At 40.9% G+C, this 72,089-nt stretch overlaps 3 protein-coding genes across 4 annotated transcripts; 2 read left to right on the top strand and 1 right to left on the bottom strand.

Annotated features, from left to right (window-relative positions):
* Window positions 1-6,471: 6,471 nt before the first annotated feature.
* Window positions 6,472-12,460, top strand: LOC120574913 (GTPase IMAP family member 2-like). The gene is made up of 2 exons (XM_039825427.1): window positions 6,472-6,516; window positions 9,349-12,460. Exons 1-2 carry the CDS (start codon window positions 6,474-6,476, stop codon window positions 10,191-10,193), a joined length of 888 nt encoding a protein of 295 aa, XP_039681361.1. The 5' UTR covers window positions 6,472-6,473; the 3' UTR covers window positions 10,194-12,460.
* A 23,149-nt stretch (window positions 12,461-35,609) lies between these two features.
* Window positions 35,610-38,427, bottom strand: LOC120574922. Its single transcript, XM_039825440.1, has 2 exons — window positions 37,944-38,427; window positions 35,610-36,755 (listed from the first exon to the last, which is right to left on the bottom strand). The coding sequence occupies exons 1-2, from the start codon at window positions 38,300-38,302 to the stop codon at window positions 36,479-36,481; spliced, it is 636 nt and encodes a 211-aa protein (XP_039681374.1). The 5' UTR covers window positions 38,303-38,427; the 3' UTR covers window positions 35,610-36,478.
* A 6,716-nt stretch (window positions 38,428-45,143) lies between these two features.
* Window positions 45,144-63,631, top strand: LOC120574902 (NLR family CARD domain-containing protein 3-like). 2 transcript variants are annotated; one of them, XM_039825410.1, is made up of 12 exons: window positions 45,144-45,195; window positions 45,708-45,816; window positions 51,695-51,817; window positions 51,905-52,036; window positions 54,685-54,789; window positions 54,957-55,035; window positions 55,186-55,414; window positions 56,525-58,334; window positions 58,448-58,621; window positions 59,002-59,175; window positions 60,353-60,399; window positions 62,079-63,631. In XM_039825410.1, exons 2-12 carry the CDS (start codon window positions 45,731-45,733, stop codon window positions 62,609-62,611), a joined length of 3,492 nt encoding a protein of 1,163 aa, XP_039681344.1. In that variant the 5' UTR covers window positions 45,144-45,195; window positions 45,708-45,730; the 3' UTR covers window positions 62,612-63,631. The 2 variants fall into 2 exon arrangements, 1 of the variants encoding a protein (XP_039681344.1); XR_005641924.1 differs by lacking the exons at window positions 45,144-45,195; window positions 45,708-45,816; window positions 51,695-51,817; ... (5 more) ...; window positions 60,353-60,399; window positions 62,079-63,631 and adding an exon at window positions 58,716-58,907 and having other exon boundaries at window positions 58,581-58,621; window positions 59,002-59,042.
* The last annotated feature ends 8,458 nt before the right edge of the window (window positions 63,632-72,089 follow it).

The raw sequence follows: 72,089 nt of genomic DNA, 5'->3' as shown, positions 1-72,089 counted from the left end.
AGACTTCCTTTTTCCACCTCAGGAACATTGCCAAACTCCGTCCCACACTCACTCCTGCAGACGCGGAAAAGCTTGTCCACGCTTTTGTCTCCTCCAGGCTGGACTACTGCAATGCACTCCTCACCGGGATCCCTGACAAAAGCCTTCAGAAGTTGCAGTATATTCAAAACAGTGCTGCTAGGATCCTGTTGAGGGTGCGCAAATATGACCACATCACCCCCATCCTTAAATCACTCCATTGGCTTCCTGTCTCACTCAGGGTTGAGTACAAGGTCTCCCTCCTTACCCACCAGTGCATTCATGGTGAAGCCCCCCTCTACCTCAAGGAACTCCTCACCCCACAGACCTCAACACCTACCCTCCGATCTGCCTCAGCATATTTTTCTAAACCTCCCAGGACAAAGCTTTGTACAATGGGAGATCTGGCTTTCTGCTCAGCTGCTCCCAGACTGTGGAATGCTCTCCCTCACCACCTGAGGACCCCACAGACTGTGGATGCTTTTAAACGTGGCCTTAAAACCCACCTTTTTAGGAGAGCTTTTGAGTGAACTTGTGTCCTTTTGCCTTTTTATTTACTTCCTTTTCTTTTCATGCTCTCCATGTGTTTTTATAATTTTTAGCACTATCATGTAGCACTTTGAGATTTGCTTAAATATAAAGTGCATTACAAATTAAATGTATTATTATTATTATTATTAACCACCAACATGTCAGAAAGGTCTGTTGGCACTTTGACATTTCCAGTTGAAAATTATTTTCAGTGCTCAACATTGTGTCAGTCAATTATAATGTATCACGATGACATTCAGCCTTGATGAAACTAAATATTGGTGTGTTTACATTTCCTGTCAGTAGCTGGGATGCAACCATAGACTGTAAATATTATGGCTGCAACTTATGGTTATTTTTAATCAATTACATGTTTAGTCTATGGAATGTAACAAACGTTACAAGCTATAAAGACAAGCACGTTTTGCAAGATTTCATGCGCTTTCAGTAGAGCAAATTTCAGTAAAACAGATTTCAAAATGATTAATTATTTTTAGTAGTGGCTCTAAACCTGCTAGCATTTACAGCATTTCTCAGTAGTTCGTGAAATAGTCACATTATTTAATCTATAGATTCATGTACAAGGACACGTTTTTCTAATTTTTTTGGGTTGGTGAGGACGATTTTTAAACTAATGAATTTCAATGGGAAGCATATTTCGTGATCACAGCACGATTACAGTAGCGAGTAGTATTAAATGCAGAAAATCCAAGTAAGTAGGTTAGTTGGGGTGGTGGATGGTGGATGGTGGATGGTTCAAACAACACAGGACTTTCATCCCGGAGACCGGTGTTCACGTCCCGGCATAAACCCCAACCGTCCGATTGTTGTGGCGCGTCGGCATCCCAGAGACCGGGGATTGCGTCCCGGCGTGTGGCGTGTCCTTTCACCGTGCTTCTTTTCCTAAACCCAACCGTCCCGTTGTTGTGGCGCATCAGCGTCCCGTTGTTGTGGGGCGTTGACGTGGTGTGTCTTTTCCCCGTGCTTCCTTTCCGAAACCCAACCTCCATATAGATGCTTCCCATTATATGCTGACCACACAAATAAATGACATCCTCAGCAACGAAATAATCGTGTCTGTGTACACGAATCAATAGATTAAAAATAACGTGACCATTTCACGAACTGCTGTGATACCGTGCTGCCCTTAGACATGCACACTATGTGAATATACTCTTGATCACAATCATGAGGTGTGTGTGTGTGTGTCTGTGTGTGTGTATGATATTGTATTGTTAAGTAGTAAGTCGTTTTTTGACTTAAGATAGAAATTTATTAAGTTTACTGCATAAAACGCATTCATTCTAATTGGGGTCATTTTTGACCCCACTCATGGAAGAGTGTAGGTATTGGTAGGTCTAAGGGTTAACTTCTTCAGGACATGAACACCTGTTTCCTGGGTGAAAGTCTTGTGTTTTCCCCAGGTGGGGTGAAGTTTGCACACATGACTAAATATGAGAACACAAACCCACGTGGAGAATCCAGTGCATCTAGAAGTGATTTACAGTTTGTAACTTCAGATGCACACTGATGTGATTTTATAGTTGCTTAATGCTGCCATCTTTTGCTCTCATTTGATATTACATCTGCATTACATACTTGGCACTGAACACTTATGGTTCAAAGACATGTATCCAAGTAAGTTTGTAGTCACTTTCCCCAATGTTTTTGTAGATTTTTTTCTCCATTTCTGAAACTTTTTTCAACGTTCTTTTGTCATTTTCCCCCCAAGTGCTATAAAATAGAATAAATCATCCAAATTGAATGAAGAGTGTACTTACTTGTGAAGAGCGGTGTATGTATGGAGCTAGATTTGTGTCTTTATTACATGCGAGAAAATAGTTTGAGAGCAAAAGTTATCACACACATCATAAGATGATGCTTACCCGACTGGCCAATAGGAACGTGGCCCCGCCCATGACATTATTTTCACAGCGAGAGCTAAATCCTGACACAAGAGCCAGAAATTGCATCGAGAGCAAAGACTTAGGTTTTGAAAGCGAGAAGAAAAATGTTTTGAGAGGAACACATTTGAAAATGTTTTCACACTGATAGCAAAAAATATATATTGAGAGTTTAAAAAAGTATTTTGAGAGATTTTTTTTTTCTCAGAAATAATTTTTAAAATTTCTAATTGATATGTTTTTTATGTTCTATGAGAAAATACTTTCTCTCAAAACTTTTTTTAGTCTCAAATATTATTTTTGCTATTGGTATGAAAACCTTTTCTCTCAATTATTTTTTTTCTCTCATAAAATGCTTTTTTGCTATCAGTGTGATAACTTTTGCTCTCAAACTATTTTTTTTCTCTTAAATCATTTATTTTCTCGCATGTAATAAAGACACAGATCTAGCTCCATATATATGGAACAATCTACGTTATTTTCTTTGACTATTTGGTTAAAAGAAACCCACATTTCTAATTTCTGATTGAAAATGGGTCAAATTAAACCCGAGGACAAAAGGAGGGTCAAGGTCAAGGTAACTTTATTATCCCTGAGGGGCAATTGTTTGTACAGTCAGCTGACAGACATAAACACAAGACACACAACAATACAGCAAAACATAAAATACCCACAGTATCTAAAACACAATAGTAAATAAAATACATTTAAAACAGTTGTGGCAAATTGTTTAAAATGGAAATGAAATTCGGGATAAAAGAGTTTCTGAGTCTATTGGGCCTGCATCTGGGCATGGAGTACCTACGGCCTGAGGGAAGTAACTTAAACTGGCAGGACAGGGGGTGGCTAGGGTCAGCAACAATGGATTGGGCCTTCTTTGCCACTCTGTTGGAGTAGATGTGGGAGAGAGTGGGGAGGGTGATGCCTGTAATCTTGCCACATGTCCTAACGGTACTCTCTAGTCGTTTTTAGGTTTTCATGGACAGAGAACCAAACCAGCAGATAAAATGTCCAATCTTAAATGTCCAAAATCACAGAGCTCTTATGACGTCTTTAAATACCAAATAATATCAATTCAAACCATAAATATTTGGTTTATTATTGTCAGAGACAACAAAAGAAACCAGCAAATATTCCCGTTTGAGAACACTACAACCAGATGATATTTCTTATTGTTGCTTGAAAATGAAAAATACTTAATTAATTAATTATAATAGTTGCCAATTAATTTTCTGTCTGTCTGACTGATGTGTTTTCTCCTTAGCTTAAACTAACTGACTTTCACCCAGGAAACAGGTGTTCATGTACTGGAAGAAGTTAAGGAGAAAACACAAGACTTTCACCCAGGAAACAGGTGTTTATGTCCTGAAGAAGTTAAGGAGAAAACACAAGACTTTCACCCAGGAAACAGGTGTTCATGTCCTGAAGAAGTTAAGGAGAAAACACAAGATGTTCACCCAGGAAACAGGTTTTCATGTCCTGAAGAAGTTAAGGAGAAAACACAAGACTTTCACCCAGTAAACAGGTGTTCATGTTCTGGAAGAAGTTAAGGAGAAAACACAAGACTTTCACCCAGGAAACAGGTGTTCATGTCCTGGAGAAGTTAAGGAGAAAACACAAGACTTTCACTCAGGAAACCACCATCAACCCACACATTTATTTTTATTTTTTTCACTAAACCGGCTGAACTGCTGGTCTGAAAGCTAATTTCTAAGAACATATTATAGATATGTTTCTATACTAATACAGTCAAACAGTAACTTTTATTATGTAATCATATTTTATATTTTATATTTATAGTAGGTTATATTTTACTCTTCTAAAAGGTATTTATTACTTACGTCTTTTTGCTGCTACAACACCTGAGTTTGTTCTCTGGAGATCAATAAAGTTTTATTTAATCTTATGAAAAGGAGTATTTTGATATTGTGTTACTTTCTACTTTTACTGCTCTACATTTATCTGACAGTTATAGAGCTCAACAGTGACCCAGTTTCTTAACGGCTCTGGTTCCAGAAGTGTTTCTCCCTGTTTAATATCTGATAAAAGAGATCGAAGCCTGTAACCAAGCCAACCAGCTACCAGATGAATCGTGACAATGAAACATTTGATTCGGCACAAAATACATTTTGAAAAAGAAGCTGAGTCATCTGTGAGGAACTAGGAGTACAGCCGCTGCTCACTGCGTTGAAAGGAGCCAGCTGAGGTGGTTTAGGCTTCTGGTTAGGATGCCCCCCTGGGCCCCTCCCTAGGGAGGTGTTCCAGGCAAGTCCAGCTGGGAGGAGGCCTCGGGGAAGACCCAGGACGGCGGAGGGATTATATCTCCACACTGGCCTAGGAACGCCTTGGGATCCCCCAATCGGAGCTGGTTAATGTGGCTCAGGAAAGGGAAGTTTGGGGTCCCCTGCTGGAGCTGCTGCCCCCGCGACCCGACCCCGGATATGCGGACGAAGATGGATGGATGGAGAATGCTGTATTGTGAGCCATGTATCATATTGTGAGGTACCCTGTGATTCCCACCCCTAACATTGGCAGGACCTAATGGTTAGTTCAACTGCACCTTGTTAGCTCATGGTGCATTCAATGTTGTTGTACAGCCCAGTCTCATGCCAGGTCGTTATATAGTCACGTTATTGTAATCTATTAAGTCGTGGACAGGTTACGTAAATTCCGTTTTTTTTGTGTGGCGATTACGAAATTAAAAGCAATGCATTTTAATGGGAAGCATATTTCGTGATTCCATAACGAAAGCGAGTAGCGAGTAGTTGATAACGCGAAAGTCCGCGTAAGGGTAACGTATTGGTCGGGTGGTGGATGGGTATAAAACACAGGACTTTCACGCCGGAGACCGGGGATCGGCCGCGCGGTGTTAGTACCTTTGTCCCGTGTGGTACGGTTCCTTACCCCGTTCTTTTTTCTTAACCCCAACCGTCTCGTTATTGTGGCGTTTCATTTCCCGTGTCCTCCGTGAGGGGCGGCCAAGTGAAAAGCGCCCGTGCCGTTGTTTTGGCCGGGCGTGGCGCCTCGTTTTCCCGATCGCGGAAGGTGGCGGCCCGTGCCGTGTTTTGCGGCGTGGTGGCACAGCATTTCCCGTAGTGGCGCCCCAGAGCAGGTTCGAAAAGCGTGACCTGTACACGTTCAAAAGTCGTTGCATATACACGAAAAAAACGTAAAAATCGTAACCTGTACACGAAATTATGAATCAAAATAACGTGACTATTACACGACCTGGCGTGAGACCGGGTTGTGTTAAAGTAAAGTAACCTTCCATCATTTGTTTCTTCTTTTTGCTGTTTAACAGCAATGAACTGGTGAAGTTATTTTTACATTTTAAATACATTATTTAAATTGGACCATATATTCCTAGCCATTTATTGTCGTGGACTGTCATTTTATGCTTTAAAATGTTTTTGTAAGTATCGGTTCATGCACTGCTTAGACACCAAGCACCGTTCTAAAAGTAGCATTTTAGCACAGGTAATCGGAAACAACCCAAACAATACCCAACCCTATTGGTAGTTGGATTTTATTACCTTTGGACAGAGCCAGACTAGCTGTTCCCTCTGTTTTCAGCCTTTAAGCTAAGCTAAGCTTACCAGCTGCAACTTCATATTTACTGTACAGACATGAGAGTGGTATCAATATAACATCTAAGTGAATAATCACACTTCCGAAAAATGTCTGTTTACACCAACAGTGTGGTCCCGGACCACTTTTCTTCTGATATCATGTACGTTTAGCTCTTAAACTATGTGTGATGTGTTTATTTTGGGGATTTCTTAATTATTTATTTTTTTATGAATTAAACTAAAATAAACTGATTGAAACTGATTATCAAATAAGTAGATTTGTGGTTGTAAACTTCAGCTGAGCCTCCTGATTTGTTACTTTCAGCCACAATTTGAATTGTGATTGGCCAGCTCAGGTGACGTGTCTTTCAGGGGAGGGAACTAGAAGCTGGCTATATTATAAAATGATGAGATGGAAATTAAAATACTCAGAACAAGACATCATTTAAAGATGAGCGACTCTTCCAAGAAAGAAGTGGACATTCTGCTGCCTGGTAAATATATTTATTCTACAGTACTACAGCTCATTGCAGTGTCTGGGATATTATATATGGAACAATATTTGTTTTCTTAAATATGAACCAGCAACTCATTAACAGCTCATTCTCTTTTTAACCTGTCTTTGGGGTTCAATGATATTTTGAGACAACTTTGAACTAATTTGGACTGAACTATCTTTCAACATTCATTAAAAATACAACTGAAATGTTGAGTTTTTGTGAAGTTCAGAGATGTTTGGTAGTGTATCTATCTGCAGTGGAGAGTTTTATTATCTGCACACAACTGGATTAAGCAGCATTTTAGAGACAATATCTAAGTTTTTAGTTAATGGTTAGTTAGTTAGTTGGATGTTTGCAGATACTTGTCTTTATCTCTTGTATTTGTTTTTTTTATATTTGGTAAGACATTATAATAACCATCACTAACAAATGGTAAATTGATTGCAAGTTAAACTTAAGTTAATAAGTTATTTTAATGTTAAAAAACAATGAAATGATAATGATTACTCATTATTAGTTATGTTATAATTTGTTGTTTTGACAGTTTATTGTTTCACAGTTCTTTTTTGTATTATATGAAGGGTTTGTTAATAATTAAGAAATAAATTAAAAACCATCAATAAACATTATTTTGATGGCTTTTATGAAGTTGCAACTGGTGTTTGTAATACCTTGTTAATGGTTAATACTCTGTAAAGCATGTAAACACATTATTTATATATTATCAGTGCACAAAGAATTTTAAAAATATTCTTAAATTACTTTATATGCCATGTTTTTTTAACTGTTGTGGAAATCCACATTTGGATGAATTGTTCAGAGTGAAGACACATTTTCAGAGTACAAGTCACATAAATGTTTGCATGAGTTACTTTAATATGATTAGCAGCGGTGGAAGGTAACTAAGTACATTTACTCCAGTACTGTACTTCAGTCCAAATGTTGAGGTACTTGTACTTTACTTGGGTCTTTTCTTTTCATGCCACTTTCTACTTCTACTCCACTACGTTTCAGAGAGAAATATTGTACTTTTTACTCCACTACATTAATCTGACAACTTTAGTTACTTGTTACTTTAGTTACTAGTTACTTACACATTAAGATTTCTGCACACAAAACACATGTAGTTTATAAAATCTGATGTTTTATTGAAATGATTAGACCATTAAACACACAACTGTTTGGATCCTTTACACTTTCTAAAATGTATATACTTTCAATTAGGATTGTAATTTTTAATTTAAAGGTATTGTTGTATATTATTGTATTGTTGTAAATTATTTTAAGACCGAAAGATTGTATCCTGAATTTGCATATCTATTTTACTTTGTATAATATGATTTTGGGAAATAAGGGGCAGGATCAAATAAGCTATTTGCTTCTGCCTGCTCCTTCTCGAACTAATCCTTTTTATATATTTTTTCTTTTTTGTTGTTAGATTCTGATTGTGTTTTATTTTATGTTTTTTATGTTTTGCAACATTGTTGATTGTTCGAGATAAACAAATAAACTAAACTAAATCTTGCTAGATCTTCCACATTACCAACCCTTCCTTTAACATAAATACTGGGCTCCCCCAAACGTTTGGGACATTAGACTGTGTTCTGGTAACTTCCTCCACCGCTGATGATCACGTTGGTGGGACTTTATCGTTACCGGCCAATATAACCTTCCACTCCTTGGCAAAACAAGGGGTGTGTGGTGCCATGTGCCAGATGGTGTCCAGGGCAGACACATCCGGGTTGTGCACAGACATTGTCAGGGGCAAGAGTTAATGAGTTACTAATATTGTAAATTTACATGTACATGTTGCTTAAAAATCTGCAGTTTAGATGTTGAAAGCACATTAAATACTGAAGGAGGTTGAAGTGGCATTTGAAATGATCTGAACTTCCACTTTAAATGTAAGCCCTGAATGAACTTTAAGTGAAAGTGCTAGTTTGTCGATGCAGTCTCAAAGAGAGGTGTTCTCTTAAAAATGCAATATTAATTTATTGGCTATTTCAAATTTGACAGTGAATCCGAGCACTGACCTGCAAAACCAGCGATTAGAACACATACACAAATAATCATAGACAACTGCTCCTTAAAATGTAATAAAATGTAACCAGCATTACCGATTAATCACTCATCACTCACTCATGCACTCTACTACTAACTTTAGCGTCTTTCGTTGTACTGAAAGGGTGGATTAACCTGTGCCTGGTTTTATCTGCTGGGTGACGCCACAGGGACTCCCTGCTGTTTCCATGAGTCTCGTTCAATGGGAAGCCAGGATCAGAATTCAAACCTAAAAGTAACACTTACTGTAGGTGGGACCTTCAATGTCTGGAGTTTTTGGAGCCTGTTGGCTGTCCAGGCTGTCTCTGCAATTCCTTTGAAAGGGGAGGCCACATGTTTGCAGAGTTTTCTCTTTGTTTAAAAAGTCCACATGGTTACATTCCCACATTATGCTAACAGGCAGCTTGAAGCAGCTTCATATTTACTGTACACAATCTTTTATTTTCCTAGGATAGCGAAGACATGATCCTTTGATCAGCTTACCCTGGTATTCTTATACTAACCAATCCCACTCCTCTTCTAAAACTAACCAAAGTAACCAACCTAACCAATGAAGTCAACCAAGACTAGCTATCAGAGGCACAGTAGGGTGACGTATGACTTCACCATTGGCAAAACTGGCTTACTGTAGAGACATGATAGTGGAATCAATCTGAATCTAAACATCTGACTCACAAACTCATAGATTGTCATAGATTTGAGCGTTTGACATAACATCATGACAGAGGCAATTCTTTCTATACTAACGTCTATAACATTTTCCAGCAGAGCTGAGGATCGTCCTGCTCGGGATGGTTGGAGTTGGGAAGAGTTCTTCAGGAAACAAAATCCTGGGTCAGGAGAACCTATTTGACTCAAAGCCCGGTCTATCTGCTGTCACAGAGAAGTGCCAGAAGAAAACGGGGAATATTAACAACCAAAATTTGGTTGTTGTTGATACTCCTGGTCTGTTAAGCATTGACAAAACAGAAGAGGAGATTCTAAGAGAGATCAAGACATCCATCAATCTTGCCGAACCTGGCCCTCATGTGTTCCTGATTGTGCTGAGTGTGAAAGAAAAATACACAAAGAAAGAAGAAGACATGGTGAAAAGCATTTGCGATACATTTGGCAAAAACACAATGGATTACACTATGGTGTTGTTCACCCATGGAGAAGAAGGTACCAAGATAGAGGACTTTTTTTCTGGCAATAAAAATCTCCACAAGCTAATCAAGAAGTGCAAGTATGGATACCATCTTCTTGACAGTCGTCCCGAACAGGTCCCTGAGCTACTGAAGAAGATCAATGATAAAGTTCAGGCAGCAGAAGGAAGATACTACACCGCTGAGATGCTCCAAGAGGCTGAAACTGCTTTACAACAACAGGTACAAAATGGCCCAGAAGGAGGAACCCAACCCAATCAAGCTGCTATTCAAACTGCAGGTTATTCTGGTATGGGTGTTGGGTGTCTGTTTGGGTATCTTGCTGGTGAGGGTCAGATAACGTCTACCATAGGAGCAGCACTAGGAGCCGTAGGGGGTGGACTCCTGTGTGCTGCAGTGGCAGGTATAGTGATACTCGCCAAAAAAAAGTGCAAATGCAGCAACACATGTTGTTGTCTTGTTTAAGCTGATCAGACCAATTCTTATAAATGAAAATACTGTAAAGGGGGAAATGATGGTGTGGTTTGTATATTTAGTTATTTCTGTTTTGTTTTAATGCCTTTTAATTCAAAGTAGCCTATGTTTAATAAACAAGGGCCATTCTCACAGTAGGTGAGTTAGCTACGTTTGCTGGTGATTGGTTGTGTGCTGACCTAAACCTTTTATGTTTCTAGAATAATAAATGATATCAACCAGTTTAGATGAATGTAGAATATGCACAGTGTTTGGGCTCTGACCTCGTCATCCCCAAGAAGGAAGTGAATAATAACTTCCACGCTGACAGTCGTCTTTTAGATACTATACTCAACACTTTTCTAATACAACAGCCTTCATAAAGAATTTATCAGTTGTAACTAACAGCTTTAATAGTTAATGTGTTGTAGATCCGTTGTGTGTCACTAATAGGGACAACAGTAGGGTTGCCAGGTTGTGAGAAAACCTGCTCCAGTGTTTATCCTTTCTATGTTGTAATAATTATGTTGTACATTTTGGTAAATTCACTCATAAATACTCATTGGTTTCTCACTTTTGAATGAGCTGTTAATTCTGTGGTTATACATTTTATTAAATGGATTTTAAACCAAACATTTGTTTCATCATTTCTAGAAAACATCAGGGATTGATTTAAAATGAGTCATGTAAAAATAGTAAAAAAAGCACGTACCTATGTCATGGACTAAGGTCCATGAAAGTGATTGTTGACTTTTGGTTTCCAAACGAGATATGAATTCTGGCCTCCAGAATGAAAGTCCTGTGTTTGTTTGAGCATTTGCTCCCACAATAACTACCACGAGAGGTTAGCACCTAACAACAAATGTAAATATGGGGCTTTATAAGTAGCTTGCACAATCAACCTACACAGTCGTAATCTGGGTGAGGACAGTCTGGTGATCAGAATGTGGTACCCTAAATACTGTGCAAAATATTGGAGGAAATTACAAAGGAAAATGTGACTCTTTTGCTTTGTTTTATTTGTATTATTATATATTCAGCTGTTAAACATATGTAATTGCTTTGTTGAATGTAACTGGTATGGGGTAAAAGTGTGCAGCTGGTTTATGTTAAAAGAGATGCTCTTTTATTACTCAAATATTAAATATTAAAAAGACTCAGATCCAAATCTGGGACAAAAAACATAACTGACATCCCTACTTCAAAGTTAAAGTTATTTGTGCAGCTTTAAACAAACATTTGACTGTTCAACAAAAAATGTCAATAACAATAATAATAGGTTGTGGCCCCTGAGCCCTTCGGCCCTTCGGCACGTCTTTCGGGTAATTCATCCATGTTGCTATACACCATCATTTTAGTGGAACCTGTTTCATTTACAACAATCAACAATCATTCAATTAATTCTCACAATTTGTGTTATTACGGTCATGGCTAACCCAGAACCTCAGTGGCCCCTATGGCTCCAGGTTGTCTTTGTGTCTTTTATTTTGTGGTAATTTGATTGATCATAAATGCGTTTGCTGATATACACCAACGCACAAATACAAACTGGAATACTCTGGGCCTGATGTGTTCCCTGCATTTTTGCACAATAATCATATTGTGTTAGCTGATCAGCATGTCATAATCCAGATGACAGAGATCTAATAAGTAAGTAAAGTTTGTTTATATAGCACTTTTCACAGATAAAATCACAAAGTGCTAAATTGGAATACGATAAATAGAAGACATAAGAATACAAAGGAAAACATAGGTACATAAAATCAGCAACTTAAAGAGAGCGGCAGTGCGTTCCACATCCTGGGTGCCACTGATTAAAAAGATCCCCTCTGGTTTTAAATTGAGTGCTGGAGACCACTAACAACATCTGACCTGATGACCTCAGACTCTGGGAATAATACACTTTTAAATATAATTATATTTAAAATGATTGATTACAGAGAAAGTTAAAGGGCTGTCATATTCAAGTACAGCCACAAAGCATCTCTTTCTACATCTAAACAAGCTGCAAACTTGTATTCAATGTGCATGTAAACCAAGAACAGTGTGTGTAAAACTCTGAACTATATATTTTAAATGTGTGATATACAGACGGTCCACTGAAAACCTCCAATGGACATTGAAATGAAAACGGAGCCTTGATGGAGTCGTGGTGCAGCCTGATCCTGTAGACATAATGTGTTACTGTTCTGATTTCATATGATAATGACATAAAATATGATCTTGTTGTTTTTCATTGTGTCTGATTTTCAAAATACTTAATAATTAAACCAAAAATAAAGACATGTAATGCTAGGAGTCCTCACTTCTTTTTTTTTTTACATTTTTATATAAAAGAAAACAGCAATTTTACATAATTTAGGACCATTATTATTACCAAATGTGTCTAAAACCTTGAAAAAGCTACAGCAGAAAACACTAAATTTATTAGATCTGATGAAAGTAATTTGGTTTTTGGACAGAGCTGTTCTCATTTCAAGAATCCTGAACCAGTCTATTATCGGTCATAAACCATGACAACCCAATATTGAAATCAGTAATCAGAGGTGCAGTGCTACGCGTTCTCTGTGCTCTCGTTGGAGCAGTCGCCCACTCATAGTCCCATAACCACGGTGTCTGTCCCCCGACTCAGATCAGTTAAATCAAAGGGAAACAAAAGAGGAGCTATACTTAAGAACATAATTTGAATTAAAACTACCACTGCAATGATAGAACAGAATAGGAAAATTAGATGGACTATTAAATATTAGATCTCTATCTTCTAAAGCAGTACTAGTAAACAATTTGATATCAGATAATCAAATTGATCTATTCTGTCTTACTGAAACCTGGCTGTGCCATGAAGAATATGTTAGTCTAAATGAAGCCACTCCTCCCAATCATATTAATAATCAAATTCCTCGAGGCTCAGGCCGATGTGGGGGAGTTGCGGCCATATTTGATTCAAGCCTGTTATTTAATCCTAAACCTAAACTAAATAATAACTCTTTTGAAAGCCTTGTTCTTAATCTTCTACATCCAACATGGAAAACATTACAGCCAATTATGTTTGTTGTTGTTTACCGAGCTCCAGGTCTGTATTCTGAATTTTTATCTGAATTCTCTGAGTTTTTATCATGTGTAGTCCTTCAATCAGACAAAGTACTTATTGTAGGTGGTTTTAATATCCATGTGGACGTTGACAATGATAGCCTTAGTATTGTTTTCAACTCTACTACTAGATTCAATTGTTTTCAGTCAGAGTGTTCATAAGGCTGTTTTAACCACACCCTCGACCTTGTGCTGGCATATGGTATCGAAATTGAAGATTTAACAGTATTTCCACAGAATCCTTTATTATCAGACCATTCTTGGGCCAACAACACCCACCTTTACAGGCAGGTAAACACAGATAACCTCCAACAATACCAATAAAACAATCAAAACCTGTATCAGCCATATAACCCAGTAGCAATAACAGCCATAAAGGCAAGTGATCAGACTGTCCTCACCCAGTAAACAACCATAAAAGGCAATAGTGCAAGCTGCTTACTGTATAACGATGTACATTTGTTGTCAGGCAGCCCCCTATAGTGGACGCAGTAAGGGTTGCAGGAAGAAACAAGCAAAGGAGGTTACAAAGAGCACCAAACTCTGCATAAGGAGGCAGGTTGGTGTGGTGGTCATGGCTCAAACAAACACAAGACTTTCACCCAGTTATCTTGATGAAAGTCTTCTTTCTCCTTAACTTCTTCAGGACATGAACACCTGTTTCCTGGGTGAAAGTCTTGTGTTTTCTCCTTAACTTCTTCAGGACATAAACACCTGTTTCCTGGGTGAAAGTCTTGTGTTTTCTCCTTAACTTCTTCAGGACATGAACACCTGTTTCCTGGGTGAAAGTCTTGTGTTTTCTCCTTAACTTCTTCAGGACATGAACACCTGTTTCCTGGGTGAAAGTCTTGTGTTTTCTCCTTAACTTCTTCAGGACATGAACACCTGTTTCCTGGGTGAAAGTCTTGTGTTTTCCCCAGTTGGGGTGAAGTTTGCACAACAAACCCACGTAGAGAATCCATTGCATCTAGAAGTGATTTACAGTTTGTAACTTCCGTTGCGCACTGTTGTGATTTTAGAGTTGCTAAATGCTGCCATCTTTTGCTCTCATTTGATATTATATCTGCATTACATACTTGGCCCTGAACACTTATGGTTCACAGACATGTATCCAAGTAAGGTTTTTATCACTTTCCCTGATTTTTTGTCGATTTTTTTTTTTCCCATTTTTGAAGCTTTTTTCAACGTTCTTTGTCATTTTCCCCCAAGTGCTATAAAATTGAAATAATCACCCAAATTCAATGAAGAGTGTACTTACTTGTAAAGAGCAGTGTATGTATGGAGCTAGATTTGTGTCTTTATTACATGCCAGAAAATAAATGATCTGAGAGAAGAAAAAAAAATATTTGAGAGCAAAAGTTATCACACTGATAGCAAAAAGCATTTTATGAGAGAAAAAAAATATTTATTTTAGAGAAAAGGTTTTTATACCATAGCTAGCAAAAAATTATAATATTTGAGACTAAAATTTTTTGAGAGAAAGTATTAATTAATTAATTATTAATTTTAAAAAAGAAAAAAAATCTCTCATTTTATCATAATTTTTTAAACTCTCAAATATATATTTTTTGCTCTCCGTGTGAAAACATTTTCTCTCAAAAAAATATGTTCCTCTCAAAACGTTTTTCTTCTCACTCTCAAAACCTAAGTCTTTGCTCTCGATGCAATTTCTTGCTCGTGTCAGGATTTTGCTCTCGCTGTGAAAATAATGTCATGGGCGGGGCCACGTTCCTATTGGCCAGTCGGGTGAGCATCGTCTTGTCTTGGGAGTCGAACTTAATCATTACACTGGCTGAGCACGTTCAGCATCACTGAAGATTAAACATTAAACATTAAATAGGCTATCCTAAATGTAAGGTTGCCATTACTGATGTTTTTGTCAGATTGACATGGACAAAGAATAGCACTTATATTCATGAATGTGTATTATATTATTAGCATGCTAATCGCTAGTAAAGCTAATCGCTAATTAGCCATGATGCTAGGTAAACTTGCAAACTCACCAGGTGTATACTATTTTTAAATCAAATCCCAAATGAATATGTTGATTTAGATAGTTTCACTCCTTATTTAGTGAGTAGTGAGCTAGTTTCTACCTTTGCCCTTGCTAGCCTCAAAGCATCTGAAGAGTAACTGCTTGTTCATTATATACAACCTCCTGTACAACTTTCAGCTAGTCTGCATGGAAGGTGGCAACCCTATAGCTAGCTAACGTTAGACAGTGATATATATATACCGTTTGAAAGTGTCCCACCTAGTTTTGTGTAAAATAGTCTTAGTATGGTTGTTGCGCTTCACGTTTAGCTACACTGCATGTGTAGCTTGCAAACTCAGCTACACAGGGTTTATTCTAAATATGTTTTACCATCTAGCCGAGGTCTAGAGCTGACAAGGTAAATTGCAGGTCTAGGACTAAGGCTGAATTTCATTTCTCATCTTACCCCTTCCTCTTCCCCCTACCCCTTCGTCTTACCCCTAGCCCTTGTCCCTTGAAACCGAGTGGTAGGATAAGGATAGGGGTGAAATGAGACGCCACTTGGTTACATCATCATACATACTTAGGTCTGTTTGCAATCAATATTTCTATACACACTGCATGGTGTGTTGTATATCTGTTTCAGTTATCAGTGTTTTAAATGTCATTGATGTTCAGAAACACTTTGTGTTTGTCCATTGTCAGGTATTAATGGACGACGGCGAGGTGTGAACCGTCCGACAATGTTCGACAATGGACACCTCGAAGGGCATTAACCCGCATATACCATGGTCACTTGCCAAATAACATATTTTTAAAACATTAGTTTATATTTTAATTAGTTTTACAATCGAAATCTAAAGTTTATCCAAACAATATCTCCGTTTCCCTGGTTACGCCTGATGGTTTGACTAATACCTGGAACAATCATTCCCATCCATCAGGTTCTTATGCAATGCAAACGTTGTTCTCTCCACCAGGAATTAGGAAGAACCTTAGCTACGACTTGCCTCCCTTAGCAACCGGAGATATTTATATAGTCCGCTCAGCTGATAGAACCCTTCAGTTTAGCTACGAGCCAGAAAGCTAACACTATGCTAGCAAGATCCAAAGTCAATAACATTGTGTACAGTTGGCAATCAGTAAAAACATTTTGACAGTATGTTGAACAACAAGACAAGCTAGCTATCCAGCCATGTCATTGCCCCCAAAACAATTTAACGACTTTTACGAAGAATTTGATCCGCGATGTGTAACGTTACTGTCGCCTGCAGCGGCGCAGCCTGAAGCAGCGCAGCCTGAAGCAGCGAGCTGAACAGTGAACGGGATGTGAGATAACGTTATTTGCTGTGAAACAAAGTCAGTCCAGAGGGGCAGTAGAACTTACTTCTTGCAGCCTGAGTGTTTTAGCGCCATCCTGTGGTGTTCAGAGGACGATTTGGAAATAATAAATCCACATTTCCTTTTAGATTTAATGTAGCGCATTCATATAGAACAGTAAACAGTCAGTTTCACCGAACTCCTTTAGTAGGTGTCCTATATCACTTTTTAATGGACACCCTGCAGCCAATCAGAATCAGGTATTCACCTAGACCATGGTATAACCAACAACAATGTACAGGTACATGAACAGGAATGAATTACAAAGGATTACTGCTTGTTTTCAGCCCAAAAGTGGATCAGCTGTGGGTTTCCACCGGCCCCCCTGTGATACAGGACGGTATGTGTAAAGCATGTATCGATGTCTCCAAAAGCAAGTAGTGTTATGCACTGATATCAAAGAAATTCGCTGCTAATGGAGTGTAGTTAACACTGTAGACATGCATGGAGTCCATTCAAGGCAGAGAAATGCGGGACTGTTGTGCAAATCAGCTAGCAATTTTAAAAACGTTTCAATTACAAATATAGTTGCAAATATATATGTACAGGACTGTGTAGAGCACAAAACAAGACTTTCGTAATTTTTAAATCAATTCTTTAAGCCGAAAATACTTACATTTGGGTCTCTCTGGTCAACCTGGCAGCCATTGTTCCTTGTTGCGCAATGTATCTGGATACCCCTGGCTGGCAAATGTTTAATCTTCAGTGATGCTGAACGTGCTCAGCCACTGTAATGTTTCAGTTCGACTCCCAAGACGAGACGGTGCTCACCCGACTGGCCAATAGGAACGTGGCCCCGCCCATGACATTATTTTCACAGCGAGAGCAAAATCCTGACACGAGAGCAAGAAATTGCATCGAGAGCAAAGACTTAGGTTTTGAGAGCGAGAAGAAAAACGTTTTGGGGGAAGGACACATTTTTTTGAGAGAAAATGTTTTCACACTGATAGCAAAAATATATATTTGAGAGTTTAAAAAGTATTTTGAGAGAGATTCTTTTCTCAGAAAATAATTTTAAAAATTTCAAATTTAAAATTTTTAATGTTCTATGAGAAAATACTTTCTCTCAAAACTTTTTTAGTCTCAAATATTATTATTTCTTGCTACTGGTATGAAAACTTTGTCTCTCAAATATTTTTTTTCTCTCATAAAATGCTTTTTGCTATCGGTGTGATAACTTTTGCTCTCAAACATTTATTTTTCTCTTAAATCATTTATTTTCGCCATGTAATAAAGACACAAATCTAGCTCCATTTGAATATCGCGGAACCTTTCCCGCGTTTTTGACAATTTGGTTTAAAAAAAACCCAAACCCACATTTCTGATGTAGAAACTTTATGAAAATGGGTCAAATTAAACCTGAGGACAAAAGGAGGGTCAAAGTCAAGGTAACTTTATTATCCCTGAGGGGCAATTGTTTGTACAGCCAGCAGACACACATAAACACAAGACACACAACAATACAGCAAAACATAAAATACCCACAGTATCTAAAACACAATAGTAAATAAAATACATTTAAAACGGTTGTGGCAAATTGTTTAAAATGGAAATGGAAGTCGATATAAAAGAGTTTCTGAGTCTATTGGGCCTGCATCTGGGCATGGAGTACCTACGGCCTGAGGGAAGTAACTTAAACTGGCAGGACAGGGGGTGGCTAGGATCAGCAGCAATGGATTGGGCCTTCTTTGCCACTCTGTTGGAGTAGATGTGGGAGAGAGTGGGGAGGGTGATGCCTGTAATCTTGCCACATGTCCTAACGGTACTCTCTAGTCGTTTTTAGGTTTTCATGGACAGAGAACCAAACCAGCAGATAAAATGTCCAATCTTAAAGTGCCCATATTATGAAAAAAACACTTTTTCTGGTATTTGGGGTGTTCTTTTGTGTTTCTGGTGCTTCCACACACATACAAACTTTGAAAAAAATCCATCCATGCAGTTTCCTTTGAGGAGATGCTTTGCCTCTGAATGCGTCCCGCCTTCAGTCTCCTTGGTGAGTTGTTCAAAATCGCTCGGACTGGTGACGCCACAATCCGGAAATGAGCTGGCTAAACTCCCCAAGTAACCGGAGCAATAGCGTTAGCATTAGCATGCTAACGCTAATGCTAACACTAGCATGGTACCGCTCAATAGCAAAGCACTGCTACAACACGTAAGTTCACCATAATCTACAAAAGAACTACTTTACATGTGCTTCTCATTTAGAAGTCTCCCAGCTAATCCCAGCCTCTTGTAAGTGACTGAAGTTGAGAAAAACAGGCTTTACTGTCTATGGAGCTAGCTGATACGATCTACATCTTCGAACCACTGAGCATAAAAGGGAAAGTAACTCAAAGATAGTACAGAAGAAGAAAAGAAAAGAGGTCTCACTCTGTAGCTAAAACAGGAAACCAGGTGAAAAGAGGATCTACAGCAGCGAGAGAGCTGCAGTACAACAAAAATATGGTGTTTTTATGAAAAATTAAAACCATGTAAACCCATTCCCCAAGTACAACCTTAAAAATAATTATGAACCCGAAAAATGAGTATATGCTTTTGTAATTAATTAACTTACTGCATATGTCACAGGCTCAATAGTTAAAAAGTAACTATTTTAATGAGATAAATAATCATTTTATTAGTTTTCTTGCTGATTTGATACTGAATTTTACTACTTCATTTTATTGCTTAATCATTATAGAAACGGTTGAAGTGCATTTTAGTCTCCAGGCATCTAAACATACAACAAGAACTCAATGAATCCAACCTTTTAACATATGTTTCTAGTTTCACCTTGATATGGTATCCTGTGAAACTTCAAGAGATTAGTTAATTATTTCAGTGTTTTATTGGCTGGTTAGTTAAAAACTGCTGATTGTCCCTTCATTTTGTAATTTCTGAGGGGATTGTGGAAGCATTTGTCCAGTCTGAGGTTTTATAAATGCTTCTTCCAAATGTCGCTGTAGTGACTTTAGAATGTGAGAAGTAGGACAAACGTATAGAAAAATGCAATGTTTTTTTAAATATATTAAACGGTATGCATATTCAACTGTTTCAAAAGTATTCAATCACATATTTTTTCTACCTTGTGCAGTTTTCATCTGAGTGAAGAACAAAGCAGGAGTAATGACTAAACAGTCAGAATGCTATAAAAATAAAAAATATGAAATGAAGGGAAACTACTGTACCACCATGGAAGGTTATCACGATAACAGATTTTAAACTTCAATATAATACTAGTGTATTATAGTACTTAATACCTCTTTCGTTACCCCAACTGCCACAGTTTGAGTTTGTCAGAGTTTACGAGGTGCTCTTGAATGCACCATGAGTTTACAAGGTGCACCTAAATGCACCATGAAGGCACATGCTAATGGGGAAAAGTACAGCTGCATGTTACCCTTAGGGTAACGTTACGCTGTGTCTTTAGCCGCATGCTACCGGCTGGTAAGCTATGCTGTGTCATCTACTGTACATGTTGTTTTCTTATAGCTTTGGTACTTTTGGTACTATCGAATGTATAATGAACGGAGATCTTATCATTTTCAAAGTATTGATACTTTTGACAAAGTTACCACCATGTAGAGCTGTCACTTAAAGGAAATACTTAACCCTCAAAACGACCATTTGTACATTAGTGTTGCCTTGAATTCATGAAGAAAACTCTTGTTATTGTTGCATACCTCCACGGTGAACAGAGAATTAAAAAATCACAAAGTCTTGATGCGCATGTGTTTGTAAGTACAGGGCATACGACTGGATAAACGAGACTTGGATTAAGCGGCTTAGTTGTGTGAGAGTTGTTTGATATAGTTTTGCTGTTAAACGTGGACCATGATTACTTCAATGCATCAAGGCTTTTCTCAGGTTTTTTGATTCTACATTCACCATTGAGGCATAGAACAAAGATTTCTTCATGAATTTCGGGCAACACTTGAGTGAATAATTTATATACTTGTTGGAGAAGTCCACACACTGTCCATTATGCATGCAAATACTTTATTTCACAACGTTTCGGTCACGACATTTGCATGCATAATGGACAGTGTGCAAGACTTCTTCAACAAGTGTTACTGGTAACAACTTTACCTTTTCTGATGCACCTGCCCCAAAAAGAAGTTAGTGCAAAAGCGCTTTTGAATTGAGTAATTGATATTCAAAAGGTCATTTTAAGGGTGAAGTATTTCTTTAAGCAAACTTACATGTAACTTGTTTTGACTTGATAAGAAACCAAACCAAAACCGTTTGCTGTGGCTTCATGGCTGTGATAAAAACACTAATAATAATCACTTACAATTAATTATTACTTACATTTTTTCCCAAATGTAATTGCATCATTTAGAATGACCTACAGTGCTTTAAACCGAGTTGTAAAGACTAAAATGAGCAAGCAGTAAAGTCTCATCTTCAAATGACTAAATTGATAAACTGGGTTAACCCTTTGCAACATCTGTGGTTATCATGGTTTCATAAACTCCCATTGTCCTGTTCAGCAATAAAAGAACGCGCAGCTTTTCACATATTGAGGTACGACTAGTTCTCTATCGACATCCACATACTGTTGACATTTCACCGGGTATCATCAGTGTTGTATTGTGTGTGCACTATACAACATCTACTATTCCATGATCCTGAAAGAAAATCTTCACATGGGACAAAATGATGGGTTAAAATTGAAATTAGGTTTCTAATTTAGGTTTTCAAGAGTGCATTTCACATGTGTCTTAAAGCCCTGATTGATGTGCTGCAGTGGCTGACCTCAGTTTGTATGAAACATTTTTTTTTTTTTAATCAGTTAGATTTTCTTACATTAAAAAAGAAGCTGTGGATAAATGATGGTGGCATTGAAAACAATGTAAAACAGAACAAATAAAAAATAAAAAATCATTTCAATATGTTTTCTGTTTGTCTTTCTCTGAGTTTACATCTCCGGTCCACCTTCAAGAAAAAATGTTTGATATTTGATGAGGGCGCTTAACAGTTGTTTAATGTGTTCTGTGGTTCTGGAAGAGCTTTGTCAAGTCTGAAAAAATAATCCCTAATGTCATAATGAAGTCTTCTAAAGTTATCTCAGCTTTGGCTTTAAAGCTACTATCTATTTACAAGCTGACAGTCCCTTCCCGCACCCACCTCTCTTCCAAAACTTTCAAAAACTGAATTTGGCTGTCTTCAGAGGGAGAATACTGCTGTTCCTGATTGGCTGCTTCGGACAGCCAGTTTTATGTGTCTGGGGCCGTGCGTCTTTCATCACACAAACCATACACTAAAATATGTTTCTGTAAAACATTTGAGGCAAGAAATAGGCAATACGGTAACAGAATCTAGATCGCAGTTCGCAAGCAGTCAATGACTATCAGTGCTATAGAGACTCCTTGGCTCTGATTGGTTGTTTTCCTTTGAGGGTGGTGGAAACTTGCAAATGCCACGGGGGGGGGAGGCAGAGTAACATGTTTTTTTTTCACAGATGATCTCATCAGAATCAGAAAAGAGTTTGTTGCCACAAAAAGATACCCTTACGTGGAATTTGCCTTGGTGATTGGCGCATACATAAACAAGCAAACATTAATATAAAATAAACAATAAATACAGAAATAAATATACACAACATAGCTGTTTTGCATGAGAAAAATGAGGCTGAATTTGTTAAGTGTAGAATGTTCCAAAAATATATACTATGTGTAATGGTCAGGTGGATAGTCCAGGATTATGGTTAATGCAAAGTGTAGTGAGTGGGGGTGGGGGTCAGGGGGTTGAATCATGTAGGACTGTCAGGATATAATGACAGTTTCAGCAAATATGACAAAACTTATTTTTATAACATTTAACATAACATTTAATCCTTTGTCACAAATTAGGGTCATGGACTTTGAAAGATGTGGGCATTTACCAAAGAGGCCTAAAAATACTATTGGTTGCATTTCAAGTGCAGGACACAGACTATGGTATATAAAGAACGGCCGTAGCATTGGTGATGTCACCCAGGCCGTTTTGAAGCCAGGAGTTTGCAATTTGGCCGTCGCCATCTTGGTATTTTGGAGCCAGAAGTGACCATATTTAGACAAAAGGGTGGAGCTGGGGAGAATGACACATCTAAGTCAGTGTTGTGCATGGTTTCAATGGTGCTGTGCTAAGCTAAATTAGCCTGACGTGGTCATACTCAGATTCTAGTCAGAATCTGAGTCTGATACACCTCCACTGGGCTGGGATTATGGGGCGTGTTTCAACCGAACCAGGAAAGAAAATGCCTCTGCACTCAACTGGATAGACCTCCAACCAATCAGAGCAGCGGAGTATGGGGACGTATGTCGTAGGAAGGACGGCAAAAACATATTTCCGATCGACAAATGCCTCGACTGCGGTTCTCTGTTCCTCTTTTAAAATGAATGCGCTGTCGATATCTTCTATAACTGACGCAATGGCTGAATCTACACATCTCAATTCTCTAGCGGCAGCCATTTTTGTTGTAAACAAATTCAACCCAAGCGACCTCAAATGTTGTGGGCGGGGCTAAGTTCGGCTGGCATCAAGGCTAAAGCTAAACACTAAAAGAGGGAAAGTTGCCGATTTTCAACCCTTCTGACGCTAGTCGACTAGCAGAGTTTTACTGGCGGGTAAACGCAGACCTCTGGGTACTGGCGCCGTTTGGCAGCATGTAGGGCTGAACGCATCATCAGGCTACACAGAAAACCCGGACCGGACTACAGTGCTTTCCCCACTTCACATACACTCAATCATACTCTCCAATCATTTGCTAATCGGCTCACTGTCCCCCTCAACTGCAATACCCCCACACCCCAACGACACACTGCTAACGGCAACCCTCAGATCTCTCCAGCCTGCCCCCATCCCACCACCCTCTCACCATGCCAACTTTGCCCTCTTCAACACCCGATGCGGCTCAACAATAAAGCCCCTGCCCTCCATGAACTAATCCTCGACAACACTCTTGACTTCCTTCTGCTCACCGAAACCTGGCAACAACCCAACGCGCTTCTTCTCCCTCAACCAAGCATCCCCCTGGCTACAACTACATCTGCAAACCCCGCCCCTCCCACCGTGGAGGTGGCCTTCGGCCGTCATTTTCAATCAGAACTTCCGGATCACAGAACTCACCCTCCCCTCAGTATCATCGTTTGAATATCTCGCCTTCAAAACTCTTTCCTCCATGACAGTCATCCTCATTTACCGGCCACCTAAACCAAATCCCTCCTTCCTCTCTGATTTTACTGAACTCCTCACACTAGCCTCATCTCTCTCTCCACGTCTGCTGCTACTCGGTGACTTAAACATCCACATGGACTCCCCCACATGCAAGCTCTCATCAGAATTCAAAATTTTACTGGATAACTTCTCTCTCACCCAACATGTCACATTCCCCACCCATGAAAAAGGTCACATCCTCGACCTGGTCTGCTCCACCAACCAACCAGTGCTCGACCTCCATCCATGCCTCTTTCCCTCTCTGATCACAAACTGTTACGGTTCACCATCCCTTCTCCAACCCCGCCCCACGCCTCCTCAGAGAAATCACCTTCCGCACCTCAAATCTATCAATCCCCACCATCTCTCTGACCTGCTCTCCACCACTCTCCACCTGGACTCAACCCTCACCTCACCCGATGACCTCACAGACCACCTCAACTCCACCTTGTCTACCTCCCTCAACACCCTGGCCCCCCTCAAAACAAAACTCGTCACTTTTAACACCTCTTCACCCTGGTACACACCTGCACTCCGGAAAATGAAACAAACTGGCCGCCAACTTGAACGTCTGACAAAGAAATCATCCCTCACAGTCCATCATGAAGCCTATAAATCCCATCTCATCGCCTACAAAGATGCCCTCATTGCTGCCAAATCTGCCTACCTCTCCACCCCTCACCGGCCCTGCCAAAACCCCAGAACCCTCTTCTCCACATTGAACAACCTCATCAAGCCTCGGACCAACAGCCTCCTTACCTCTACTCCGGATCTCTGCAACTCATTTCCTCCACTTTTTCACTGACAAAACCAATCTCATTTACAAATCCCTATCCCCTGTATCTGACCTTCCAGGATCTACTCCAGCACCTACCTTGGACCCTCCTCTCTCCATCCCTCCAGACCTCCCCGGCCCTCCCCTCCACACTTCCTCCTCTCCCAGTTTAACGCAGTCACTCCTCCTGAAATCTCCAAACTCATCAGCTCTTCCAAACCCACTACCTGCTCCCTTGACCCCCTCCCTACTCCACTTCTGAAGTCCTGCCTCCCGGTCCTATGCCCCTACCTCACTAACCTCTTCAACTCCTCACTGTCCCTTGGAACTGTCCCCTCTGCTTTCAAAACTGCCGCTGTCACCCCAATCCTTAAAAAACCTGGTCTGGATCCCTCCTCTCTCAACAACTACCGCCCAATATCCAACCTCCCCTTTCTGTCTAAAACCCTGGAGCGCATAGTGCCCTCACAACTACAAACCCATCTTCTTGCCAATAACCTATTCGAACCTCTCTCCAATCTGGTTTTCGCCCCCTACACAGCACAGAAACCGCTCTCCTCAAAGTCCTCAACGACCTCCTCACCTTTGCTGACACCGGTTCCCTCAACATCCTCATCCTCCTCGACCTGAGTGCAGCCTTCGATACTGTGAGCCATAACATCCTGCTCACCAGACTCAAAGACCTCGGTATCGACGGTACTGCACTCAGCTGGCTCCACTCCTACCTTTCCAACAGATCCCATTTCATCTCTCTCCACAACCACACCTCTGCCACAGCCACAGTCACTCAAGGTGTTCCCCAAGGCTCCGTACTTGGCCCCCTCCTCTTCATCATCTACATCCTCCCTCTTGGTCAGATACTCCGCCACTTCAACCTGGACTTCCACTGCTATGCTGACGACACCCAGATCTACCTCAGCACCAAATCCCCCCACAATCCTCCCCTCTCCCACATCAACTCCTGTCTGTCAGCTATTAAAACCTGGATGCAACACAACTTCCTCAAACTCAACAGCGACAAAACAGAATTCCTTCTGATCGGCTCCAAATCCACACTCAGCAAAACCAATAACCCCACTCTCACCATCGCGGCACCATTGTCTCCCCATCTCCCCAGGCCCGCAACCCGGCGTTATCTTTGATTCCACCCTCTCCCTTGAGCCTCACATCCGTCAAGTCATTAAAACCTCCTTCTTTCACCTCCGCAACATCGCCAAAATCAGACCCTCTCTCACACCCCTGCTGCTGAAAGACTCATTTACGCCTTCATCTCCTCCCGACTGGACTACTGCAACTCACTTCTCCTCGGCATCAGCTCTACCAACATCAACCGACTCCAACTGGTCCAGAACTCAGCCGCCCGCCTCATTACCTGCTCCAAATCCTGGCACCACATCACTCCAGTCCTAAAACAACTCCACTGGCTTCCCATTTCCCCCGGATCACCTACAAAATCCTGGTCCTCACCTATAAAGCCCTCCACCATCTGGCCCCCTCATACCTCACTGACCTCCTCTCCCCTTACCAACCCTCACGGTCCCTCAGATCCACCTCAGCCGGTCTCCTCTCCATCCAAAAGTCCAACCTGCGCTGTTTTTGGGGACAGAGCCTTCTCCAGAGCAGCTCCCAGGCTCTGGAACTCCCTCCCCAAGAGATCCGCACCTCTGAGTCCCTCACCATCTTCCAGTCCCGCCTCAAGACCCATCTCTTCACCTCAGCCTACCCATAGTCCACCTGCCCCCCCTCCCTTTTTCATCTGTATCTTGTTTTGTTCTACTTGTTTTGTTTTGCTTTGTTTTGTTTTGTTATGTTTTTATAATCTACCCTGCCCTGTAAAAGCGACTTTGAGTCCATGAAAGCGCTATATAAATTCAATTTATTATTATTATTATTATTATTATTATGTACAGCGGTTCTTTTGATGTTTTTTATTGCCTATTCTACCTGTATTGTGATTTGCATGTTTTTACCTACTGACTGTTGGAGTGCTGGTATGTGATGTGTGTGGTATATTGTGTTGTGTTGCTGAGTATGTGAACTGTACAGGCAAACTGTGAACTGTCTTATGTTGTTGGGTATATGAACTACAACGCACTGATGTTCTGCACACATGAAGTACCTAACGGATAAATAAAGTTCATTGAATTGAGTACACACAGCTGGTTGAAAATCAGCAGACTTTCTCTTAAGTTACCAGCTAATGGTAAACTTATTGGAAACAACAATGGAAACAAGACATTTCTAGGCAACCAAAGTCTTCCAGTTAACTTTGATGAAGTGAAATCACCAGTGAAAGAGTCAAAGTTTAAGCTAGAAACATAGACAACACCCAAAAACAAGTTCATGGCTATTTTAATGTACACAGGGCTATGGACACACATTGCTAAGCCTCTGTCATGATTGGCAGGTCAGTGTGTAGCCACGCCCCTAAAGCATCCCCTGCTTTATTCGTCGATTAAAAAAAGAAAAAAAAATGGGACTATAATTTAGTCTCTCATTGCAAGACCTTCCTCCATAGTGCTGCGGAGGAAGGTCTGGCTAGTCTATACAGAATTCCGGAATGGGAAAAAAACATGCTCTGGTTTATTGGCACTTCTTTAAACCAATCACGATCGTCTTGGCCGGTGCTAAGCGCTGTATGGAGCCACGGTGCCTCTGCTAAATAGCCTCTGGAAGGAACTTGTTTTGGTGGAACATGTGTACGTTCAAAAGTAGTTTTAGTCGTGCAACAGAAATCTCCGATTGGACAGATAGTCTAGCTAGCTGTCTGGATTTACCCTGCAGAGATCTGAGGAGCAGTTAACCATAGTCCTCACAAATCCACCAGAGGTTAGAACGCCAACACAAAGAAAGAGGAAGGGGACGGACATCCGGCCAAAAAGAGTAACATCCAGTGGAATTTCCAGCAGCAACGGAGCAATCCCGGAAGTGGAACGTCGTGGATATAGACTAATAATTTACTAAATGAACATCATGCTTTATTGAAGAAGACTTGAAACTACCGATGGAGACCATAAACTTGTTATGAAAATGTTTATTGAGGTAATAAATCAAGTGAGAAGAGAGACTTATATAGAAACGGACTTCTCTGAAGCCAGTGCTGGATTATAGATATAATATAATTATTATATTATTATTATTATAATGCAGGTTTAAGGCACTCCGCATTGGCTTCAGTTTTCAGGCAAGGAAGTTGCCGCTTGGTAGGACACCACGTTTTTGGATGTTGAACCCACACTTTTGGTGTGTTACCTTTTTTTGTGTGTCTCTTGTGAGTCCCCCAAATTGATGGAGATGTAATAAGATAGCTACTTAATTGATAGAGAACGCCTTTAAACATTTTCTTTTAAACTAATAAGTATATAACTTTACTTAAATATAAAGTAAAGTATTTTATTTATAGTTTTGTTATGTAATATTTTTAATTTTCTATAAGTATTTCATTTCAATTTAGTAATAAAATGTAATATGAGTAGTAATTATAATTTTTTTTTCTGCACTTTACACAGTTTTTACTTACCAACAGGGCCATTGCTACCACTGAGGTCATATCTATTTTTACTATATTCTGACATTCAGACCTTTATGTTTGGAAATAAAAGTAACAGAAAATATTGGACAGTTAGGCCTAAATGAAAAAAAAAAAAGTCAGATAAAATTTAAAGAGACACTTTTTGGTGTGTTGTTTGGGACCACATTGGACTAAGGACTTGGTATGAAGGGTTACATTTACTTGTAAACGTTAATGGCGGGAGTGAGCTTCCATACCGAACTGGTCGAGTGAGGGGGCACACTGCTGCGACGCACACACACGCTTCGCACCTGTGCAGCTCCTCCCTCGGTGAGCGCGCGCCATCCAATGAGAGACGAGATCTGACCGTGCGTTGGCTTCTGCCGTCTCAAACACGCATACACCGCCACACGCGCACATAGCCCGTGGTCCGCACGCAGATCCAGCACCAGCATCTCCGTGTGAAAGCTAACCATGGCTGAAGGAGGAGAAGGCGAGGATGAAATCCAGTTCCTGCGAACTGTAAGTCCTTTTTAATGTTGCTCTGAAGGCTTGTCCCGTGCTGGGCACTGTGCTGAGGTGTCACTGCGTCTTTTCCTCGGCTGTGTGTGTGTGTGTGTGTGTGTGTGTGTGTGTGTGTGTGTGTGTGTGTGTGTGTGTGTGTGTGTGTGTGTGTGTGTGTTTTTGTGTGTGTGTGTGTGTGTGTGTGTGTGTGTGTGTGTGTGTGTGTGTGTGTGTGTGTGTGTGTGTGTGTGTGGTGTGGGCAGGGAGTTTACCGCATTAAGGATGACAGCTCCTCGAGGTACTAGTCATTGGTCGGTCAATGAGTCCGCATCGTGATGACACGAGGACTTAAAAAAAATGGGCGAGGGTTGAAAAAAAAAAAAAAAAAAAAAAAAAAAAAAGGGGGGGAGGGGGGAGGGGGGGGGGGGGGGGGGGGGCGTAAAGGAAAAAAAAAAAAGAAAAAAAAAAAAAAAAAAGGGGGGGGGGGGGGGGGGGGGGAGGGGGGGGGGGGGGGGGGGGGGGGGGGGGGGGGGGGGGGGGGGGGGGGGGGGGGTTCGGCGCGGCGCGGTGCGGTGCAGGCTTGCAGCATGAAGTCTGCTGCATCTGCTTCCACTTCACTTCTATTAGCTTCTTCGCTGAAGCAATGCCACAGTCGTGTGTGTGTTTGTGTGTGTGTGTGTGTGTGTGTGTGTGTGTGTGTGTGTGTGTGTGTGTGTGCGTGCGTGTGCGTGCGCGCGCGCATTTAATGTCAGTCTCATAATGAAGTAAAAGCTTGTACTGGACATAGAGTAACGTGAATAATCACACGTGAATTCACTGCACCTGAGTATTTCCTTCCTTTTTTAAGGGAAGGCGTCGGGCACATAAGTCTACACACAAAGTATGTGTGTATGTATGTATGTATAGTATATATATATATATATATATATATATATATATATATATATATATATATATATATATATAATATGAAATCCTCATTTGTAGCCTTTTTCTACCAGGGTTCAGATGATTCCAGTGTTGCCAGTACAGTTTCCAGCCTCAGTATCACAGCAAAAGGAAGGTTACTGCATTGCTATTAAAATACCATGGCTTGATCTAGAGAATCCTTGGACCAAGATGAAACTATTCCACTGGAAGGAAATGTTGGAATTAAGGGGGGTGCTATGGATGCTTTTTTTTTATTTTTTTTTTTTTTTGGCAGACTGCATTTTAGGCTTTTTTTTTGCAGCAATACTTTGTATGTTAATAGTGAGTAAAATAACTGTAATGTGAGGTAGGGCTGGGCAATAGGCCTATAGATCGATATATGAAACCGGTTAGTGTTGTCTTTTCCTGGTTTTAAAGGCTGCATTACAGTTAAGTGATGTCATTTTACGTGTTACCAGACTGCTCTAGCCATAGGCGCCGATTTATGTTTTCCTCCGTGGGTGCACACCCTTTAAAAAAAAAAAATAGTCAAAAAATGTTTGCTTTTCAGAACCATAGGAAATGGACAGCGGCCGACACGAACCCACACGCCATAATAAAGCTCTAAAGTAGGATATCTTTCAACTCAGGACAGCACCACTTCTCACAGATACAGACAGGACTGGAGATGAGAAGTTTAACTGACATGTATAACCGCAATCAGCTTCGTGGGAAATTATAAATCAATGCCACCAACATAACCAATCACACTATGACAGACGCTCCACTTAGCACCAACTGCAATGTTTAATTTTAAATGAATGTAAAAATGAACTGGCAGTCTGGCACACGTGGGTGCTCGAGCTCCGGAGCACCCACGGTATCGGCGCCTATTGCTCTAGCTGTTCTATTATTTGCCTTTACCAACATAGTCGTTATAACCACATTACTGATGATATCTGATTTGATCAAAAATCTCATTGTGTAAATATTTTGTGAAAGGATTAATAGTCAACCCTACAATATAGCCACAATATTTGATTTTCTCCATACCGCCCAGCTTGGTGGTAATCACTAGGGGTGGGAATCACCAGAGGCCTCACGATACCATAACGATACTTAGGTCACGATACGATATTATTGTGATTTTAAACGTATTGCAATATTCTGCGATATATTGCAATTTATTACCTTTTTTCCAACTTCAAATTTTTCCCAATTTCAAATGATGTCCCCAAAAGGAAACTTTGTCAACATCTGTTTTATCTAAAAAGATACATGTCTCTGTTTGTTCATCTCACTTCAATTGTATTGCTGCAAAATGGGATTTTCAAGCAGACAAACTGACCAACACATATCTAATAATAGATCCATGATTGGCTTCTGTGGATCGATACAGCATTACCACGGAAAATATGCGATACTACTATGCTGATTAAAACAACTTTTGAGCGACGCACGTTCCACCAAAACAAGTTCCTTCCGAGGCTGTTTTACAGCGGCACCGTGCAGAGCTTAAGCGCCCGCCAGACATTGTGATTGGTTTAAAGAAATGCCAATAAACCAGAGAACGTTTTTCTCTCATCATAGAATGCTATGTGGACTAGCCAGACCCTCTTCCACAGCGTGTGGAGGAAGGTCTGGCAAAGCGAGACTAACTGCTATGTAACGTTAATGTAAGCTAGTGTCACGCTCTAGGCCGTTTTTAAAAGTTGCATTGCAATTCATTTTTATCACTGATAGAAAGGTGGATCTATCCACCTCAGACATCTAAACGCTGTGGTGGAGCAGTGCTCAGAAGACAGGAAGGATGCGAGGGCCACTTCACAGGCGCTGAACCCAGGGAAGGCACCGGAGCACTCTGCTTCATTTAATACTTCATTAGGTGCAAGTGACTAACGTTTGGACGTGCAATGCATCTTCATCAGAGTCAAATGGTTTTGGCAGAGACAAGAGCAAAAGGCAGTAGCATAGCAACACTCATTCAACAAGACAGTACACAGCACACAGCCCAGACAGGAAAACTATTATATAAGGCAAAGTGAAATCCTATGAAGATTATCCTCATCACAAAATCACAAAAAAACCTCCTTCTTAATCAGTGAATGAAATGGAAGGCCATGAACATAGACAGGTTCATTTGGTTCAGTTTGGTAGTAAGTTTGTTAGTAAGTTAGTCTGAAATTGAAACAGTGCAGTTCTGTAGTCTGTTTATATATGAATGCGTTTGTATATAATACTTCATACATGTCACCAGCTCTGGTGTTGTAGAACATTGATTGCTGCACTTGCTGTTGATCATATTATACACGTCCACTTATATTTAAATGCAATGCAAGGGGTGTGTGTGTGTGTGTGTGTGTGTGTGTGTGTGTGTGTGTGTGTGTGTGTGTGTGTGTGTGTGTGTGTGTGTTTGTGTTTGTGTGTGTGTGTGTGTGTGTGTGTGTGTGTGTGTGTGTGTGTGTGCGTGCTGTTGTATTGATGGAATCTGTGCAGTGGAATGGAGGGGTGCAATGATTATTTTCATTACCAAATAATACTGCCAATTATTTTCTTGATTTAAGTCTATTAAGTGTGTGGGGTAACACTTTATAATAACCTTCATTAATAGATGGTAAATTGATAGTTATTTAATCTTTAGTTAATTGTTATTTAACTGTCAGCAAACAGCCATTTTACTGTTAACAAACAATGAAATTATAATTAATAATGTTTACTAATTATTAGTAGAGTGCTGTAAATTAAGAGTTTATTATTACACACATTATATCCCTCATATACTATATTAGGTATCTGGTAATGTTTAAAAAAATGTGTAAACCTTTAAGAAACCATTTTTAAAACATCTCTAAACATTCCATAGATAGATGGCCCAGATATTCCTAACACTTAGTTAAGGGTTACTAGTTGCTTTGTAAAACCGTCTATAAATATCTGGATGGCTATTGTAAAGATGCAACTTATGTTTTTCATAGTTATTGGTTAATAATAAATAAATATATATATATATATATATATATATATATATATATATATATATATATATATATATATATATATATATGTATATATATATATGTGTGTGCGTATGTATGTGTATATGTCATCACTATTCAAGATAAGAACTTAATTGATCCCACACGCGGGAAATTCACTTGTTACAGCAGCTCGAGAGTCGGAAAAGCAAAAGAAAAAAGTAATTGGTGATAATTAAAAATGAAACAAGATAAGAACAATAGAAAAACACAAATAAAAACAGCTAGTATATACAGTATGTACACCTTTTACTTACACAGATATGGCCATGATGGATAATTGTACATACAACCAATTGTACTATACAACCCACCAATGTGTTTCTGATCAAATTGTTTACGCAAGCACAAAGTTCTACATTGATCTAGCATCTTCATTTTGCTCTCAAAGTATACCAGATGGATGCATGTATCTTTAAAATGTACATGTTCTTTCAGGAGAGCATGCCCTGCAGTGGACCCCTAGAGGGTGAAATTTCCTTTATGCTTTTTTTTTATATCGCAACTTTATAGCGGAGACATTTTTTGTGCAATGTCAATTATTTTTAATATCGTGCAGCCCTTAGTATAATTATAAAGCGGGGAATTAGAAAGAAGCCTTTCTGATATTTCAAATAAAGGCTAATTTGTGCTATAGTTGGTACTCCAAATCAGGGTTGTCAAGTGGCAACACCTTTCCAACATCATCACCTCCATAATAATACTGTGTATCACAGATCCACTGCAGACCAACAGCAATAAGATGAACCTGACACCCCTCTGGATTCGGAGTATAGAATAATGGAAAGTAAGCTATTGAGGTCACAGGTAAATGATGAAGATGCAGTGTAGCACTCCTGCTGTATCTTCTGCTGCCTACATAACACACATAATGTAATGCATTTACCAGTAAATGTTTTTTTTTCTCCATTATGTATGGGGTAATGGGATTCATTTAGCAAGTCATTTTAGTGTCAAAATATTGTAAATTGCCTGATTTGAAAAAGTGGCAGACGCGTATATTTCAGATAAACTGAATAGTGTTTCCCTTCGGATTAGGCCATACACTTAATGTTTTGTCCAGGTGGATCTTAATGAAAACGGACTCATTCATGATCAGAGTCAATACTATGTTAAACTGTGATAAATGTTCTTTAATTATCAGTAGTTTATATGGTACGTAAGCAGCATGCAGCTCATTATTTTGGATTAGCCCGACTTTCTCACTACATCACCACTGGCTTTACCAATAATTGTCCGTCAGCAACCGTTTGCTCCTGCCGATACTGTTTAGCTCTGCTGCCTCTATCTGTCTTTAGAGGGAAATGTGCGTTTTATAAAAAATAAAATAAAAAAAGAAGCTTAGTTTCTAATAGCCCCCCTCCCTCCTCTAATCCTGCAGCACTCCCTGCTAAGTGCACTTTGAATGCAGATCAATACATGGTTACTGGTGACTGCTGCACAAAGCAAACGGCATGGCAGCCGCGGTGTTCTTGTGTTCATTTAATCTCTGTTACAGAGAAGTCTGTGTTTGCCGACTGTACAAATGGAGTGATCAGAGAATTCCAATGGAGAGCCACTGCATGCCAATTAAAGCTCCACTCCACCTATAATCTATCTTTTGAGTGTCAACCATCTAGCTAGTGGGATTATGCAGCATGCAGATCAGGAAAAACCAAACATCAAAGTTATTAGTGGTGCAATAAATCCTGGCTAACCAAGCCTTCCCGCCTTGAAAAACCCAGGCCCACCAGTCCCATCATGTTCTGGGGCGTCCTGTGCTGAGATTAGTCAAAGTAGGTTCAAGTGGTGAATGGTGTCAGTGATGTTTCCTGAAATGTCTGGAATGAATGTGCAGCAGTGTGTGTTCAATTATGTGACAAAGTCCACAAACTGCTGCTAGCAATGGGTCCAATCCCATCTGATATTTGCATTAAGCATGTTTTCTCATGCTTTCGCATAACAGGAATTCTCCAAACCCTGAAATCCATCACCTTAGTCAAATTCTCGGAACTTTCCTAGACCTGATCAATAATATGTGCATTATTTATTGTTCCCATACCAAGGAAAAAACCCTCCTCGCGAATTTAGTTCTGGGCTGTTAATATACAACATCTCTAGCAGAAACATCAGATGTGAGCGTGTATGGGATAGTGGTGAGTTGTATGCGCAAGGAAGTGCTTGCTGTAATGGAAGGTGTCAAATATATCATACTACATCTTCCTGCCCATCGTGAAGTCAAAATCTGATACCAATGGTCTCCACAGAGCCAAACATAATCCACTAGAGACCCTGCGCCAGAATCATCAGGCCAACGCATGGTGTGAGTCAAAGATGGTATCAGTACTGAAGCACTAAGATATCCTGGTGTGGAGTGTAAGCATGCACTAATATTTAAATCCCTTGTTGCACACGTACAATTCAAAGTCCGCTGACAACCCATGGTTACCCCCAAAATACTGAGAACCCATGCGGCGAGGTCGGTTCAAATACATAGGGCTCGTCAAATTCTTCATAAGGCTATGGTGAAACTGTCCTATACTATCAGATGCTTTTCCATTTTTAGTTTTTAAAATAGTACCATTCGAGCACGCACATTACGCATTCGCAAAACCTCCACAAGGTGAAGGTTGAATAAAAGCCGAATAGAACCGCCCCTCCTCTCTAACATCCTTGAGTGCTGTCAGAGAACAGACAACTTCTGTGAGATTCAATGTGTTGGTTTTACTGGGGTAGCCGGCTGCGAGAGTAGGGAAATAGTGAACATACATAACAAGAGTCATTATACCCTACATCACGCGTGAACTTCTTAACTAGGCCAAGCCATGCATTAGTGGAGAATGCATCATTATCCTCAGAAGATCCCCATCTGTTAGATAAACTTTCAAAAGTCTGCGTCAAATGTGGTGATTCTGTGTCGGATGTGGGAGGTGAGATTACTTCAAGATAAAAAGATCCACAGGGAAGCCTCCCTAAGGTCATAATACACACAACGAAGTAACCTTGGTCCGAATACTGAGCATTGGTCAATGTTAACAAGATGCCTGTTGAGGAATAGTTTACCTTCTTTATTGATAATCTATTGGTTAGGTTTGTGTGGTCGTTAGGAACTTCATAGCCCCAATCTGCATTACCTGTATACCAAACAGCTTGTTTCCATGAGGAACATAAGGGTCCTAATTCTCTGTAATAACCTAAATCCATCACCTCTGCAATGTAACATACATATACCTCTCTCTCTCCTACTGATGCTCCATGCTCCCCGGTACCACACAAAGTCACAGGGCTGAAGCATAAGAGTGGATGTAGTGTTGACCATGATAGTAACATTAGCTCTGTGATACCTGTTGTACTCTGAACGCCATCTACTCCTAGACGCAGAAACTGTGGAACGCGTCACTCGCTTTCCCCTCCCATGCTCCTCACTAGTGTTCCAAGTGTGTCTGGGTGTGTCTGTTTCATTGGGAGAAGTGGTGTTGGAAAAAATGGTTACTTCAGTCAGCGGTTTATCATATCTTTCTAACATTACGAATGCAAAAATCACAAATGCAGTAATGAAGAATAAACTCAGTACAAATTTGGACCCCCCGAATGTCCTTGGAGGGTACCATTTCAGTAGTTTCTCGTGCTGCTCCATCATGTGTGCATATCACAGCACTCTGCTCCTGTATGTTTGTGCCTGAGCACACTGCTCTGAGTCACAGAGGAATGTCAACAGTTCCTCAGTGTAAAGAAAACAAGGACTGTGCTGTGAGTGTCAGAGCATCAGAATGAGTTTTTTTCAGGAATGTGCTGTGTTCAAAAAGGTACAATACCAGTATGTTGGTCACACTTTCTCTCCTCCTTCAGTGTGTTTGCAAATCAGTGAGAAAACTCCAGTTTTTCCCCGATTGATTTCAGAGATAGCACAGAACGCCGTCTGTCAGGCTGGTCTCTGAATCGATTTCCCTCGTAGTTGACTCAGCAGGGAACCTGCTCGTCACTTGTTGCAGGTGTTAGCAAACCTGGCACCTCTCCTGGGTCCAGAACCTGTTTGCAGTGTGTTGCGTGCACCCACGTGGATCGTTCCGCGACCTTGACTGCTGTGTGAGTGACCAGGAGGATCTGGAAGGGTCCTTCCCACCGTCTGGACTGCCAGTTCTTCCTCCTGAAGCTTTTGATCACCACAAAGTCCCCAGGCCGAAGCTTATGCAGTGGTCCCTCAGCTGGTTTAGGCAGACCCGCTGAAACCTGTTTTCTTATGTCAGAAAGAGCAGAAGAAAGTTGGGTGCAGTATTTCAACATGTCATGTTCACATAGAGCTGTTGAGGGAATTGCCGCCTTTGGCATTTCTGTCCTTACATAAGGAGACCTGGCAAACAGAATCTCATATGGACTGAGATTGGAACGAGATCGTGTACACATTCGCATGTACATTAGGACCAAAGGTAGCGCCTTTGTCCAAGGGAGGCCTGTGTCTGCACAGCATTTAGCTAGTTTTGCTTTTAACGTCCCGTTAATGTGTTCCACCAATCCCGCGGACTGGGGATGATAAGCGCAATGCGTCTTGATGTTTATCCCGATAAACAAGCTTATCTGTGTTATCGCTGAGTTTACAAAATGAGCTCCATTGTCGCTAGACACAAGGCTCGGTATTCCCCATCTGGGAATGATTTCAGTCATTAGAGCTTTTGCCACCACTGAAGTCTGTCTTTTGGCTGGAAACACCTCCACCCATTTAGAGAACATATCAACCATAACGAGGCAATGTTTTTTCCCCTCTGAAGGTGTTAGCTCAACAAAATCCATCATCAAATGTTCAAATGGTCGTGTTGGTGGTTGGTGTGCTGCCTGTCGTGTTAAATTCACTCCTCTGCCAATGTTGTGTTGTGCGCATATCATGCAAGCTTTACAAAATGTTTCTGCAAATGTAGTGAACCCCTTTGTAAACCATGTCTGTGTGATAGCTACCATCATTCCTCCTTTTGAAATATGGTCTAACCCATGTGTCAACTTAGCAAAATGTGGGAAAAAGTGTTTTGGGAGACATGGTTTAGAATCTGGCCCTAGCCAGATGCCAGTGTTAAAGGTGCACCCTACTGTTTTCCACTGTTGTCTTTCTTGTGGTGTAGCATGTGTCTGCATAGCAATGACAGACTCTGGGAGTGAGAAGTGATCCTCTGCAGTGTGAGCTAAGGTGTCAAGTGTGAGGGGCAGGCGTGCAGCTGCTTTGGCAGCTATATCAGCACGACTGTTACCCCTAGAGACATCATCTTGCGCTCCTGTGTGTGCAGTGCATTTACATACAGCCACCCGTGTTGGTAGTAGAATAGCAGTCAAAAGATCATTGATCAAATGATGATGTAAAATGGGCTTACCGTCAGATTTCAGAAATTGTCGGTGTATCCACAGTGCACCAAAGTCGTCCACCAGTCCAAAAGCATACCTTGAGTCCGTGAAGATGGTAACAGATGAGCCATCAGCCAACTTACATGCTTCCGTGAGGGCAATGAGCTCAGCAGCCTGTGCAGACAAATGGTTTGGGAGAGATTTAGCAATCATAGTTTCAGTGTCAGAAACTACAGCAAATCCTACCTGTCCCTGTCCTGTTTGTGGGCAGCGCGAGGCTGACCCATCTACATACAAAATGAGGTCTGGATTCTCCAAGGGAGTATCCGAAAGATCTGGGCGAGGTGTGCATGTTTGCGCCAGCTCTGCCAGACAGTCATGTGGTTCTCCGTCCTCTGGTGTAGGCATAAGAGAAGCAGGGTTAAGTACAGTACGTTTAACTGTTACGTTAGGCATGTCAAGAAGTACTGTATGATAACGTAGGTATCGTGCTGCAGACAAATGTGAAGCCTTTTGTTCAAGTAGGATCAAAGAGACAGCATGTGGGACTAGCAGTGTGAGTGGAGCATATCCTACTATGTCACGTATGCCGCCCTTGCGCCAGCAGCTGCTACAGCCCTGAGACAAATCGGAAGGCCTGCTGCAACTGGATCGAGTTTTGCAGAGAAATAGGCCACTGGTCTTAACCTGTCTCCATGCGGCTGCAGGAGAACAGATGTCATGCATCCTACGCATTCATCCACTGTCTGAGTGAAATGAAGATTTGGGTTTGGCAAACCTAAGGTTGGGGGACTTTGAAAGGCCTTTTTAAGATCTACAAAGGCCTGCTCAGCCTCAACAGTCCAGGTTACCAAATTGTGTGCAGTCAGTCCCTTACCGTGTATCACGTCCCCTAAAGGTTGAACAAGTTCCGCGTAATTTGGGATGAAAACACGACAGTAGGAACACATCCCTAAAAATGACATCATTTGTTTTTTCGTTACCGGTTTTGGTAGGGAAACAATTGCCTCAATTCGCGAAGGAGACAAGGTTTTCCCTGACCCCGAAATGTCATGTCCCAGGAAGTGGACCTCTTGTTTTACAAATTGCAATTTCTTAAGACTGGCTTTGTGTCCCTCAGTTGCAAGTAACACATAATAGCGCAATCGTGTCTTGCTCACACAGCTCTTGTGTTGAGCTTCCAATCAAAATGTCGTCTACGTACTGCAGCAGACTTGAACCTGGGTTCGGTGTGAAGCTCTCTAAGCTGTCGCGGCGGTCATTGTAGATCGTCGGAGATTCAGTGTATCCCTGACAAAGGCGTGTGAAAGTGTATGGTTTTCCATCAAACAGGAAAGCGAACCAAAACTGACTGTCTTTGTCCACCGGGACACTGAAAAAAGCATTAGACAAATCAACAACAGAGAACCATTTAGCATCACTTTTAATTCCCTGTAGGATTGTGTATGGATTTGGCACATTTGGTGCGCGCGCATGAACAGCTGCATTGACAGCTTTCAAGTCCTGAACAAAACGCCATTACGTCGGAATGCCTTTTGGCCATATTTTCTTTACCGGAAAAATCGGTGTTCTAACAGGAGAATCTGGACACGGAATTATAACTCCTGTATCCAATAAGGAGTTAAAAACGGGTCGGATTCCATCAATAGCTTCCTGTTTTAACGGATATTGATGTTTCTGTGGTCTGTAGTCCGAACGTGGTATTATGACGACAGGTTGACAATTTTTAATCAACCCCACGTCATTTTATGTGTCGCCCAAAGGTGTGTTGGCACTTTGGCTAAAAGTGGTGAGACGTCAGTAGGTAAAATGTCGTTTTTACCGTGCAAAAATGTGTCTGTTGTAGGCGCAGTTTCACTCAATATATAGGTACTGCGGATACAAGGCACGCGCGATGATAAAAGTTTTCTATAATTTCCTGTTGAGGGAGAATATGAAATACAGTCATCAGCCGTGTCAGTCCAGTCAGTCAGTTTCTCACAGGTCATGACAAAGTGTCCCGGGTCTGTCTCCTGATCTGTTGGAGACAAAGAGAGAAGAATATGAGCTACAGAGTTAGAAATTCTGAAAAACTTTTTCTGTTTATCAGTCAAGGCTACCGTCACTGCGCATGTGTGCGTGTGCCAGTAGACGTAAGACAACTCTAGCTTGTCCTTGGACTGGTCAAGGAATTTTGGTCATTCTTCTTCGACCCAGATAGAAGAGCAAAAATTAGCATTTTGCTCTTCTATCTGGGTCTGGATCTGTAGGATCTGTGTGCACACAAGTCATTGGAACGGTAAATTTCTCTGGCATTATCATACCACTTGCACTTCTAGAAAGAATTACCCTACCAGAAAGTTTTTGTTTTGGAAACAATGATTTTTTCAAAACCGAATTTGTAGCCCCTGAATCAACCAAGAATTCTATTTCCCTCCCCTGTATTGTCAGCACTGTTGTAGGCAATTTTTTATACACATCTGATGAATACATAGCATAAGTAGGCATTTTCTCTGCCAATTCCTTCTGTTCTATATGCTGTATTGCATCTAGTATGTTTTGCTTATTGTTTGGGGGTGGTGTAGATGTTTGTGGTATGCAGGAAAGCATGTCTTCATTGCAAGCATGTTTATCTGTGTGTGTGTGCATGTTACCCTCCTTAACAGGCGCACTCGTGTCATCCAGTCTGTTCATTCCACCCATCTTTCCATCCCCCACCGCCTGTCAATCTGCAAACTGCTGGGGGTCGTTGCGCTGTCCCTTGGACGAGTCCTTCTTGGGGTGGGGACATTCGTAGGCCCAATGCCCTTTCTCGCCACAGTTGTAGCAAGTGTCTTTGTCCACCATCGGAATGTTGCCACGGCCCCTGCCTCTGCTTCCTCTGCCTTTTCCTCTGCCTCTTCCACTTGGCCTGCCTCTGCCTTTTCCTCTGCCCGCATTCCTTCTTTCTTGAGACATTGCTGCCACAGTTTTTATGAGGGTTAACTGTGCAGCATCACTGTTTTGTTGTCTTTTCTTCTCCGTCTTGTCTCTTGTGCTGGTCAGGATTTTCTCAGCATGTCTAGCATGTCTAACAATCTCCATCAGGGCTGAATCGGGCAGTCCAATGCAGGTTTTGTCCACTTCAGCTCGTATGTCAGGGAGCAGCCCACTCAAAAACACGTTTTTGAAATGAGCTTCCCAAAGTTCAACCACTGCTCCGGCGGCAGTGGTGCGAGCAATGCCGCTGTGTCTATCAAAAGTCTCAGAAAGCCGGTGCTGGAAGTCTTCCACTGTCTCGCCTTTATACTGCTTGGTGTTTGTCACACGTGTCATGTCGATTCTGTCTGGAAACACGGTCTCTAGTCCGGTGGAGAGCTCATCCAGCAGGTCATTGTAGCCATCATTTGCTCTAATTGCGAGATTTGGATGGTGGAGGACTGGATCATCGGTTGGGTCTTCGGGGAGAAGGTGTCGGATCTTTGCATACTCCATAGGCCCCAGGTTTACCATCAGAAGACGTCGTATTTCTGGAACAGTGGGCAGAAAAGTCTCAATGAATGCCTGAAGGGCTATGGTAAATTGTGCACCAGAGTTTTTGCACGGGGGAAGGTGGCTTGTCGCTTGTCTAATGTCTAATTCAGTCCAGGCCCTATACACCAGGCCTATTCCCCCTCCTTGTGTAGGGACTTGAATCATGGGAAATGCATCAGCTTCATCTCCGTCCTCATCAGTTTCCTCTGTGAGGCCTTGGAATACTGGCAATCCAGCGGTCGCAGCTGCTTCAGTGCGGCGGAGGAGTGAGATGAGCTGTTCCTGTGCCCGATCGCCTCTCGTCTGTCGGGTCGTTGGTACCGTGGCTGCTCTCTTCCTCTTCCGTGCGGTGGGGATTGGGAACAGGGGTGGGATGTCCAAGACCGGATCCACGGTTTTCAAACTCGGATAGAGAGGAGAAAATGTGTCAGTGACATTGTTCACCTCTTTTTCTTTTTTCTCTTTTTCTTTTTTCTCTTTTTTGTTAGTATCAGTCATGCTCAGAAGTGTCATCTGTTTCTGCAACTGTTTTCTCTCTCTGTTATCAGCTTCTTTCATCCACACATTAAAACATGCCTTATTATCCTCAATTTGCTCTAAGACCTCTGTTTTAATTGTTTTCTTCCCCTTCAATTTTTCTCCCTGTGCCTGTAGATCTAATTTTAGCATCCTGAGCTTCACTACACACAGGGAACCATTTGGCGGAAAGCCAAAGCTTTTAGACCAATAAGATAGACACCGCGAAACAATCCGATCCATATTTATGAGTCATTTCATCCACTATGGGTCCAGTTGCATCACTGGAACGGGAAATTTCGTTTCCCATAATTGATTCTTGGACTTTATAGTATACTATGTCTTGCTCGATGTGATCGTCACTAGGGATGAGCGAGTACAGCATTATCTGTATCTGTATCTGTATCTGTTTACCATATGAATTATCTGTATCTGTATCTGTACTCGGACTGGGCGGGGCGGGGCCTAACCCGGAAGTGGGCGGGATTTAACCCGGAAGTGGGTTGGGTTGTCTTGAAATGGGCAGGGCTTTAACCGGTAGCCTATGTTATTTTAAGCATGCAATTGATATGGGTAGATCAGAAATTGTTATATTTATTGCAGAATAGAAAACTATTTACATGACAGCATCAGCACTGAGCTTCAGATCAATGGTTTTGATCACGATAACAAATGAACTATATACAGAACAAGTTCTGCAACAATGAATACAACACATGCGGTTGCAATTATGAAGTAAAATGTAATGAACAAGAGTTTTCTTACTCAACATAACTTTCTTTTTTTAACTTTACATTTTTTTTATGATCAGTGTGATTTTTTTTTGTTTTGGTTCTTTTTTATTTTTTTTATTACCACACCAGGTAGGCCTATGTGTGAGTGTGTGAGTGAGTAACAGAGAGACAGAGAGCGAGAGGGGCGGGGGGACTGTGTGTTTTATACCACTACTTCCTTTATTTTTTTAAAGAAATACAGCAAGAAAGTGTCAGACACATAGACAGTATATAAGTCAGACACTCAGTGCGTGAAGTAAAAAAACTGGGTTAGAGCCAGCTGACGGTTTAAAAAAATAAATAATCTGCGACAGGCAGAGACGCAACGCGAGTCGCATTCTAACAAGCACCACGGCTGAACAAACCCCACGTTTACCAGAACTCTACTGGTTTATAAGTAACTACAAACCGAAGTAAAAAACAAACCTGAAGCTGAAGAAACCCTAATGTTAACGGAAAAGACCCGCGAACCTGAGTGACTGCGGGAGAGACAGAGAGACCTGTTCTCTTCTCAGTGTTCTGTGAGTGAGCAGAGCGGAGCGGGACACAGCAACACAATACATCTGTGTGTGTGTGTAGGGGAGGGGCGCTGTGTGACTAGCCATTCACAGAACGCAGACACAGTAAGCTACCCAATGAGGATTTTTATTCAATCCGAGCACAGATATTGACTCGTATTACTCGTATAATACTCGTACTCGGCAAAAGTGCTTTATCCGTACCGGATACTCGTTTCAGCCGAGTATCCGGCTCAACTCTAATCGTCACCACACCGCAAGGTTATTTGTTCGGGAAACTTACGTGAAAACCCGTGTACAGCCCTGCGGACGAAATCAACTTAATAGTCAAATAACTTGACCTATTTAGTATGTTTTGCCTAGTTGCAGTCTGTCTCTAAATAATCAAGAGGCTCTTCTAAAGAGTATAGACTATTTGTTTTTGTTCGGGAAACTTGTATGAAAAACCTGGTGCGACCCTGCAGTCAAAATCTCTTAAATAGTTAACTATTTAATTTACTCTGCAGTCCGCCTCTTTAATCAAGAAACGTGCTATCAGTTTTGTAGATTAATACTTTAGGCCTTGCCTATTGTTCTGCCAGTTCTCTTACTGGTCTTGTCCGTCAATCAATTGTCTTATCACCATATGAGAATTCAATCATAAATATGTCCGTGTCTGCCAAAAGATGTCATTCATAACCTCAGTTATGTTTTTGTTACCCAAAATGACCCACAACACACATCTAAATACTCAGTCTCAAAAGTCAGAATAAGTTTCATTTGTTTGTATAACACAATACTAATGATTTTTGCAATTATTCATTTTGATATAATTGACCAGATATTGATTTTATAATCCAATTAAATTGTTTAATTTGGATCTTACCCGTGCTGCCAGAAATCTCTTCCTGTTCGTTTTACCGGAGTGGAAAAACAGCTTGGAGTCCCTCGCGGTCCTGGCCTCCTTCTCTCTGAAAATGTTTTTATTTCGAGGTATAGAGGCAGGCTGATCGTTGATCTCCTGGTTTGCAAAACCCCAGGCCCACGGAGTCCTCCGCGCCGCTGTTCGCAACCGTCCTGCCGCACAACGCCAAAATGTGGTGGAAGTTTTCTATGAAGCAGCAGAGTAAACAAATATCAATGATAAAAATGAAAACGAATAAAGACTGTTTGAGATATTAAACCAAAGTCTGGTCTTTGAGCATTTATTATATTTTGCAAAATATGAGAATACAGATTCAAAGGTACATGCAGTACAACTGAATGAGCATTTCTAAACTAAAATCTAAACATCACATCATCATATAGTCAAAACCTCTCTCAAGCCACTCCTCTAACTTTATCTTTTAGCCTGGCCATAGTTGAAAAGAGGACATCACAAAAGTCAAACCATCCTCACCTTCCTCCCTGCTCTCTGTTCCCAACATTAGCCTAAACAATAGTTTATCTCAGGAGGCAGTAGGAGACATGGTTTGTGGCCTTCTCGACTTTGTCTGCTAAAAAGTTAAACAAAATGAGAAGCTAGAGTTTCTTAAACAAAAACCACTAGGCTAAGAGTTCATGGCTGCTGCTGTCCCTCTCTGGCCTTTAAGAGTCTAAGAGGAAGGAACAGCATTTTTGTGGAGGTTTAAAACAATCTTTAAGCAAATGGTTATAATCATTACTCAATAATGGTTAAAATAAAATTTGCCACCACACCCCGTTTCAATTTGTCAGTCAAAACAGATCCAAGTCTTTGTTCAGTTTGTTACAGAATGTAACAGATTCACATCAGTAACCTTGTAAAGAAAAATGCTATAGAATAAAGTTTATTATTATTCTAACAGGTTCAACATTTAACAGCAGACACATATAACTAGTTATTTTTTTAAATTTTTTTTTTAAGAGCTCCCAGATACAGACAGGCATGTCACAGACTTACAGTTAGATTACCCTCTACTTCCTGCTCTGTGTGTGTGTGTGTGTGTGTGTGTGTGTGTGTGTGTGTGTGTGTGTGTGTGTGTGTGTGTGTGTCAGTTACTTAAACTTCCTCCCGTGTTGTGAAGCATGTTTCCTACAGGTTAAACTTTTGGTAAGTGACACTTATTCAGTTAATTTCTGATCTGTTAGTTTCATCAAACTGTGAAAATGTGTTTTTGTTGAAGAGTTTAGCTATGTTCTAACAGTTAGCTGTTAGCCACCGTGTTCAGGATCACCAGGTGCTTATTCAAAATCAATATTTAACTCAAATGTAGCTTTTCTGACAAAATGAGACAGGACTGAAGGTGATCTGTTAGTGTGAGGACAATAAATCACGTATCAAACATTACTGAAACTCACTTATTATTTATATTCCAAACAAACAACTCATGAATGAATCTGGGTTATCCAATGATTATTCTGTACTGCAGTAAAAGTACCAAAACACAATGTCAAAGTACTGTGTTAGTACAAGTTATTGTGTTAGTGCTATTCCCCCTTCAATTTATAACACCAATCAAAACAGATGCAATTCTTTGTTCAGTTTGTTACAGAATGTAACAGATTCACATCAGTAACCTTAAGAAAAATGCTATAGAATAATGTTTATTATTATTCTAACAGGTGCACCGTTTAACAGCAGACACATGGAACTACTGCTACTACAGACAGGCATGTCAAAAACTTACAGTTCGATCACAGCCTTCCTCTTTTCCCCCCTGAAGATAAGAAGGTAGATTTTGTTCTCAACAATTTGGTGCTATTAGGGAAACATTTGATACATAAATGTATATATTTTAAGACCAGACCCTCCCTGATCCATTGGAAGAATGAGTTCAATCTTTTGTGTAAGTCATTGAAACGGGTTCAGGACAAAAAAGCCTTTAAATTGTTCTTTTTTACTTGAAACTGTTAAGTTAATTTGAGATAGCCCTTTTTATTTCTTTTCTCTCATTTTCTTTTCTTCTTCATGTTGATTTGTTATGTATAAGCTCCTAGGTTTCGATGCTCGACCCGAGGCAAACGCTCTACTTTTGAAGTGGATTTGTAAATGTGTCTTGTTTGTTTGTTTGTATATCTGTACAATATAAAGAAACGCACCCCCTTTTCACTTTAAATAAACGGGTTGCTACGAGTTGTCGGGGCTGAACATGCCCCACTGATCTTTATTAACATATGACTCGTGTTCAGGGCATTTCCTGTTTAAAGTTTACTTTCACTTTCACACTGGTTTCCTCCGTTTGAAGCTCCAGCTGAAGGTAATGTAAGCCATCTGACACGTCTTAATGTTTCTGTTAGTTTAGTTTGAGAGCAGAAAGCTGCAGAAATCTGCAGAGAAACTAACACAACTCTGACATGGGACTCAAACTGTCCAACTGCACAAAGATCCACCGCCATGTTTGCTGGGTTTCTGACCGGGGTGAAGTTAGTTTAATTTTTGACATTCATCGGTTTTCACGGATGTAACCTTCCGGTCCATGTCAAAGCCTCCTTTTCACTCAGTTTCAGGGTATGTTGGAGAGATAATTTAGACAGACAATTCACAGTTATTTTTAACTCAAAATCACCAAAAATAGCGATGCATTTAAGGGCGCAAAGAACTGAATGTCTGTGCAACACGCCCGTCACAATAGACGTACTGGGGACCGTCGTAAAAATTGCAATACCAATTAAAGCTGCAAGCAGCGATGAACGGGCCCTCACCCCTCCCAGCACATCCAGGGTACTGGCGGACGCCGCTCCTTGCAGCCGTGCATTTGCACGGCACTCAGACACTGCAAATCGTCACCAATGAAAAGCGAAGTCCCTGCTGAGTTCAATAATACCTCACACAATAGTGTACAAGAAATGGGTCATTAGTTATTAAAGGGTGCATGTCTTAAGCATATGGGGCAGGGAAAGCCGTCACCAATTAAAAAGGAACTCTTTGCTGAGTTCAATGACACCTCTCATAAGAGTCTACCTTAAACGGTTCACAAGTTATGGAAGTGGGCGTGGCCTGTGTACATGGGCGTGGCTAGAGTATAGCAATATCACATGTAGACCTATGTAGATTCTAAGTTTTATGTAAATCGGAATTACTTTTGCCAAGATACAACCGTTCTTATTTCGACAGCCACCTACAGGAAGTTGGTCCTCTATATCTTGCACATTTTGTTAGCTATCAAAATTCCTTTAATAACTTTTTGTCACAAGGGTACACTGAGTCTATACGTAAGTTTTCGTGCAGATCCGACTCCGGGCCCAGGAGGAGTAAGACAACGTATGTTTCCCATTTATCGCGATGTGGCTAATTAATAAAAAAAATTTAAACAGCATCATCTAATGGCTGATTCACTCAAACTTTGGCATGGATGCTCAACCTGCTATGACTAACAACTATGCCAACTTTCATGATCATCAGAATAACTGTGGCCAAGATACGCAACTTCCTGTTTCAACAGCCACCTACAGGAAGTTGGTCCCCCCTAACTTTAATTTTGAACTATCAAAATTTGTTTAATAACGTTTTGTCATGAAGGTCCATAGATAGTACCTGCAAAGTTTTGTGAAGATCGGAATCACCGTCTAGGAGGAGTTCAAAATAATGTAAAACACATGAAAAATAAATAAATTAAAATTGGCCACATTCTGGTTATGATTAGAGCAATATGTGTAGTAAATATGGTGATTATCAGAGCAACTTTTTCCAACTTAAGGCTTTCCATGCATTAGGGGGTGCTATGGAGCCCGCTTACAGGTATGGGCCAAATCGCTGTACAGTCTCGCACAGTTCCCAGGTGTTTATGTGGGCGCCAATTTTTGTGAGTTTTCGTATATATTGAGGCCGTCAAAAATGTGCCCAAGTGCTAAAACCAATTACGGGTTGCTATAGAGCAACCATACCACTCTCAAGTCTAAATGTGAACTCAGATGAAAGAATTTCCTATTATGGACATGGCTGCACAACTTCGAGAGTTTTCGTGCATCCTAAAGTCCTAAAACACCTGTTCGTAAAATGAAGAATTTCGCACAAAATATAAGATGGCTGACTTCTTGTCAGGTGGAAAAATTTCAAAAGCGTACCAGATGGTGATGGAGGATGTGAGGATGGACTCAATGATGGCTGTGTAGAAGTGCACCATCATTGTCTTTGGCAGGTTGAATTTCTTCAGCTGCGGCAGGAAGTACATCCTCTGTTGTGCTTTCTTGAGGAGGGAGCTGATGTTCAGCTCCCACTTGAGGTCCTGGGAGATGATAGTTCCCAGGAAGCAGAAACACTCCCCAGTGTCAATTGTGGAGTCACAGAGGGTGATGGGGGTAGGTGGGGCTGAGTTCTTCCTGAAGTCCACAATCTCCACTATCTTTAGAGCATTGAGCTCTAGGTTGTTATGATTGCACCAGGTCACCAGGTGGTCAGCCTCCCACCTGTAGGCGAACTCGTCTCCATCAGAGATGAGTCCGATGTGGGAGGTGTCGTCCACGAACTTCAGAAGCTTGACAGACTGGTGACTGGAGTTGTAACTTTTGGTGTACAGGGAGAAGAGCAGAGGAGAAAGAACACAGGCCTGAGGGGATCCGGTACTGATGGTCAGAGAATGTCTAATAAGGGGAGAACTTCCACTCTCGGGAAAATTCCGGGTTGGTACAATGGGGCTAATAGGGAGTGAGATAGGGAGTGAAAAGGCTCTCCATAGACAGGCTCTGTGATGGTCATTGAGTCGGAGACGTGTTCCTGTCAGACAGGAAGTCAGTGGTCCACCTACAGGTGGAGTCAGGCACACCAAGCTGGGAGAGCTTCTCCTGAGGTAGAGCCGGGATGATGGTATTGAAGGCAGAGCTGAAGTCCACAAACAGGTTCCTGGCGTAGCTTCCTGCGGAGTCCAGGTGCTGGAGGATGTAGTGGAGGGCCAAGTTGACTGCATCGTCTACAGACCTATTGGCTCTGTAGGCAAACTGCAAGGGTTCAAGGATGGGATCGGGGATGTCTTTGAAGTGGGAAAGCACAAGGCGCTCAAAGGACTTCATAACCACGGAGGTCAGGGCGACGGGTCTGAAGTCGTTAAGTCCTGTGGTCCTTAGCTTCTTGGGAACAGGGATGACAGTAAAGTACTTTAAGCAGGCTGGCACGTGGCATGTCTTCACAACAAAAACACTTCAGTTTTAAACAATCACTTAAAGAATATTACCTCCAAAGAAACTTCAACATCTAACACAAATTCTTTGTAGGGAGTCGGTTACAGGGGCTTTTTTATCACTTATTCTTTAAAAATAGATTCATTCAGAGTAGTGTAATGTCATTTTTCTTTGTTTTTGATTAATCAGCTGTAATTATGTACATAGATGAGTTGTATTTTGTGAAATGTTGAATAATGTCAAATAATGTTTCATGTGTCTAACTGCAGGAAGATTAGCTTCTAGCTCATGCTGAAGCTAACGGGATCCAAATCAAACAAACAAAGTCTTCATTTGATGGAATACAGGACCACCATGATATGAATATAATATAATGTTTCTTAGACTGTTGGTCAAATACTGAAACATTTGTTGATGTCACTTTGACTCTGAGAAAACATAACAGACATTTTTCACATTTTTAGACTAAACGATTAATCAAGAAAATAATCAGCAGATTAATCAGTAATGAAGATAATCCTTACTTGCAGCTTAACTATAATACAATATACAGTACAGGCCAAAAGTTTGGACACACCTCATTTAAGGCGTTTTCTTTATTTTCATGACTATTTACATTGTAGATTCTCACTGAAGGTATCAAAACTATGAATGAACACGTGGAATTATGTACTTAACAAAAAAGTGTGAAATAACTGAAAACATGTCTTATATTTTAGATTCCTCAAAGTAGCCACCCTTTGCTTTTTTAATAGCGCTGCAAACCCTTGGTGTTCTCTCAATGAGCTTCATGAGGTAGTCACCTGAAATGGTTTTCACTTCACAGGTGTGCCTTGTCAGGCTTAATTAGTGGAATTGTTTCCCGTATTAATGGGGTTGGGACCATCAGTTGTGTTGTGCAGAGGTCAGGTTGATACACAGCCTACAGCCCTATTGGACAACTGTTAGAATTCATATTATGGCAAGAACCAATCAGCTAAGTAAAGAGAAACGAGTGGCCATCATTACTTTAACAAATGAAGGTCAGTCAGTCCGGAAAATTGCGAAAACTTTGAATGTGTCCCCATGTGCAGTCGCAAAAACACACAAGGCGCGCTACAACGAAACTGGCTCACATGAGGACCGCCCCAGGAAAGGAAGACCAAGAGTCACCTCTGCTGCTGAGGATAAGTTCATCTGAGTCACCAGCCTCAGAAATCGCAAGTTAACAGCAGCTCAGATTAGAGACCAGATGAATGCCACACAGAGTTCTAGCAGCAGACACATCTCTAGAACAACTGTTAAGAGGAGACTGCGCGTTTCAGGCCTCCATGGTCGAGTAGCTGCTAGGAAACCACTGCTAAGGAGAGGCAACAAGCAGAAGAGATTTGTTTGGGCCAAGAAACACAAGGAATGGACATTAGACCAGTGGAAATCTGTCCTTTGTGCTCTGAACCCAATCAAGATGGTTTGGGGTGAGCTGGACCGCAGAGTGAAGGCAAACGGGCCAACAAGTGCTAAGCATCTCTGGGAACTCCTTCAAGACTGTTGGAAACCCATTTCAGGTGACTACCTCTTGAAGCTCATCAAGAGAATGCCAAGAGTGTGCAAAGCAGTAATTAGAGCAAAGGGTGGCTACTTTGAGGAATCTAAAATATAAGACGTGTTTTCAGTTATTTCACACTTTTTTGTTAAGTACATAATTCCATATGTGTTCATTCATAGTTTTGATGCCTTCAGTGAGAATCTACAATGTCAATAGTCATGAAAATAAAGAAAACTCATTGAATGAGAAGGTGTGTCCAAACTTTTGGCCTGTACTGTATATATCATACTCTACTTGTTTACATATGTGAATAGAGAACTTTTATTTGTAACACAATATATTATTATGAATACAAAGCTGCAAAGTGATTCACAAACTGGAAAAAAATATTAATCCAAAAAAAAAGATGAAAATATAAGTTAAATGTCTGATATCGGCATGATAAAACAATCTTTTTACATGTTTGAACAAGAAAGAGCTTTAACGTCTGCAGATTGTTCAGAACTCCGCTGCAAGGCTTTTAACTCACACAAGCAAAAGAGCGCACATCACACCTGTTTTAGCATCACTTCAATGGTTACCAGTTCATTTTAGAATTCATTTTAAAATTCTTTTCAATTTATTGTAAAGCACTTTGTGATTTTATCTGTGAAAAGTGCTATATAAACAAACTTTACTTACTTACTTACAAACTTTAACAATAAAACCAACAGGAGAAAATGGTTTAAATAGCAAAGATAAAGTGTCAGATTACATTGTGGTATTTGTGCTTTTACTTAAGTAAAGGATGTAAATACTTCTTCCAGCGCTGCATTTAAAGAGTCAATGTGTCAGAATCGCTGAGAATGAAACAGAGAGAAGCAGCCAATCAGAGGACCAGCTGCTGATATTTGGCTTTATTCCAGGAGAAATGATGTGAGGGATGAATGAGTGATGATGTGCTGATGAATGATTGGACTGGTGCTCTCAGTGTTTCCTCTCCAGATGAAGGTGTGGACTCTGCTATGAGTCAGTGTGAGGACAGAGAGGAGGGAGGCCCTCCCTCTAAAACCACTCTGTGGGGGGAACATTACAGCAAGACCAAAGCTCAGAGGTGAGAGGACCATCTCTAACTGTCCACCACTCAGATCACTCCACCATCATTATTCACACTCAAAGCTCTGTGTGTGTTGTGTTTCAGCCCAGAGAAGCAGCACAGACCGGGACCTGGACCTGGACCTGGACCTGGACCCAGCTGTGTGTCCATGAAGAGTGACTGGTCTATGGCTGAACCTCTAGTCTTCAAAGATGGACACCACTCTGTAGATCAAAGGTAAAGATTTCAAACTGATGATGAAAACAAAATGCTGTGTTTTTATTTATTGTGAGATCTCCAGGTTTTAGATGTTTTTTTTAAAAGTCCTTTAATGGACGGTGACGCCATGTGTCCTTAACTCAGCCTCAGTTTCAAAGTTTACAAAAAATAGTAAAATGTAAAATTACAGTTTATTCAAGTTGTTTATTTTTGGTGTACACCTGTCTTCTACAATATATATTATATTTTACCTTAGTTGCCCTGTTTTATGTCTTTGATTTTCTTTTTATACAAATTTGTTTGAGCACAACTGCTTCACTGTCATCGTTATGTATTTGACAATAAATAACTTGAAACCTAAATATAGGAAAAGGACTCTCAGGTGAAACTCACTGCTTTGAGACCACATCTATTCCTCTTTTTATTATATTAGATTCAACTTTATTGTCATAGCACAGAGTATCAGTGCCGAGACAACTAAATGTCACTAAGCTTCTAACCAGAAGTGCAAAAATCAGCAAAGTGCAGAGTGATGTACAGAATATATACCAGGGAAAGATGCTAATAGTTTAACCCTTGTATTATGTTAAGGGTCAATTTGACCCGTTTGCGTTTTTGTGTTGACCAAAATACTGGTTAACCTATATTTGTCTTCATGAAATTGTATGACATTTCCTCATTTAGGGTCATGAACTTGTTCATAAAATCTGGACACACTGATGTGTAGTGGAATGTCTGTTCAGAGTTTGTATACAAAGATGATGTTGCGGGTAATTTTGACCCAGAGACTTTCAACACCCATTTAGGGGTGTGTGTGTGTGTGTGTGTGTGTGTGTGTGTGTGTGTGTGTGTGTGTGTTTGTGTGTGTGTGCGGTGCTATTGACGATCCGGATTGTGAATTTTCCTATGATGAAGAAGATTCAGGGGACCAGTCTGGTGTAGTATACATTAGCTGAAAACAATGGGCAGCAATCATCCTCAACATGGACAGCTAAAGATGCTAACATAAAATGGTCAACATCACCACACTGACGCCAAGGCAGACTGTCATCAAGATGACTCCATGCCCCACAAGATTTTCTGCCACACTAGTTGATGATATTCAATCACCATTTCATCTCTTCATATCCCAATCAATAGATAGGATCATAGTGGACATGACCAACTTGCAGGGGAGGAGTGTATTTCAAAAGAAATGGAAGTCACTGGATCAGATTGACTTGCATGCATACATTGAAATCCTAGTCCTGCTGCGTCCGCAGCATCCGCCGCATCCACCCATGCTCTGCAGTGCCATGTTTCATCCCACAACACCCTGCTGTGATGTTCATACACACAGAGTAGTCAGGATCCGGTATTGGAGACTGCACTACTCAACATGACACGATGTGCCCTGCTATGACATGAACTTCCATGACTACATCAAGGTCACTGTTCCATTATCTCTAATGTGACTATTATTTACCACTGTTCATCACACCCCCAACCGGCCCCGTCAGACACCTCCTACCAAGAGTCTGCCGAGGTTTCTTCCTAAAAGGGAGTTTTTCCTCGCCACTGTCGCAACAGCCACTGATAATGCTTGCTTTTGGGGGAATTACTGTAATTGTTAGGGTTTTGGAATTTATGTGAGTGTGGTCTAGACCTACTCTATCTGTAAAGTGTCTCGAGATAACTCTTGTTATGATTTGATACTATAAATAAAATAAAATTGAATAGTATTAGCTAGGGTTTACAAGTCAAAGGGAGAAGCAATTGTCAGTCTGTGGAATGATGAGAATGGAAGGCCAATATTTCTAGCAACAATGTCTTTGGAGTCAATTCATACGAAAGCTGGTCGAGTGAAAGAGACAAACTAGCTGAGATCAGAGATGTATGGGATAAATGGGTCAAAATTGTACCTGTCTTGTACAATCCTGGTCTGTCCACTGTAGATGAACACCTTGTTCCATTCAGGGGCGCCGTCCCTTCTGACAGTACATGCCCAACAAGCCTGCCAAGTATGGCATCAAAATATGGGCATCCTAGGATGCCAAATCTAGCTACTATGCATGGAATATGCAAGTGTATACCGGAAATATTTTCACTAAATAATTGGTAAAAACAGTTTTGGGGGAAAAAATGTTTGTGATTAGGAAAAAAAGTTTGTTTTGAGTGTATTTACACTGTGCGGGTCATTTTGACCCGTAACATCATCAATGTCATTTTTTTTCAACATAATACGAGGGTTAAAGCACTGGATCAACGGGCCACCAAGACCCTAATTTGCTACATTTTTGGTGGGACATTTTGGAGCTGACATTAGCTAACGTTGATGTAAACACAAATATATCATAACATTTTTAGACAAATCTTGAGTAGCTACAACACTGTCGAGGGCTACCAATCGAGTTCTGCCATCTGGAAGTCCTCACTTATATTATCCTTATTAGACATTAGCTTTACTATTCCACCATCATGGTGTTCCCACAGCATCATATTCAAGCCTTTGCTGCACATTGCACTGAATACAGCTTTAAATTATACATTGAAAATTAAATATTGGATCATACACAATGTGACCTATAACTACCTATACAATATACTTTACAGACGGTGTATTAAACCACTGACAGGCTTTGTCTCAGTGTGAGTGCAGTGCATCATTTATCTTGTGTTTGTATCAGGAGGAATCTGGAAGATCCTGAACCCAGTTGTGTGTTCATGAAGAGTGACTTGTCTATGGGTCATCCTTATAACTTCAAAGATGGATGCCACTCTGTTGATCAAAGGTGAGGATTTCAAACTGATAATCAGCAGGACTAGTAAACATTTACCACTACAGGGAGTCCTCTGCTTCACTGTTAACATCCAAATATCACTTCATGGACCTTTACCTTGTGTTTGTCGCTGTGTGGACAGACATAATGTGTGCAAATTCTTCCTGATTCCTCCACAGAGTGGACCAGGAGAGCTCAGAGGTTCCCAGTGGTCAGTCTGCCCAGCAGCATCAAACACACCTGGACTCCATATTTATGGTCTGTACATGTACAACAACTACTTTTACATCTATTCTGTTCACAATCATCTCCATGCTGCACTTTGTAGACCAATGGATTGTCAGACTGTTCAAAGTTTGCTTCCATGATTTCAGTTTGATTTGTCATTCATATAATCTTCTGTTCCAGCTGCTGGAGGAGGACATCAGCAATTTTGTGAAGAACGAGCTGAAGAAGATCCAGAAGGTTCTGAGTCCAGATTACCCACAATGCTTAGAGAGTCAGAGAGAGGATGAGGAGGTGTTGGATGGTGAGGATGAAGAGCAGAGGAGGAGCAGCAGAGAGGCATTTCGGAAGATCACACTGCACTTCCTGAGGAGAATAAAGCAGGAGGAGCTGGCTGACCGTCTGCAGAGCAGTAAGAGGATTTCTCTGAAGATTTAACATGCTGGATAAATGGGACCTTTACTAATGTCTCAAGAGATGGACCAAAATATATTATAGGGCTGAAGCTATCGATTATTTTAGTAATCGAGTGTTCTACCGATTATTCCATTGATTAATCGAGTAATCGGATAATAAATACTTTTGTTTTATTGAAGAGCAATAATATACAATAGTTTGGTTAAATTTTCAGAAAAAGCAACATTGTTATTGCCTACATTGCTTACAATATCATCTCTCAAAAAACTAAAAATATTAAGTGCATTTAAGTGCCATATTACATTGTTTTGAAAGAAAACATTTTCTGAAATCCAATAAAAACCTCAAACTAAGGCATACATTAAACAAAGGCTAACCTAAACATTACCTTAAGTTGTGCAACTTAACTTTCACAATTACAAGTTTCAAACTGAGACTGATCTGTATATAGGCCTATATGTAAATATTAATTATACTCAACTTATTTTTATTTATATTACAATGTCACACAGCTTACTGATCTAAAGACACTTTAGATCAAATTGTGGTCACCACTACGTATTTTCTTGTCTTTGTTTTTGGTAGTTGTTGTGTTTGGTGTAGTTTCTTCGTCCATACGACTCTGTGATTTACTTTTGTCGGGTCCACTTCGTGGAATGGATGATTAAGTTAGACTCAATGTTTTCTGTTGAGATGCTGAAGCATTGATGTCGTGCTATTATTCTGGTAAGCTAGTTCGATTTTGCAGTAGACACACTGTACAGAGTTTTCGTTTTAATTACGTTTAAACTGGTCCCTCACTATTTACCCTCTCTTTCTTCATTTTGTAAGCTGTGCCGTCAGTCTTCATGGCATGTGTCGCCAAAAGCGTCAGCCCGGTGTGCGACAGTAATAATCATCCATGCAGGAACACCATACAACGTTGGTAACGTTGATTAAACAAAGCTTAGAGGCAAATAATTTTGCATCACGGTTTTTTAGTAATCAAAGTATTCGAGTTACTCGAGGAATCAATTCAGCCCTAATATATTCATATACCCATTCTCTGAGGAAATGTTGAAGTATGTTCTGACTTATTGATCTTCTTTGTTGTGTGTTCATTCAGGAAGTCCTGCTGCAGTTTCTAAGCGTAAACTCAAATCTAAGCTCCAGAAGAATTTCCAGTGTGTGTTTGAGGGGATTGCTAAAGCAGGAAACCCAACCCTTCTGAATCAGATGTTCACAGAGATCTACATCATAGAGGGAGGGACTGCAGAGGTCAATGATGAACATGAGGTCAGACAGATTGAAACAGCATCCAGGAAACCAGAAAGTCCAGAAACAACAATCAGAAGAGAAGACATCTTTAAAGCCTCACCTGGAAGAGATGAACCAATCAGAACAGTGATGACAAAGGGAGTGGCTGGAATCGGGAAAACAGTCTTAACACAGAAGTTCACTCTGGACTGGGCTGAAGACAAAGCCAACCAGGACATCCAGTTCACATTTCCATTCACTTTCAGAGAGCTGAATGTGCTGAAAGAGGAAAAGTACAGCTTGGTGGAACTTGTTGATCGTTTCTTTAGTGAAACCAAAGAAGCAGGAATCTGCAGGTTTGAAGAGGTGGTGTTCATCTTTGACGGTCTGGATGAGTGTCGACTTCCTCTGGACTTCCACAACACTGAGATCCTGACTGATGTTACAGAGTCCACCTCAGTGGATGTGCTGCTGACAAACCTCATCAGGGGGAAACTGCTTCCCTCTGCTCGCCTCTGGATAACCACACGACCTGCAGCAGCCAATCAGATCCCTCCTGAGTGTGTTGACATGGTGACAGAGGTCAGAGGATTCACTGACCCACAGAAGGAGGAGTACTTCAGGAAGAGATTCAGAGATGAGAGCAGGGGCCAGCAGAGATCATCCTCCCACATCAAGACATCCCCCACACCAACACCGCGAAGCCTCCATATCATGTGCCACATCCCAGTCTTCTGCTGGATCACTGCTACAGTTCTGGAGGACATGTTGAAGACCAGAGAGGGAGGAGAGCTGCCAAAGACCCTGACTGAGATGTACATCCACTTCCTGGTGGTTCAGTCCAAAGTGAAGAACATCAAGTATTATGGAGGAGCTGAGACAGATCCACACTGGAGTCCAGAGAACCGGGAGATGATTGAGTCTCTGGGAAAACTTGCTTTTGTGCAGCTGCAGAAAGGCAACCTGATCTTCTATGAATCAGATCTGACAGAGTGTGGCATCGATATCAGAGCAGCTTCAATCTACTCAGGAGTGTTCACACAGATCTTTAAAGAGGAGCGAGGACTGTACCAGGACAAGGTGTTCTGCTTCGTCCATCTGAGTGTTCAGGAGTTTCTGGCTGCTCTTCATGTCCATCTGACATTCATCAACTCTGGAGTCAACCTGCTGGCAGAAGAACAAACAACATCCCGGTGGTCTGAAGTGTTGAGAGACAAATCAACACGTTTCTACCAGAGTGCTGTGGACAAGGCCTTACAGAGTCCAAATGGACACCTGGACTTGTTCCTCCGGTTCCTCCTGGGTCTTTCACTGCAGACCAATCATACTCTCCTACGAGGTCTGCTGACACAGACAGGAAGTAGCTCACAGACCAATCAGAAAACAGTCAAGTACATCAAGAAGAAGATCAGTGAGAATGTGTCTGCAGAGAGAAGCATCAATCTGTTCCACTGTCTGAATGAACTGCATGATCGTTCTCTAGTGGAGGAGATCCAACAGTACCTGAGTTCAGGAAGTCTCTCTACAGATAAACTGTCTCCTGCTCAGTGTTCAGCTCTGGTCTTCATCTTACTGTCAACAGAAAAAGATCTGGACGTGTTTGACCTGAAGAAATACTCTGCTTCAGAGGAGGCTCTTCTGAGGCTGCTGCCAGTGGCCAAAGCCTCCAACAAAGCTCTGTACGTGCACACACAACTATCCAGATTAAATTGAGTTTGTTTTTTGTTTTTTATTCAGAAAAAACAACCAATGTTTGTAATTGTTTTCTTATGTTTTGCTGATTCCTCTTCAGACTGAGTGGCTGTAACCTGTCAGAGAGAAGCTGCGAAGCTCTGTCCTCTGTTCTCAGCTCCCAGTCCTCTAGTCTGAGAGAGCTGGACCTGAGTAACAATGAGCTGCAGGATTCAGGAGTGAAGCAGCTGTCGGTCGGACTGAAGAGTCCACACTGCAGACTGGAAACTCTCAGGTTGTTCTACAATCATTAAAAAAATAGTCCTACCTAAGCCCTTTCTTTCTTAATTTATTAATTATTAAATTGACTGTCTGAATATCCTTTATAGGTTGAGTGGCTGTAAGCTGTCAGAGAGAAGCTGTGAAGCTCTGTCCTCATTCCTCATCTCTCAGTCCTCTTGTCTGAGAGAGCTGGACCTGATTAACAATGACCTGCAGGTGTTTGACCTGAAGAAATACTCTGCTTCAGAGGAGACTCTTCTGAAGCTGCTGCCACTGGTCAAAGCCTTCAACAAAGCTCTGTATGTGCGCACACAACTACCCAGATTAATGTAATTTTTCTTTGTTCAGAAAAAATAACTTTGGTTTGCGATTTTATTGCCGATTCCTCTTCAGACTGAGTGGCTGTAATCTGTCAGAGAGAAGCTGTGAAGCTCTGTCCTCAGTTCTAAGCTCCCAGTCCTCTAGTCTGAGAGAGCTGGACCTGAGTAACAATGAGCTGCAGGATTCAGGAGTGAAGCAGCTGTCGGCTGGACTGAAGAGTCCACACTGCAGACTGGAAACTCTCAGGTAACCGTGTCGTGTCTTGGTTCATGGTATTTTGCTAGACATCTTTGGTTCGATGAATACAGAATCAGCAGTGCTCTATATCGTTCATTTGTTTTCTTAATAGATACACTAACTGAATGACTCTGCATGAACAAATCTTTCATAGTAAGACACATAACCCCACCCCCAGGTAATCAGTTCATTGAGAATGGATGTGTCGGTGGCATTACGTCATTGTGGAGGTTCGATCGTTTCAAGCACCTAATAGTTGCACTATGGCACATAAACTGGATTTGGATATACAGTTAGGTTCATATCTATGTATACTGTACAATGACACCATTTTGTTATTTTGATTCTGTACTTGATGATGAACTAATGATTATGTGCTGAAAGGGCAGATTCAGCTTTAATGGAGAGTATTCACAGCTATGTTGAATGGACTATGCAGGAATTATGGTCAGACTCCATATTTAAGGGGATCCAAGCATTTAAACAACAGGCTATGCATCCGTTTCTTAGGGCCAGCATGTCAGTCAGACAGGTTTCCTCGAGTCCTCCAACCCTTCCTTCTTCACAGAGGGCATGTTGGTTGGGATTAGGACTTAATCTTAATCAAAGTGTTCCTTCCACAAAGAGCTGTGAAAAACATCTGCCTGAACCAACACTACACTCCATTAGTGTTGGTGATAGTCATTTCAATGTATGTGTATGTGTATGTGTGTGTGTGTGTGTGTGTGTGTGTGTGTGTGTGTGTGTGTGTGTGTGTGTGTGTGTGTGGGGGAAAAAGGTGTGTGTGTGTGTGTGGTGGGGGGGGGGGTGGGGGGGGGGGCTCCCCCCGACACCCCCCCCCTGAAAACCCGGGAAAGGAGAAGGGGAGAAGCTGCTTTTTTTTTTTTTTTTTTTTTTTTTTTTTTTTTTTTTTTTTTTATTATAATGTATTTTTTTTTTTTTTTTTTTTTTTTTTTTTTTTGGTTTGTTTGTATTTTTGGAATTTGGAGTAAATTTGTTGTAGCTGGACTTAAGTATCGCTGAAGACTTAAGACATGCACTTCAAAGATATGGGACACTCAGGTTGACATATGACAGCAGCTCTCACACTTTTCTCTGTCACTAACTGATGTACTCTGAGTCATGTAAAATGGAGGATCTGAGTGAAGGTGTATGAAGTTGATTCTGACTTTGTTTCTTCCTGCAGGACTGACCATGGTGGACTGCAGTGGTTGAGACCTGGTCTGAGGAAGTGTGAGTGTGTTTAAAGTTTGATTCATGAGAAGTCAGCTGCATGTTACAGTAGATTTTTGCATTTTCTTGACTGAAATACAGTGAGTTTCAGTCAGGATCTGTTTTCTGTCAGTGTGGCTGGAAAGATGTTAGAACTCAATAATCAATTTAAACACAAAAACTGAACAAAGTGATTCAACAGAACTAATAAATATTATTTAATTAACAGTCGAGCCAACAGAAAGCTAACTTTGTTTCTTTTGACTGTCATTCAACTGGAGAAAGTTTACTGGGCTGTATGAATTCATTTGGCAGGACCCCAGTATCAGTTTACTGCACTCTAGTATGTCAGGTTGAAGGCACAGCAATGCACAGGGCCCTTACTCACTTCAGACTAAATCTGTGAACCTGTTGTTCTGCAAACAGAAATAAAAGCACAAAGTTTAGTGCATAAAAATACAATTCAATAATGAGTATGCTTCACATTCTTAGGATACAATAATACATATTCATAAACAAATGAACTAAATGACTCAGTTTAACTTAATGTCAAACTGCATTATTATCAAAGTAGTATACATTTACAAAGGATGCCATCATAAACCAAACACATGGATATAATACTATAAAACAATAGGAAGCCATTACATTGGTAAACACCGCCCTCAAGTGGCGAAAACTAAATTAAATTGACATGGTTGAATAGCACTGTCACTTTCTCAAACTGACTCTAAATTACCACTATCATCAATTAAACAACGATTTCCTGGCAAAACAAACCAACAACATAATTACTAAGGACTACAGCCAACAATAAAGGTTATTTCTAAATTATATAAGAGGGATTACTGTAGAAATTGGTCGTGCAATCAGCATTATTAAAGCTCCACATGATACTCACCATTGCAAACTCTACACATTAGTTGGCTGGCACTTGTTGCGTATCCGGAGATTAACTTACTGGTACCAACTAATTTACAATACCTTGCTACCTCTGTACCTAAGCTCACTGATTGCTATAGCTATACCCCAACTGTGCTCAAGCAGATACATCTCTTTAGTCACCCCAAAAGCTCATTTCTACTGCGGCCGCCACTCTTTCCAGTTTTCTGTTGCCAATCACTGGAATGAATTACAAAAAACCCTAAAACTTGTTTCAATCATTGATTTTAAAGTATTGCTGTCTGTCCGACAGCTGCATGTGTGAACTCTCTTCCATCATTCATGCAGTTTTGCACACCTTCACTTTGTTGTCTCTTATGCCCCAATGCATAGTGGCACAATCTTACCTGTCCTGTTTTTAAATTTGTTTAATATCTGTTTGTTTCTTGCACTATTCCATTTGCACAAACTGTATACAGATTCTGTACTACACTCAGTATTTACATTTGATCCATATTTTTTCGTTGACTCTTGGTTGTATTTTGTATGTTTATATGTTTCCGTATTTAATATGTAACTCTATGTAGTCTCGCACGTTTTATGCCTTGTCTTGGCCAGGTCATCGTTGCAAATGAGAATTTGTTCTCAATCGGCTTACCTGGTTAAATAAAGGTTAAATAACAAATAAATAAATTATAAATCTTCCTAGATCACATTAGTAAGCTTCAATAAGACAAGAGTGTAACACATAATATATATGAAAAGGAATTACAAAAGCTCATTTCACCAACCAAACTTTGTCTTGTTCTCTCCATCAGATGTCTGTGAACTAGAACTGGACACAAACACAGTACACAGAAAACTCAAACTGTCTGACAACAACAGGAAGGTGACACCTGTAGGAGAGGATCAGCCATATCCTGATCATCCAGACAGATTTAACTTCTGGTCTCAGCTGCTGTGTAGAAATGGTCTGACTGATCGATGTTACTGGGAGGTCGAGAGGAGAGGATGGGTTAATATATCAGTGAGTTACAGAGGAATCAGAAGGAGTGGAGCCAGTGATGACTGTAGGTTTGGATGGAATGATCATTCCTGGAGTCTGAGGTGCTCTGTTGATGGTTACTCTGTCAGGCACAATAACAGAGAAACAGTCCTCACTTCCTCCTCTGTCTCTGACAGAGTAGCAGTGTATGTGGACTGTCCTGCTGGCACTCTGTCCTTCTACACAGTCTCCTCTGACTCACTGATCCACCTCCACACCTTCAACACCACATTCACTCAACCTCTTTATCCTGGGTTTAGGATCCCCTGTGGTTCCTCGGTGTCTATGTGTCCTCTGCAAAACTGAGAGTCTTTCCTGTGGACAGAAACACTCACTGAAGATCAGCTGCTGAAATCAAAGTTCAGTCTGTTCACCATCACACACACTCTGCACTGTGAAGCAGATCTGTCTGAGACTCAAACACTGAACATTATATTCATCTCTTTGATTATCAACATTTAAACTGTTTAAGGGACCGTTTGTTATTTATGGAATGGACCACCGGAGGAAAATAGGGGAGGTTCATGTCTTTTTATTCTTTGTTGAGGGGAGGGTCACCCAAACACTTTTAGTCTAGGGGAGGGGATCACCCAACATTTGTATTCATGAACACAGCAAAATTTCAAAGTGGCTTGTTTGGTGCATACTTTTTCATGTAGATCTTAGTCTCTGATGATGGGAGCAGCAGGACGCAAAAAAACAAAAATTACTGTTGCACTAGTCTGGACATCTTGCTGTGCCAACCTTGCAATAAAGGTTTCCTGAATGCCATGTATATAAATGTGATGTCAGCTTATTAATTTATTGCAGGTTTTGTGTATATTTGGACTTTTATACGTTTATTACACTTTGTTTAAATGGCGAAGTGGAGAGGCCTCGTTCACCTGTTCAGAGCTGGCTGGTTAATGTGACGCTCGTATAGGCCTTGCTGAATACACCGTGACCCTTTTGTGGATCTACTGATTGCTGTGGATTTCTTTTTTTTTTCCTGTCATTGGATTATGGCAAAATACAGATCTTTTGGATTATGGCAAAATACAGATCTTTTTACTCAACGTTTTTACTCAAATTGTCTTAATGTTTTATGGTGTGACTGTGCTTCGTTTCTGGGTTTGGAGACACATCTCAACAGACTGTAGGTCAAACACTGATTGTACACTGTTACATTTTAGTTGAATTTAAGTGTTGGGGCATTCCGCCACCGTCTGGCTATTGCGTTCCAAGACAGCCATGCCGGGATAGGATTTCATAAGGGCAAATTGTTAAATTGTTACAATGTAATTTAAAATCTGCTTTAAAAATAAACACATATATTTTGGAATATAATGTTCAGCTTTGGCAGCTTTACCTATGTGCTAAAATATACAATGACTGAGGAAGCCTAGTGACGAGTCCATAGCAACCAGTGTTGAATTTATTTCCCAGTGTCCTTTGCTGAATGGTCTCAATGTTTTATTGTTTTATTTCATGTGAATACTAGTTTACTAGAGGAGTAACTTAGTATTTGAATTAATGCAGTAATGCTGGAAGTGTGCATTTAGTTTCCATGCTTATAGTGTTTCCACAACAATGTTAGTGAGTAAATCTACCACTATGGAGTTATATTCCTATCTTTATTCAAGAGCACATTCTTTCAATTTGAGAGCATTTCTCACTGATATTACGTTCAGATTTTGTAATAATTTCCCTCAAAAACTTGCTCTCACACTCAAATAGTCACTGCTTGCAATTGGATTTGCTCTGCTTGTGCTCAAACTTTCAGACATGTTGTTGTTTGGACAAATTTCCTGCTCTCAGCTTTGACCCTTCTCACACTCAGGTTGAGTCTGCACACTTGCAAATCTTCTGCTCACAGAATTTTCCTGCGCGCCCAGATTTTTTGGTGTTACAATGTTCTCAAAATCCCCCAACCAATAGAATGCCAGCTGTAGTTTTGACCAATGAAATGATCCGTGCCCCGTTGAGGGTGCGTTCGCTTTACGTTGAACTGTCTGTTACGGGCGGCTGTTCAACTGAGTTTATTTATCCCCTCCATCGATTGCTTTATTATTAGTATACATCAACAGAATGGTCGACCCACTTTCACCTTCACCCATCATGAAACGGGAGAAAGCTTTGAAGTGGGACATATCAAGTTAGGTCCACAACTACTAGGGTGAGTAACATAAATTAAGCACGTAGCATTTGGCGCTAGCATATAGCCTAGCTTGATGTCCATAAACAATTAGATTTTCTTCATAGAGTATAGCTAGGTTGAACGACATGTGACGGACAGTGGGCCCTATCTTGCACTCAGCGCAATTGCCTTTGTACACTGACGCATGTATCATTCCTATTTTGCACCCGACGCACAGCGGACTTTTCCCTCCACAGACGCACGTCGGTAAATTAGGGAATGTATTTGCGCTCCTGGGGGCGGTTCAGCGAAAAGAGAAGTCGTGTTCCGGCGCAAACGTTACTTGGTGCTATTCTGCAGTTTCAGAAAACAATTCCGCCACTGACCAGGAAAAACCTGGTCTAAAGTCAGTGGCGCTAGTCTAAAGTCAGTAACGCGTTATTCAGATGTTTTTTTAGGGGCGCATGCTTGGCCATAATGTAGCGTGTGCACAACGCGCATACACTTCTCTCATCTAAATGTATGCAGCAGTTCACATTTTTGCAAACCATACATAATTACAAAGGAAAATATTACTGAAAATGCGCTTCAGGTGTTTGGATAGGTAAGGAGGCACTTTACAGTACAATCCTCCAAAAGTCGCAACATTCTTTGTGGCTTGTTGTGTTTTACACAACATTTCCATGAATCATGGATGTGTTGATGACATAAATGAGGAAATATTAGAGGACTTAAGGAGACGTGATGTTGAGCTACGGCGGGATCTGGTTCAGGAGTAATGCGCGATGTGCTCCTGATGGAGCGGGTGGATGGAGCTGGAGTGGGGGGAAGAGGAAGGGGCACAACAGGTGCAGGTGGTGTGTTTGGAGGTACGCTCCATGGCTGCAGCAATCCTCTCCAGACTTGAGGAGATGCGCCCGAGGGGCTGCAGCAACATCGCCACCCGGCCAAGATGGGCATTTATTACTTTGCCACATCTCGTATCGGCAGCTCCCGCTGGCGTGCGCCAGGCAAATCCGCCGTCATAATAGCAATCTGCCATGGAACAAGCGCGCCTGCTCTTAAAGGGAATGTGAGACAGTGGCGGATCTAGAAAATTTTACATCGGGGGGCAAAGGGGTAGCAAGAGATCTTGGTAGGGTGGCAGGGGAAGACGGTACATGGAAACCCTCATACATAAACTGATATGCCCTACTACGCCCCGCAACGCCCTGCTATGCCCTAAACTGCTACGCCCTAAACTGCTACAACTATTATTTCTATTCATAGTTCCATTATCTTTTTTGTTACTATAATTACCATTATTATGAATCATAATTCTCTATATCTGTATCCATCTGTATGTAACCAGCGACCACCAAGACCCTGGATATGTCTGATGTTTCTGTTGCACCAAATGCTTGCTCTTGGGAGAATTGTTGGGTCATTGTAACTTAAAGAGTGTGGTCTAGACCTACTCTATCTGTAAAGTGTCTTGAGAAGAGTGAACTGTTGTTGTATATGTAAATATTTACATATCTAACCCTATAACATATACAACAGAATGGAAATAGCCAAAAACTGAAAACACATCATGTCACAGGACATGTTATGTTACTGTACTGCAATTTATATGTAAGGAGAATATAAACCAACCATATGGTACAGGGGTTACTGCAGCCTCCTCTTCCTCTCTGTCATCTTCATCCTCCTGATCACTCTCTGCCTCTGTCCCTCTCTCTGAACCTGCAGCCTCCTCTTCATCCCTCACTGTCAATTCTTCCTTTCCCTCTTCTCTTTCACTCATTTCTGCATCTCCTTCTGTGGTCTTCTCCTGCTCTGACCTGCCTGGTCTCTCCAGTTTACTGTCTTCTCCTTCTTCATTTCCCTCCTCCTCTTCCTCCTGTGCACTACTCAGGATTTTCTTGGCTGGCAATATCCCCACTTTTAGGCTTCAGCTAATATCTCCAGCTACTCTGGCCTGCAAAAGTCAAGATGTGAAAAGCTCTTGTTATTCTTGTATTACATTACACTGTAGGGCCCTGTAGCTAATAAGTAGCCTAAAAAACATAACATCAGACGAGATTTATTACATGCACACATCAGTTACAGTATGTTTAGACTAGCCTTCTTAATCCCGTTGTATTTGTTGTTTTCCCAGTTTGACAGTAAAGTATGTTGCCTGGTTTAATTTGTGCAGCCGTATTGCCGTGATATGTGAGAGGAAGTGGATTTTATAGTAGCCTACTCCTTAACTAATCATATACAAATGATCGGTCTCAGCAAGCACTGTGTAGTGTGTTGTAACGTAACGCCACCGAAACGCGCGACCCTCTGTAAACGTTATGAATTCAAACATGCCAGTTTGTAATATTCTGTATTATGCTCTTCTTGTTTTTACTGAAATCAAACTAATCAAACAGCAGAATGCGCTTACAACCCACGAGGGAGCAATTTGACTTTTGGCTAACAGACGCGCTGTTATTGATACTGACTCGCCTTTAGCAGACATTATAATTATTACAAATTTAACTTTAGATGAAACGTGTGTTTTAACTTCACCTGGGAAACAGACTTCACTTTGAGAGGCTCCGGGGAGGGGCAGCTCAGTCGCTCCAGTCTTTGCCGGGATGCAGGGCCCCCACACGCAGCAGACTCGCTGTGGCGAGCCTGAATGTGCGAAAGCTGCTCTGCACGTTTGATGCAGGGACGTAGCTAAGTATTTGAGGGGCAGGGGGCTAAGATTACATCTACAATTATTATTTATTATGAATTAATATAAATTAATTGTTTGTTTCAATGTTTTAAGAAGCCTGTGCACATAGTGGCAGTTTGTTTTTACAAGCAAAGTTTTTTGAATGCCAAAGTTAGGGGGGCAGCTGGGGGGGCAAGGCCCTACAGTGGGGGGGCAGCTGCCCCCCCTTGCCCCCCTGTAGATCCGCCCCTGATGTGAAATGATGCTCTGATTGGTTTATTGCACGTTACGCCCAAACCACACCTAGCTACTTCAGACCAACCCATTTTAGATTTGCGTCGGGCGCAAGAGTCATTTATCCCGCCAGTATAATAGCAACAGTGCCCGAGATCCGCCCACAAAGCTACTTGCGTTTTGCGTTTCATACTTGCGTTTCAGATCGTTAAAATAGGGCCCAGTATGTGTATATGTGATGACCCCACATGTTCCTGGGGATTTGGCTAATTTCATGTTATAAAACTAAACTGTAATATAACTGAAAGAACACAAGAAACTGGATTGTTGGTGTCAGTTTCTGCATCACTGTTGTTCATCAGAATTTAGTCTTCATTCCTTCATATAACATTAATCTGAAAATTATGAATTCATATTCAATTCAATTTATTTATAGTTTCAATTCATAACAAGTTATCTCAAGACATTACTTATAGAGTAGGTCTAGACCACACTCTATAATTTACAAAGACCCAACAATTCCAGTAATATAAGTCTGTTTAAAAAGTTGTAACGTTAAGTACAATTTCACCACTATAATAAAAACGGATCTAAAAATGATATGCTTACCTTCAAAAAACTGACTTATTCCGTTACTTTCAAGCCCGCCAATTTGCTAAGAGCCATAGCTCACAATTTCCTGCTCTCCCAGAGCAATCCCTAGTGGACTCACTTTTGGAAGTTCCTTCTGGGTTGAAAGGTTTCACAGCACATTCCTATTCAATGATTATGTTACTTGATGATGTCAAGATAGACAAGATCAAAACTGCGTGGGAAAAGGAACTTGGAACTGAAATCTCAGAACACGTTTGGACAAAAGCACTAACAAGAGTGAACAATAGCACTTCCTGTGCAAGACTGGGTCTAATTCAATTCAAAGTTGTTCACTGTTGGTGTAAGGTGTAGAGCTAAGATATCCTCATTCTATTCTAATGTTGAAAGCAAATGTGTAAGATATCATGTTAATTTAGCAGACTTGACACATGTTTTGGTCATGCCATAAACTAGCACGATACTGGTCAATTATATTTGATGTACTGTCTGAAGTGCTTGGGACAGCTTTAAAATCATGCGCTACAATTGCCATATTTGGTGTACCAGATGAAGAAACAAACTTGACGCGAAACCAACTCAACATCATAGCATTTGTCTCTTTACTGGCACATAGGCGTATTTTGCTACTTTGGAAATCAAGCGCCCCGCCCACTGCAGCACAATGGCTTAAGGATGTAATGCTGTTTTTAAATCTAGAGAAGATTAAATTTACAATAAGAGGCTCTAACAATCTCTCTCAATGTGGGAATCTCTATAGTCATACTTTAGCAACCTCCAAGCCCTACTGGTGTAGTGAGTGACCATCCTGGCCGACTCTGAAGGAATGACTTCCCCCCTCCATACTCAAGCTACCCTTTATATAAACACCTGGCTATAGTATTCCCCTATGGTGTGTCATAATAGAGTTTTGAAGGCGTGTCGTCCTTCACGGAAATCATATTTGTTTATTTATGTTTCAAGTCTAAGTATGTATTTTCTATATAATTGTCTGCATTGTTAATCATTTCTTATTTGGTCCAGTCGGGGTGGGATGGGGTGGGCTGGGAGGGGATTGTTTTGTGTGCAAGAAAGAGAAAAACTCATATCCGTAACGATGTGTCTGTTCATAATCTATATCTCTCACTAAAAAGAGGTTAAGAAATTATATGCTTTCTTATTTGCTCCTTAAATAGCAGTTCTTTTTTTAATTAATACAAAGCAAACAGAAAAACAAATCCAATCCAATCCAGGTGGGGCTGAAGGGCTCGACCACTGTTGAGCTGCTGCATTATAGCAGCACAGTGTCTTATCGCCAACCCATGAAAGCTAGAAGTCACCCTGCTGCTCCAGATCTACCTACTGTATGGCTGGCTACAGACTACAACCATCTGCTCCAGATCTACCTACTGTATGGCTGGCTACAAACTACAACCATCTGCAAGTTTAGTTTGTAGTGAACATCATGGACAGCTGCACAAAAAGTCTCTTGGGGTCGTATGGGACTCAGTTCAATTCAATTCAGTTTTATTTATAGTATCAAATCATAACAAGAGTTATCTCGAGACACTTTACAGATAGAGTAAGTCTAGACCACACTCTATAATTTCCAAAGCCCCAACAATTCCAGTAATTCCCTCAAGAGCAAGCATTAGCAGTGGCTGTTGCGACAGTGGCGAGGAAAAACTCCCTTTCAGGAAGAAACCTTGGCAGACCCAGACTCTTGATAGGCAGTGTCTGACGGGGCCGGTTGGGGGTGTGATGAACAGTGGCAATAATAGTCATAATAAAGATAATGGAACAGTGACTACAATGGTAGTCGTTGTAGTTCATGTCATAGCCGGGAACAGCAGGGCATTACGGGATGTAGCATGGGACAGCAGAGCATGGGTGGATGCAGTGGACGCGGCAGGACGCAGCCGGACATTGCAGGAAAGAAACATAAGGACTCCGGGGAACGAACTCCCTAGAGCTAGGTTAGTAACAAGCATTTCTGGGATAAGGATGCACACAAAAGGAAACACATGAAAACAGAGATGAGAGAGCAGTTCATTGTGTCATAGGATGGAAGGAACTTCCCCGGCAGTCTAGAATTATAATAGCATAAGTTGGAGCGGCAGGTTAAAGAGAGGTGCCGGATCGGGATTGAACTCTCCCCAACCGGATCGGGCTGTAATGGCCTGCCTCCCTCTTCTCTCATTATATTATTTATTATATGATAGATGAATCTGATGACTATGACGAAAAGCAGGTGGGCCAGGTTAGGCGGACGCTGCAAGTTAATTGAGTGTTTCCTAATAATATTGCCTAGAGGAAGCATATATAAAGAGAATAGAATTGGTCCAAGCAATGAGCCTTGAGGAACACCATGGCTAACTTTAGTGTACTTGGAGGGTTTATCGTTAATATTAACAAATTGGGATCGCTCAGAGAAATAGGACTTAAACCAGCTTAGTGCGGTTCCTTTAATGCCAACTAAATGTTCCAGTCTCTGTAACAGGATGGTATGTTCAATAGTGTTGAATGCAGCACCAAGATCTAATAAGACAAGTATGGAGACAAGTCCTTTGTCAGCAGCAGTTAGAAGGTCGTTAGTAATTTTCACCAGTGCCGTCTCTGTGCTATGATGCATTCTAAATCCTGACTGAAAGTCTTCAAATAGACTATTTCTATGTAGAAAGTCACACAACTGATTAGCGACTAACTTCTCAAGGATTTTGGAGAGAAAGGAAAGGTTAGATATAGGTCTATAGTTGGTTAAGACCTCAGGATCGAGGGTGTTTTTTTCAGCTTACTGTAACTGTAGACAGATTTCCTTTTACATGTTTCCTTGTTGGAATATCCTTATGACAGATGCAACTGTATATCTACTAAGATTTGGATAAACTATTAGTCCAGCCTCCCTCAGCGTCAATCCGTGGTTCACAACATGGTCCACTAGTGTTGCAAAACTTTCATTTGATAAATTTGGACCTCTTCTTCTTTGAGCATATTCTCCAGCTTCAGGTCTTCCTCTACCTCCACCTCAGCCTCTACCTCTGGCTTGGCCTCTTCCTCTTCCTCTACCTCCTTCTTCTCCTCTGTGGATTCCCCCTCTCACTCTCAGTCTTCTTCTTCTGACTCCTTCCATTTTGGTTGACGGCAGGTGAACTTACCTGCTGCATTTTATATAGTGCTTAAACCTGATTGGTGTGTCTACAATTAAGCAAGCATGTGTTTGCATACCTGGTGGCTGTGTTTAACCAATTGATTCATGGGTGTGTTCATTTGAAAGCCTTTGCTTTGAAATTGCAAGGAAATGACATAATGATAAATTTCTGTGTCAAATGCATAAAAGTGTGTTTAGTGTTTTGCAAAAAGTGTGAAGCTGACAATGTGCTTACAGTTGTGCAAATCTAAGCCAGTGTTTTGCTCCTTGAGTGTAAGGTTTTGCTAATTGTGGGAAAGTTTTAATTTTAGTGTGTAAGCAATTGTAAAAAACCTTTAAGTAGCCTCATTAGGATGGGGTCTAAGAGACAGGTAGTTGACTTAGCTGAAGAGACCTTTAACATTAATTGTTGAAGGTCTATAGGATAAAAGCAGTCTAAGTATGTATCAGGTCTTATCATTCTCTCCAGCCCTCCTGCGCCCAATGGTGAGCCGTTAGAAGCTGTTGGCAAAAGGTGATGAATTTTATCTCTAATTGTTATAATTTTATCATTAAAGAAGGTCATGAAGTCATCACTACTCAGAGCTAGAGGAATATATGGCTCAGTAGAGCTGTGACTATCTGTCAGCCTGGCTACAGTGCTGAAAAGAAACCTTTGGTTGTTCTTATTTTCTTCTATTAGTGTTAAGTAATAGTCTGGTCTGGCATTTATGAGGGCCTTCCTATAATTTTTCAGACTATCTTGCCAATCTATACGAGATTCTTCCAGTTTGGTGAAATACTATTTACTTTGAAGTTTTCGTGAGATTTGTTTTAATTTGCGAGTTTGGGAGTTATACCAAGGTGCTAGTTTTCTTTGCCTCATCATCTTTTTTTTGACAGGAGCAACTGAGTCCAAAGTTGTCCGTAGGCAGGCCGTAGCAGCGTCTACAAAATTATCAATTTGGGAGGGACTAAAGTTAACATAAAGGTCCTCTGTTATATTAAGGCATGACATTGAGTTAAATGCTGTTGGAATATCTTCCTTAAATTTAGCTATAGC

This window comes from Perca fluviatilis, chromosome 15 (assembly GCF_010015445.1).
Source record: "Perca fluviatilis chromosome 15, GENO_Pfluv_1.0, whole genome shotgun sequence".
Lineage (NCBI taxonomy): Eukaryota > Metazoa > Chordata > Actinopteri > Perciformes > Percidae > Perca > Perca fluviatilis.
The sequence above is the reverse complement of the archived record's forward strand: the minus strand, read 5'-3'. Positions and strand labels throughout refer to the sequence as shown.

Bases quoted from the DNA above. Each gene is read 5' to 3' on its own strand.
- LOC120574902 (XM_039825410.1), top strand. From the start codon at position 45,731: ATGGAACTACTGCTACTACAGACAGGCATGTCAAAAACTTACAGTTCG. The intron at 52,037-54,684 runs GTAAAGATTTCA...TGTTTGTATCAG, and splicing joins CACCACTCTGTAGATCAAAG to GAGGAATCTGGAAGATCCTG. The intron at 55,036-55,185 runs GTCTGTACATGT...CTTCTGTTCCAG, and splicing joins ACCTGGACTCCATATTTATG to CTGCTGGAGGAGGACATCAG.
- LOC120574913 (XM_039825427.1), top strand. From the start codon at position 6,474: ATGAGCGACTCTTCCAAGAAAGAAGTGGACATTCTGCTGCCTG. The intron at 6,517-9,348 runs GTAAATATATTT...AACATTTTCCAG, and splicing joins AGTGGACATTCTGCTGCCTG to CAGAGCTGAGGATCGTCCTG.
- LOC120574922 (XM_039825440.1), bottom strand. From the start codon at position 38,302: ATGCCTAACGTAACAGTTAAACGTACTGTACTTAACCCTGCTTCTCTT. The intron at 36,756-37,943 runs GTATGCTTTTGG...TTCTGACATAAG, and splicing joins ACCATCTTCACGGACTCAAG to AAAACAGGTTTCAGCGGGTC.